The following is a 72,089-nucleotide window of genomic DNA, read 5'->3' as shown; positions in this document are numbered from 1 at the left end:
CTCTTCAATATGATTAATAAGAAAATGGGTAAAAGAGTTCCATGGTGTTGATACAAATTGGTAGGGATAGAATATACTAATGATAAACCTCAAGCTAATAGAATAGAAAGTGAAAATTTTCACCTTGATCTTGGCACTTGAAAATAGAATATCTTCATTATACAGTGTTATAATATCAACTTTTTAGCAAGCATTAATGGATAAGACAAGTATAATATATTATAATTAGAAGAAAGGAGGTACTTTGATTTTTGGGAGACAAAAATATTTACCTAATAATAGATTAAAAACATTTATTATTCAATTTTTAGTCTCTTTAAATATTAAAAACATTAAACAAGTAATAGATAAGTATTAGTGATATTGTGTATCATATCAACTTTAGGACTAAGAGGATTTTATGTGTGCAAGATGCTTCGGAGAATATGAAGGATAAGGCTTCTTACTTGATATTAGCTCTTGGGAGTCTTTTTCTCATCAAACCCTCAACTATGATTCTTAATAGCACCATCGGGTTTCAATATCCTCAATTGTGATTCTTATTAGCACTATCAGATTTCAATACCTAAATGGTGGCTTGATGTCATGGGATGATACTACTCATGCTATCATATCCTGGCAAATCTCTTAAGATCTCTTCCCTTGATTTGTAAAAAGAAATAGAAAGGACTTGACTTTATTTCTTTCTCTCAAAACTCTGATTCTAATACAGACTGATTTTATAATTGAAAGCATCACTATATTATTGATGCTTTATCTTTGTATATATTTTTTCAAATGTAATATATCTCAATTTCACACAAAAAAAAGCCATCAAAATAATCTTTGTGATTATAGATCTTCTTTACTCTATAACATTCATGATCTTATTTATTTTTTAAAAATAGTTTAAAGACTATTATATGATGTTATACAAATTTTTCTACATGAAATAACATGAACTTTTGACAAGTCAATGGAGTTAGATAGATAAATTATTAGTGGAGTTATTTATATAATAACATAAAGTATTGATAAATCAATGGAGTTGAATAAATAAGTCATTAGTAGTCAAATTCTTATATAAAACCCATGATAATAGATATAATTATTCAATATCTCTTCAATCTTTTTCTATAGCTCAAAAGGATAGAATATACTATCACTACAAGGAATTGGGCAATTAGCGACGCCGATTAGCGACGGCGGATATCGGCGTCGCTATGGGCGTCGCTATTGGCATCGCAACTGGCGTCGAGATTTGCGTCGCATTTGCAACGCAAATAGCGACGCCAATAGCGACGCCGCAGGGAAAAAAAGAGCGGTCGAAACCAGAGCGCCGTTTTCATTTTCTTTTCTTCGCCTTTTGAGAGCGAGAGCGAGGGAGAGAGCGAAGGCTTTGTGAGAGAAGAAGAGGAAGAGACTTGCTGCCGCCGCCGCCGCCGCCGCCACCACCGCCATTGTTCGCGAACGAGAGGAGGAGCCCGCGTTGCAAAGAGAAGCCGCCCACGCTCGCCATATCTCATTGGTGAGTCTCCCTCTCTCTTTCTTTTGCTTGTTGAAGGTTTAAATCGTTCTCTTTTGCTTGTTTAGGAGAGGAAATGAAAGAGAAGGAGAGGGAGAGGGAGAGGGAGAGAGAGGGAGAGAAAGAGAGGGAGAGGGAGAGGGAGAGGGAGAGAAAGAGAGGGAGAGTGCATTCTCTCTCTCTCTCTTCCTTTTGCTTGTTTAATGTTTAAATTACTTTCTTTTTTGCTTGTTGAAGAGAGGAAACGAGAGAGTAAGAGAGAAAGAGAGGGAGAGGGAGAGGGAGAGGGAGAGGGAAAGAAAGAGAAAGAGAAAGAGAAAGAGAAATAGAAATAGAGGGAGAGGGAGAGGGAGGGGGAGGAAATAAGAGAGGGAGAGAAAGAGAAAGAGAGGGAGAAGGAGGGAGAGTGCATTCTCTCTCTCCCTCTCCCTTTTGCTTGTTTAATGTTTGAATCACTTTATTTTTTGCTTGTTTAGGAGAGGAAATGAGAGAGAAAGAGAGTGAGAGGGAGAGGAAGGGGAAGGAAATGAGAGAGGGATAGAAAGAGAAAGAGAGGGAGAGTGCATTGTATCTCTCCCTCTCCCTTTTGCTTGGAGGATGTTTAAATCACTTTATTTTTTGCTTGTTTAGGAAATGAGAGAGAAAGAGAGATAGAGAGGGAGAGGGAGAAAAAGAGAAAGAGAGGGAGAGGGAGAGGGAGAGGGAGGGGAAGGAAATGAGAGAGGGAGAGAAAGAGAACGAGAGGGAGAGGGAGGGGAAGGAAAAGAGAGATAGAGAGAGAGAGGGAGAAAAAGAGAAAGAGAAAGAGAAAGAGAGGGAGAGGGAGGGGAAGGAAATGAGAGAGGGAGAGAAAGAGAACGAGAGGGAGAGGGAGAGGGTGAGAGAAAGAGAGAAAGAGAGGGAGAGGGAGAGAAAGAGAGGGAGAGGGAGGGGAAGGAAATTTAAGATAATAGACTTATTGATAATGGTATGCAATGTGCTTTGCCATGGGCCACGTACTTCATCAAAATGAACCCAAAATTATTGTTATAGAAGAAGAAACCCTTAAATTGAGTATAGGATAATTTCTCTCAGGTCTTATGACTATGAGTAGAATTGATTGAAATAAATTTTATTACTATAGTTATAAAATTTCATAGATGGTGCGCATTAATTTTAAAATGGATTACTTATACTCAAAGCCGAGATATAACAAATAATTATCTACCGGGACAAACAAATCGTTGAGCATGATACAAGGCCGAGATATAACATCGGAAAATCTCTCAACTACTATATACAATGCAAGGTTTATGGTCAACTTGCAACTTGACGTACATCTCCATAAAGCTATCCATTTAAGCCTCGTTTGCTATAATGTATTTGAAGTTAGCATTTTTCATGCATTGTACTCTCAAGCTAATTGAAAACCATACACAATAAGATTGGGTCTTGTTGGCAAATTTTGTATCCAGGGGGGTGATGTCTCGACCCAAGGGGGAGTGCACCCTTTGCGGCCAATTAGAAGAGTTCGTGGACGTGCGATGGATGGATTGCAGGAGCCAATCGACCACTCGCAAGGCCCATCTATACCGTCAATGCCAGAGGAGACAGACAACCTTCCCGACTTGCCTACAATCTTGGAGCCTGAGATGGAGGCAACGATCGATGCATTGATTCCCATGGATGTTGAGACATCTGACCGGCTTAGAGAGGAAGCATCCATACCATTATATGATGGGTGCCGAGTATCTCGGTTGAAGACATTGCTTGCACTCTTAAGTGTGCAAGCAAAATACGGTTGGAGCGATACGAGTGTGACTGAGTTATTCAGGTACCTTGCACACAGACTTCATTGTTTTTTTTTTTAAACAGTATTATTGCAAACATTTGTGTTTTTTCAAGGTGTTTTATGATTTTTTTCAGGTTATTGAAATATCATATATTGCCACCTGCAAACACCATGCCTGAGTCTCGTGATGATGCACGACATGTTTTACGGAAGCTTGGCATGGACTACAATAACATCCATGCATGTATCAACGACTGCATATTGTTTCGAGATGAATACGAGACTATGGAGACATGTCCAAAGTGTGGTGCTCACAGGTATCGACAGGACTTGCAAGGGCAGACCATCCCTCAAAAAATTTCTCAGACACTTTTCGCTCATCTCCCGCATAAACCACATGTTTCGCACGTCTTCCATGGCAAGCTTGACAACGTGGCATGTGCAGAATAGGTCCACGGATGGAGTTCAACGAATATCAGCAGATTCGCGCGCATGGAGCCACATTGACTCTACCTTCCCAGGCTTTGCGCGAGAGCTAAGGAATCTTCGGCTCGGTCTCGCCATGGATGGTGTGAACCCATTCGGTCTGTGCTCGACTTCTTACAGTGTGTGGCCTATAGTGCTTGTCAACTACAATATTCCTCCATGGCTTTCTACGAAGAAATGACATCTCATCCTTAGCTTGCTCGTCCCGGGCCGCTACAAAGTAAAAAATATGGACGTGTATCTTCGTCCATTAGTCGATGAGCTTAATATTTTGTGGGAGGAGGGGGTCACGGTGCAAGATATGAGCAAGCGCGATGGTCGGCGGTCAGCCAACATTCGAGCCATTCTCATGTGGACGATGCATGACTTTCCGGGATTGGGAGAGTGCTCAAGTGAGCAGACCTTTGTTCTCGCTGGTAATATCTATATTTTATTTCATTCAATCAAGTATTCACTAGGTCGTGGATTGCCTTGCAGGTCTCGTTACCTCAGGTTATCATGCATGTCCATTGTGTGGGCCACAGTTAGACTCCCGAAGGTCACGAACCATGAAGAAGATGGTATATCAAGGACACGCCACTTTCTTGCCGGAGGATCATGAACTCAGGGAAGGTTTTCTTGGACGACCTCCAGCACGTATGAACGTTGCAAGCTGGTACGAGCTGAAAATGGTAAACCCGGAATCACATCCAAATGGAATGCGACGGTTCTCAGTTTTCTACGAGTTGCCATATTGGACCCACTTACAGGTCAACTGTAGAAGTGTTTTATTGAGATAAGGAAGGCCCAGAGAGCTTTACAACATGTCATTCCAAAGACAACTTTTATCAAAGTTATCAAAGATATTTCTGATAGATTTTCAAGAGTGTGGACTTAAACTGGCCTGCAAAAGAAATGGTAGCTTGCAGTGATTCTTTCTCTTTAGGAGGCAGTTGAAGACTTTGCTATTGACTATATGAATTATGCTTATATTGTTACTGCTCATGCTCATAAGATCACCCTAATGAACAAAGATTTTAATATGGTTAGCAGAATAAGGTACATGTTTGACAAGGTATTGAGGCCCTTGTCCACTATTGATAAAATGGCCTTTGAGATCCTTAATGAACCCCAAAATTTTCTAGGAAAGCAAAAGGGCCAAAGCTCAAGGATGTGATACATCTATACCCAACAAGGACTACATCCCAACAAGAGTTTGTCCAAGAAGAAAATACACAAGGGATCATAGAAACCGAGGATGATGTTTGCAAGAGAAAAATTGATGTGCTTGGCCCTGTTAATTATAAGAGAATGGGTGAGGTGTATGGACAAATGGTTATCAATATTTCTTGCACTTCTGAGAAAGAGGACTATCTTAGCATATCTCTTGAGGACAAGTCCATGCTAGTTATACAAATGATATTTAATTGTTAGATTCTGTAGTTTATTATTGCATAAGGCAAGGCATTTTGATTCTCAAAAATTTTAGTATATAGAATGATTGTGCTATTGATTGCAAATAACACACCTTTATTTTTGCTATTAGCTTTAGGGCATTGATTGCATCTCTTAGCCAATAAATCTCTAAAATTATATGTATTGTGTTATTAATGGAATTGTTTTTGAGATTTGGTTCAAACATAGCAATGCCTTTCAAAGCTTTTGATTCCATCACAAACTTCCATTTTTTTTTCCATTACATCGGATGGGCATCGGATACACTCACCAAAGAAATTATCCTCATGAACTCTCTAAGTGGTATCCATGGCCAAGGAAGAATGTGGGTTGAATGGAATACTACTTGCTTTTTGGTTAATTGTTTATTTTATTTGATTGTCTATTTTAGTTACATGTTTCCATTTGCAGTGCTGGCAGGCTCGTGACTACCTTCTTGGACACCACATATGAGGATATTGTTGATTCTAAAAAACCATATAACTCTCTCTAACAAGAAGTACCATTGCAAAGTCATACATATACTTGTGGAAAGAGAGTGCTTTCAAATGTCTGCATGATAATAGATTCGAAGATACTCAAGATAGATGGGGTGAATGTCTCTTTCATATTGTTGGTTTTTTTAGGGACCCTTTTTAGTTTACCAACTTGTTACATTTTTTCTCATAGTGCTAAGATTACCCTAACTCATATATGTGGTGGATAAGGGAGCAATGTATTGAGGTGATTTTGGATAGGGTAATCACACTAGTTGATTTTGACTCCCCTCCACAAAGCCACGAAACATGCATAATATATTTAAAAAACCTTTCCTCAGTAAAAGAACCCACAATCCGAACAACATAGATAATGTCTACAAACACCTTATGAATCACATGGAAGGCTCTACTTAAGCTTTCCATATGTTGCTATTCAGTACTTGTTGACAGCAATATATCTACAACCAAGAATTCATTATTAGTACTTTCTTAAATGAAAAAAATTTACATACGTTATCAACTCAAGTCTTACAATTTTTACTGTGAAACACACTCGTTTGGAGGCAAGTGCATATCCTTCACCATGTAAACATGTTGATGTTTGATAAAGCACCCTTCATGCATAATTTTGAAAGAAATGATACGTCCCTTCCATTGATATTTAATATCCTCTCGTTTTTTTCTTTTCACCTTGTGAGAGTCCTTGCAAGAGGGCAGAATGGTAACCTAATCGTTTATGCTAAAGATCTTTGGCTCCCAATTTTTGTCAACTCTATGGCTATAGACAGTGCACGAGTTTACTAAACGAGAAGAGCGCCTTCTAGATGTCATACTTAAATTAAATTCGCATAGAAAGAAGCTCATCGAGAAATATGAATGAACTAAAAAGCAGAGAAAGAAGCTCACCGAGAAAGGTGAATGAACTAAAAAGGAATATTAAGAAGAATAATGAAAAAATATTGGGCGCCAAAAATTTCTCGGCTTTTAAAAAAATCATCATTAACTTCACAGCAACTTTATTATGTAATTTGTCAAATTTTATAAGTAAATAAGGACTTCGGGACTACCAAAACATGCCAGACTTTGGAAATTTTGGCTAAAAAGGAGGAGAGAACCACGAAATTGACTCTACTATCTCCACAAAAGAGGAGACAAGAATACCATATTCTTGCACATGTGGCAAACTCTCTTTGGCCCTTTTCTTAATCCCGTGATTAACAAAAGTACATTTTTTGAAGTGTTTTTGGTCTTAATGCTATTTATACTTTGCTTCTATAGTTAAAACCATAAGAAGTGACTTTAAGTAGGATATCTAGTACCCATAATAGAATGGTATGGAAGCCTCCTCTTTCAATGTGCCAAAAGGCTCAACATCCATGGGTAGTGATGTTCAATCATTACTTCCCTCTCAGACTCCAATACTTGAAAATGATTGAGTTTATCCACAATTTTTTCCTCCTTTGGAAGATGGACCAAAGGAACTGTCTTCCAAAAGTTTCAACTACTCGGGTAGTCCTTCATGGTACACCCATGAGCTCTTCTTATAGACCTAGGAGATTTGTTGATTGGAATGTATCATCACTCCTCTAACAAATTTATAAAGACAAACAATACATTGATAGTACATTAAATTTAGTGCACATATCTATGCCCCAATGATAAGCAAATCATGTACACTTTACTCATCACTAAACTTGTATTTTAAGATCGATTGACCAGTGATTTTTGGTTGGAACTCATCATAGTACTACAAATGTTCTATGAATATAAAGGACATTTCTAGTGGAGTGCCCACTTACATTGAGTGCAAGGACATGGGTTATGCTGATTGAGATATGTCTCTTGATTTCTAGCACATGACTCATCACCGCTGCTCATTTTGCTACAATGCAAGGTCAAAGCTTTCAATGCTCTACTAGTCTCTTATGTATTTAATAGATCATTCATGATGCCTTGCACTAGTTTTATACTTGGGATGTTCCCATGTGGTTTGCAATTTTGATGCTCATCTTTATGCATGTTTAGTGAAATATCAAATCTAAATAATACTAGTATTGTCCATTTTCTTATGCATCATGAATACTTTAACATTAAATCTGAATAGTATTAATATTGTCCATTTCCTACAAGTGCATAAGTGTGCATGTCCTACTTACTCTCTCTTTCTCTCCTATAGCTACTCTCTCTATCTCTATCTCTCTCTCTCCCCCTTTCCTTTACTCTCTCTCTATCCTTCTCCCCTAACTCTCTTTCTCTTGCCTCTCTCTCTCTCTCTCTCTCTCTCCCCTTCTTTCCCTCTCTCTACCTCCCTCCCTCCTCTCTCTCCCTCCCCATCTCTCTCTCTCTCTCTCTCTCTCTCTCTCTCTCTCTCTCTCTCTCTCTCTCTCTCTCTCTCTCCCCTTTTCTGAGGCCATGTTTGGGTGGGTAGCACAAAGTTCCTTAGAGATCCCTCACATGCATTTGTCACCAACATGTTATGAAAATTACAATGTGTAAAATAATCCATTTTTTAGTCCATCCAACATGGACTCTTTATATGGTATCCTTAAAAAACAAGTCTTCATGCTATGCATTTGCTTAGTCACAAGTTGTTGCACATTGTAGTCATGATCACATATTTTCTTTAAAGATACATATTCAATCACTTTTGAACAAGAATTTTTTTTTCTAACTATGATGTGAAACTTTAGTACCAGTATTCAAATATAATTAACTATAGGGAGTGTTCTTAAGTCTCATCGTGCTTGCAAAGAATTTTAAAGATCTAAATCTCAAGTATTTAAACACTTAGATCTCAAGTATTGTTTGAAGTCCCACCGTTATGGAAGTGTAGTTACTTACATGCTGCTTGATTATAGGTTTAATGCAATGTCAAAAATTTCAATGCTCTACTGCTCTCTTATGTATTTAATAGATCATTCATGATGCCTTCCACTAGTTTTATACTTGGGATGCTTCACATGGCTTATGTATGAATTTTTAAATATTAAATATAAATAGCACTAATATTATCCATTTCTTATGCACAACAAAGTACATAAGTGTGCATGTCCTACTTTCTCTCTCTCTCTCTCTCTCTCTCTCTCTCTCTCTCTCTCCCTTGACCCATTTTTCTTTCTTTATTTGTTGTACTTTCCACCTCTTTACTACTTTCTTTCCCTCTCTCTCTCTCTCTCTCTCTCTCCATTTCTCTCTCTCTCTCATTTTTACTCTCTACCTCTTTGTTTCTCTCTCTCTCTCTCTCTCTCTCTCTCTCTCTCTCTCTCTCTCTCTCTCTCTCTCTCTCTCTCTCTCTCTCTCTCTCTCTCTCTCTCTCTCTCTCTCATGAAGAGGAGTTTGACAAGCACATTGTAGTTTCAAAACAATATAAGTCAAGTCTAGTCTCCCATTGCATTTGGCTTCAACTATAATCAAAATGGAACAACAAGGGATTGAAATTCAAAACTATTCATGAAGGACTAGAGCGCCCCTTATCTTGTAGGTAGGCCTCTAGAAAATTGTTGATGAGATCAACCAATATAAGAGAAAACTATGGCACTAAGAGCATTAGAATTGAAGAGAATGAGGCCACATTTGGGTGGGTAAACAAAGTTCCTTAGAGATCCCTCACATGCATTTGCCACCAACATGTTATGAAAAGTAAACGTGTAAAATAGTCCATTCTTTAGTCGATCCAACATGGAATCTTTATATGCTATCTTTAAAAAACAAATCTTTATACTATCTATTTGCATAGTCACAAGTTGTTGCACATTGTAGTCATGATCACATATTTTCTTTAAAAGATATATGCTCAATCAATTCTAAACTAGAGAAGAATGTTTTCTAACTATGGTGTGACACTTTAGTACAAGTATTCAAATATAATTAGCTATAAGGAGTTTTCGTGATTTTCATCATGCTTGCAAAGACTTTTAAGCACATAAATCTCAAGTATTTTTTGAAATCCCACCTTTATGGAATTAGTGTAGTTACTTAGTCATTGATTGATTATAGGTTATCTCTAAATTTTGGTATGTCTAGAGTACACATGAGAAGTTATTCCATAGGATTTGCAAACAAATTTCAAAAAATCTAGTAACACAATTTTATCTCTTTATATCTCATCTAGGGTGGTTCATTCAATAATCATGCAATCAAACACTATTTAAAAAGAGATTTTACTTGGTTGTTACTTGAGCTTTTTAAAATTATGAAGACATGACTATTATTTCAAGTTTGGTGTTGCTTTGAGTTTTATATGAAATGAATATATTATTGAAGTCTCCACCTTTAAATAATGATGTAATGTTAATTTTAACATGTCTTCTCCAAAATAATACAACATGGAAATTGCATCGATTTGTAACTTATTTTGATATGCTTGAGCTATGATGAAGAAAACCTAACACATTTATCCATAATCTAGACATATTTGTGATTTGATTTAGATTTGGAAGCTTAGATTTTGAACTTAGGTATGTGATCTCCATTGTGGTATCCCAAACATATATTTCATTATACCAATGGTGATACAACTTAAGAAACTATTGTCGTCAAGGATTTTTAATCATGATATCATTGATTAGATTGCATAGTTGTTCTTTTCCTATCAAAGATATTCCTAGATCTTTGAAGAAGTTTGTATTTTACTTGTTGATTGGGTACTTTTGATATTTCTTTAGAAGAAACACATGTTGTTCTTTTCCTATCAAAGATATTCCTAGATCTTTGAAGAAGTTTGTATTTTACTTGATTGGGTAGTTTTGATATTTCTTTAGAAGAAACACAATAATAAAACTTTTTCATTATACTTTATCTTGCCTTAGCAAAAATCTAATGGTTATCATATTTATTCATAACTTTCTGATAGGGATTCCAATCATCCTTATATCAAAGTTCACTATCCTTAAATATCAAGTTGAATCACCTTGCCACACTTATGTGCTAGATTATTAATCTTTAGTTTCACATGAACATTATAGTCATATTTGTATCATATGAACAATGTGTCCTATCATGTATCAAAAAAATTATGTCCATATTTGAAAGTTTAAATCATTCATATGTATTTGGTATGTTATGTTGTATGGTGAGTTTATGGTACATTGGTACTCTTGAGCACCATATTGGAAAGATATTTGCAAAATTTCTCCTTCATAGTAAATTGGTACGACAAAAACAGAAGATCTTCTTTACCATAAGTACTTGTTCCTAGGCCAAATATAGGAGTGCACATATATTCAAAACATTTCCTTCCAAGCCATAGATTGGTAGGGAAATATCCTTGAGGCATCAATTTTATTAAAATCAATTGGTTTTTACATTGGAATAGTGCTAATTACAAAGAGAACATATTATTCCCTTGCTATCACTTTGCTAATTACTTAAGCTCTTGTGAATATCTACATATTCCACAAGCCATTTTTTGTTGACATCTATATATTCCAAAAACCATTTCTTAGTTTTTATGGAGAGCTACAAAATTTGTTGACAAGATTTTTGCTTTATATTTCAATGATGATATATCAATGATATCTTTGTCTACAATTACTTATCATCTCAATATATTTTGAACTTCTATTCATTATGATCAAGTGCTATCATGCTTATTTTACAAATATAATAGTGGTTAATAAATTAAATAGTTAGCTACATGAGAAAAAGATTTTGTAAAAGAGATAGCAATCCCACGCCCACCAAGGCTAGTTGTGAGAAAAAATGGGTCCTTTGATTATTTCCAACAAGATTACTGAGAATAGATGAATAGGAGAATACCATGGGTTACCAAATTTCACATTTGATTCTCTACTCGTTTGGTTAGTTTTCATCTACTTCTAGCAAAAGGGTGATAGAGAACCTTTAAAATCATCTTCAAGCAATGGCGGAGAATCATACATAGAATCGACAAGTAATAAACCGTTGAAGGGACGAAGAAGACTTATATGAAAAGTATTATGAATGTTCCACTGAGAGGGCAAGTTAAATTTAAAAGCATTAGGATTAATACATTGAAGAATTTTGAATGGTCCATAAAATCTAGGTGCAAGTTTAACATTAGGATTCTTCTTAACACTATGCAATCTACGTTTCTCAATTCGCAACCAAACATAATCACCTTCTTGAAAATGCATAGTTTGGCATTTTTTATTAGCTTTCTTAACATAAGATTGATGGGTCTTAGCAATCAAATGTTTAACTTGTTCAAAGATAGTGGAATGAGAATGAATTCAATCATCAACAAAAGGCACTTTTTGACTTAAATGAAATGTGGGCGTGTTGGCATTTTGTGACCATAGATAATTTCAAAAGGTGCTTTGTTGGTGGTAGAGTGACATGTATTATTATAAGAAAATTGTAAAAGATACAAATGTTGGTCCTATGTACAAGGTGAAGAAATAGTATAGGCATTAATTAAATCAAGAATAGTGCTATTAGTAGCTCCAATTTCACCATTATTTTCAAGATGAAAAGTTAAACTAGAATCAATTTTAGTACCAAGGTTAGAAAACAAAGTGACCCAAAAGTTATTGCAAAAATGTGAATCACGATCAAAGACAATAATGTGTGGCAAACCATGATGTACAAAGATATGCTTAAGAAAAAAATTAATAGCTTATGAAGCAATTAGAGTTTTCTTGCATTGAATAAAATATGCTTGCTTACTAAATCGATCGATAATAGTCCAAAGCATATTATTTTTTGAAGAAGTGAGTGGCAAACCAGTTATAAAGACCACGTGGCAATTTTGGTCTCATTCAGACTAATCTTGGCTACATGCAACTCTAGAGGGCCTCCTCCCTTCAAGATGAATATCTTCTTCTTGGAAGAAAAGAGGCTCATCGAATCATTGTGCACGACTTGGGAGGAAGCAAGAGACCCCTCATGCACACCTGAATTCAAGTGGCTCAAATGTCAGGTGGCAATCACCAGGGTAGCCAAAGCACACAAACAAAGAAAGGCGGCCTCTAGGAGAACCATTACAAGGTAGATAGAGAAGGCCACTGCCACAATACTAACAACACTCCAGGCATCCCCCAATGAATGTGTTATGTTAAAATCCCTGAGAACTATTGATGAATTCATCAAAAGAGAGCAAAACATTGCAATGCAAGCAACCAGAATACAACTGAAAGACCAGTGGATCTGATGGGCAATGCTCCCAATAAATTTTGTCTCACTAAGCTCAAGGCTGAGCAAAGGAAGAAAACAATCACTTCTGTGTAGGATAAAGGTGGGGACCTGATCTATGAAGAGTAGCAGATTATGCAAATATTCAAAGAGCACCTAGCCTCGATAGTGGGCACTAAACCCCCTCACATGCTAAACTATGAGGAAAGATTCAAAACTTTTTCAAGGAGGTGGTATCCCCCATTAGAAGCAAGCTCTCCTACTAGACACATCCTTCTCCTTGGAAGAAGAGAAGATGGTGGTTCGTAGCTTCAAACCCAATAAATCACTGGGTGCAGATGGACTCTCGCCATAGGTATTTCAAAAAAATGCAGCAAGTTTGTGGTAAAAATTTAGTAGAGATTCTTAACTACATAAGAGCATCAAGATGCTTACTAGAGGTAATGAATCTAGGGATAATCAAACTTGTCTCTAAGTCATAGAACTGCTTTAAACCAGCCACTTGGAGGCTCGTCACCATGCTCAATTTTACACACAAAATATTGTCCAAGACACTTGCTCACATGATGAATAACCTTTTTGCTAGAATCATTCATCCCAAGCAGTTTGGCTTTGTCAAAGGAAGACTTATCCATGATATAGTCTTGAATCTAATCATCTCCATGGATTGGGCACTCAGTAAACAATCTAACTTTGCACTCATAATAGAAATGGATTGGGACAAGGCCTACGACCACGTAATCTGGACCTTCATCATCTTGGTCCTCTCATACCTAAGGGTTTGTCCAATATCAATTTGGTAACTTCTCTTTTTAGGAATGCAGCATCAGCCATCAACATCAATGGGCAATTCTCCACACCACTTAGCCTACAGAGGTCAATTAGGCAAAGGTGCCCCTTAGTACCACTATTATTTGCTCTTATTACAGATCGACTCTTGAGGAAAGTGGGCCAAGCTATCTAGGCTAGTACTATTAAGGGACTGCCTCTTTGAGATGGGTCCCAAATGGCAACCCAATTATTTGCAGATGATAATGCCTTTATTATGGAGGCTGACAAGGAGTTTGTTGGCAATTTACTGGGAATCTACAATGAGTAGCTTGAACTCCCTACCTCCAAATTTTTTCTTTCATGGAAAGACCCTGATCAGTGTGGCTGGTCAAGCTAGGTTTTCAAGTGATGAAGCCTAGAGTGCTAGTCAGATATCTTACTGCACCTATGGGGGTCAACATCACCCTAAATCAATGCTTCAAATGGTACCCGTGTAAATACTAGGACAAGGTGAAGAAGTAGATGGATATTCCATCTTCTTTGGTAGGGAAGGTCATGATTGCCAAGGCCATGCTCACCTCAACAATGGTCTATGTGGGCTCCATATTGCCTTTTAGCCAAAGTGCATGGGGTGAATTGGAGAAGCCCATTAAGGGTCTACTCTGGTCATACCAATGAAAGAAGTCTCGTCCACAAGTAAGCTGGGAGCCACTCATTGAGAGCAAGAACCCGGGAGGTGCAGGTATTGACGATCTTGCCCTTAACTCAAGCAATGATTGCAGATCTCAGGAAGAGAATGAACGAAGAGCAACCCTAGATGGTAATCCTTTAACATTGGATTGTCAACGCTAAGGTTCATGGGACGGCTGGGAATGGGGCCCATTGGGTTCACCTTATTGTAGGAGCGCAAAGCCTAATCAGAATCCCGCATTCTGAAGTGGCCCAAGCAACAATGAGTATATGGCAAGAGAACCTTACCAACGCCACATGGAAACCTCGGGTTGGCCGAGGAGGACTTTGCTCTAGTCCACAATACGTGGCTCTCCCCCTTCCTGTATGAATTGGAAATGGCCCTGGCATCCAAGGATTCAGAAATCTCAAAAGCAATCTTGAACAAAGGGATCAAGATGTGGGCGGACGTATGGGATCTTGACCCAAGATAGCTAATCAATGCCCAGATGGCGGTTGACAGATATGCTCTGAGTAAGAAGGAAACTGCACGGCTAGAGACAGTATTCAGTCTAAGGAAATAGAATTGGCCTTCCTCGCCAGCTAGGATGATGAGTGGGCCCCTCAAAGACCTTGCTTCGTCAGCTTACAAGCAGTTGTGTCATTGTCAATAAGGCATCCTCATCAGCAATACCAACGAGTTTACAAACCTGTTGGAGAAAGGAATTTCCCTTGACAACCATAGCAACATGGAAGAGAAGGGCTAGAAAAATTTGCAGAGCCACCCCGTCCTACAGGATGAGCTTCCTACAATGTAGGCTTATGCACAAGAGGTTACCTTTAAGATCTAGACTGAGCAAGAGATCTGTAGTCTCCCCAATGTGCCCGCTCTGTACGAGAGCAGAAGAGACAGAAAAACATCTATTCTGGGAGTGCGAGAAAGTGGTACCTCTTTGGAGAGCAACTAAAAGATGACTAAGACAAGCCAACCTCAGGGATGACTTCAGTCTGTCTGCTGCCTTTTTTGGAGATCAAGCTCACTTGGATGACTCGTGGGAGCTAATTAGCCTTGTATCTGGGATTGCCCTCAAATTTCTATGGTCTCGAAGGAATATTGTTATCTTTAAAAATCCGAGTAAGATGCCAATGGATGTAGATGTAGCTGACCTTAGGCGCGAAGTCCTCGATATTGTGTCCACGATCAAGCCACAAGGCTGGATGCTCAAGCTTTTTCACGCTCCATCCAGTGGATGCTGTAACCTCTCTTTTTTAAACCTCCACTCAATATATCATGAGAACACATCACCAAAAAAAAAAAAACTAAACTAAATACTTGAAAGGCACAAAGAAATTCTAATCGGTAAAAATACACTAAGACGTCATTTACTGCGAGCACTGAAGTCTGGAACAAGGGTCGTCGTCATTCAAAGGGTATGCGCAATGCGCATGCCTTTTAGTAAAGTTCAAATGTGGACTCGTGCCTCAGCACGACTCCTGAGTCCTATATTTATCTCTTATAGGCCACGAGAGGTCAGGCTGGCTTAGTACGTAGACTCTAGAGCCTTCATCGTCTTAATCTGCTGTGGTTGATGTTTAAGTAGGAGGCTCACATTATCCTGAGGAGCGAGTCTAGAGCTGTAAGATGAGAGATTCAGCATCCGTATTCTTGACCTCATGCGCTATGTAGCATATCCTGAGGAGCGATTCTAGAGCTGTAAGATGAGAGATTCAGCATCCGTTATATTCCTGACCTCATGTGCTACGTAGCATATGATACCAGGATATGGAGGCCTTCATGATCGCCTTCGACTGCTGTGCTTGAGCGGAGAGAAGACTTGTGATGAAGTAGAAGGCTTACATGTCATCCATCCAGTTCTAATTATGTTGCATTAAGCAACGGAACAAAGAGGAGAGGTGATGGCATCAATCAGCTGCTCCGCGAGACAAAATGGCAGCAGCGCTAGCGATATATTGGCCGAGGAGGGGGATCAAGGAGGAGTTGATGAGGGCGCTAAATGGATCAGTGGGTCCATATCATGTAGCGAGAACAATAGGAATGGCGATACGAGCTCAGTATCAGAGAGAGAGAAGAAAAGACAGGTTAGTAAGATGATGCTGTTCGGGAAGCCCGTGTTATCGTTCTGGGTTCTGATGCTAGCGAGCGTGATGGCGACCCTAGGGGGAGCGGCGGCTGGGGCGATATTGGCCCGTTTCTATTTCGTCCACGGAGGGACCGACAGGTGGCTGTACACATTTGCGCAAACAGCGGGCTGGCCCGTTCTGGTCATACCCACTATTGTGGCGGCAGTCCGCTACCCTAGCAACGATAGGATCATTAGGCGCATCGGCGGAGCAGCTGGCGGCGCCACGTCATCCGGGGCCGGCGACGTGCTCCACAAGCGCCGCCAGCTGCTTCTGTGGTCGCTCCTGATCGGCCTACTGCTTGGCGTGGACAACCTGCTGTTCTCGTGGGGGTCCTCCTACCTCCCGGTTTCCACCACCACCCTCCTCTTTGCATCCCAGCTCGCGTTCAACATCGCCTCCGCCTTCGCCCTCCGCGCCCTCCGCCTCACCGGCTGGGCCGTCAACGCCGCCGTTGTCGTCACCACTAGCGCCGTCCTCCTGGGCCTGCAGTCCAGCGCCGATCGGCCCCCTCATACCACCACCCGCCAGTACGCCATCGGCTTCGTCACCACTTTGCTCGCCGCCGCATTCTACGGGCTGTTGCTCGCCCTCACCGAGCTTGCCTACACCAAGATCATCGCCATGCCCATGCCAACCATGCCAGGCAAGCTCCAAAAGCCTTATAGCATCTTCACATGTTTAAAACTCATGAGGTGCAAAGAATCTCAACAAAAGCTCCCATACTATAACATGTTTCAAATGCATAAATTATCCCGAATCGGTCATCACATGGTTCAAAGACTCCACATAAAAGATGAAGAGTCCAAGCACTCAAAAGCATTGGGCTTTACCCAACTTCTTGCAAATCCTAGCTAGAGTGCTTAGGGTACTTCAAGCTCTCTTTTGTCCAAGTTTCTTACAAATCCTAGATAGAGTTCTTAGCATAGAGGGAGCTCTCTTTTTGTTGAAAGCCTTACAAATCCTAGCTAGAGTTCTCATGGTACTTGGAGCCCCCTTTTCGTGAGGACCACCATTGTCTTGCCTCAAAGGGTGAGCTCATTTCTAATATGAGACTTAAAACTCTAATGAAGTGAAGTAACTTAAAGGCCTTATCATCCAAATTGGCCATAGTACCAAATAGTGTTGTTTTCATACTTAAATTGGCAATTTTTGGCCAACCCTTAACCATATTCCCACAGTAGGTGGAGCAGTGTTTCTTCCTCTTTTATGCAATGATCATAGAGTGGAAGAGATGCCAATGAAGTCCACTTTCCAAGGTGCCATCACTATTTGATAATATATTATCAATTCACATTTATAGAAAAAGGATCAAAGAGTGCCTTTACTAAACATAGGTGTGCTACATGGTCAACCTTCCATATGTTACCAAGGACACATTATAGAGCAAGATATGGGAATGTGAATCCTTGCCTTATTTCTATGCTCTTGTTTTTTAAATTGGTATCATGTATTTTATAAATTGTATACACACACGCATACACATGTATGTATGTATGTATGTATGTATGTATGTATGTATGTACGTATGTATGTAAAACTATTAATGTATACATTATAACTATACAAATTATAAGCATATAAAGTATGAATGTGTTATCTCAAACTTCACCATTATGAATGGATATAGATTTGTAACAATGTGCTATATATATTAAATCATAATTTAATTATATTTTTTTAGTAAGGTAAAAAATAAATAATGATTAGACAATCATTTAATTAAAAATAAATAAATAAATAATACACTCATAGATACACATTATGTAAAAAATATAAAACACAATTTTTCTCACTATAGGATAAATTTTCAACATTAAAAATTAGTTTAAAACTCTAAAATGATATTTAAAATAAATATACATTTCTTTCTATAGGAGTTGATACTTTGTAAAAACTAAATATGTATTTTTCATTTCGTTGAAAGCATTAAATGTATTAGAAATCAGAAAAAAGAGATAAAAATGTACATGGGGGGGAGGACACAGCCCATTGATTGAGGCTTGCGCTTATGCAGTTGCACTCACTAGGTAAGTTATAGTATGAGTTTACATGGACTTAGCATAGGTTCACAAGGTTAGAGTGGCGGTTGAGGATGTTCCTACTCTGGGTGTTCCCCCCCCCCCCCTGCAAGTTGCTTCCAAATGTCCTCATATTTCATCCACATGTCCCGCACATTTGGAGGGTCTGTGTACCTTGGGGGGATGTCAGCTGTCCTTGGTTCAAGAGAGCATGCATTTATTGGCTTGTAGGTGGTCCTATTAGGTGGCACCATATTTGATGAGACATGGATGGTGTGGTCCCAATTTGTAGCTAAAGCAATGATGGACTTGGATAGTTCAGCAATTTGTTTCTTGATTAAATCTTCTTTTTCTTCGTTGGAGACCCTTTCCTTTTTTTAAAAATGATATAGCACAGTTTTAGTGTGGCGAGTGTTTGGAATTTTCTTGCCACGTGCAAGAGACAATGAATTTTAAGACAGTGTAGAAGGTTCGCATGTTTTTTATTCAATACCTATTCAGTTCGAGTAACCAAATCATCTACAAATATAAGCCTCAAAGAAAAGTCCAAAGAGATGGGGGGAGGGCATTGGCCTCTCCCAAAAGGAGTTCCTTTCAGGTTATTTTATAGGGGTGACTTAGGAGGATGGAAGCTTTGAAGATGGTGGAGATATTCCCTATTACAAGGGTAGTTAATGAATAGATGTGTTAATGTTTCCTTATCTTTGCAACATCTGGGAGCAGAGCATGTTTCTAGTCCTATTTCCTTTGCTCATTCATGTGTCCAGACTATCTTTTGCAAGATTAACCATAGTAATATTTAGATTTATTTTTTTTGTGGAGGGGGGGGATGTCCTATTGAAATCGATATTTCCATTAACACTGGTTCTAGTGAAGCAGCCATTGTCAGTTTAGGTTAGCTATTAGATAGGTGTTGTCTTTCAGGAGAGAAGGCAATGGATGAGAAAGGGTTTGTTTTTTCACCCATAGTCTTTGTATTGGACCTACTGAGTTGAATCATAAGAGGATTAACATTAGACCATGCATTTTTCCTTTCTTGAATTAACCTTAAATCAACTTGGTTAAGCCTAAAGATAGCTTTCAATCCATCAAGATTCCTCCATTCTTTCCTAGCCCTATTCCACAAATCTGTCTGTACTTTGATTCCTTTCCGATTGAGTTTGGCTGTGGTTTCGGATTTGGTCTTATCAATGGGGGGAGGGAACTACTCAGCCAAATTGAGTCTTTGCTACTCCAACATAGGGCTCATTTCTTGTTTAAACTTGGTCTCTGAGAGAATTATGGTGTGGATGGGGATATTTTCAAAGCATGAATGACCTTGTGCTATGAATGCCCTGTTTTGTGTGAGGAATGAGGATGTCCCAATCTTGTTTTTCATTTAGCAAGCACCTAATGATCCATTTTATAGCGAGCTTGTCTGCCATAGCGCTCAAATCAATAATCCAAGCCTGTTGTCTCGGAGGGGTTATAGTCAAAAGGTTGTATCCACTAGGGATCAGAGATAGAAGAAAGTAGAGAATAGGAGATGGAAGAGAAGAAAAAGAATAGACAAGATGTACATAAGATAAACAAAAAGCACAATGAATCAAGGCACTATGTATTGATAGAACTTGAAATTCCTTGTTTGGCACTACTCACAAGCAATCTCCAAGCATTAGATCTCCTAGAGCTTCCTTGTAGACAAAAAATATGCATCAAACAACAGCTTCTTCTCTGCTGCTCAGACCTCATGGTTCTGTTGGCTTTGAATGGGGGGTAAAACCCCTGGACACGTAGTCAGAAATCTCCTAGATCACTCCTTCTTCTCCCAGTTCTCGAAGTGTTGTTTGATGCCTGTAAACTACAATATTTGCGACGCCCGTCATTTTACCTATCCTTCTTTTTTCATGAAATCTCCCCAAACTGGCTGAAAAAGTAACTTGCTTTTTATATGTCACCCTATTCTAGAAGTTTCCTTAGCTTTTTAGGACATTTACAAAAAAAATCCAAAATATCAAAAATAAACTAAAATTGTCCAAAAATCTAGTATGTTTGAACCATCCATGCCACGGACACTAGCACTAATGACTCAGATGATATTGACTCTCTCTATCAATAAGAAAGTTGGATGATGATGCACTCCAGAGTTTTTCACACAGTGTTTGTGTATCTACACATCCTTCGTTATGGACCAATATCCTAGTTGTCACCAGATTTTGGGTCCTCCTCATCCTCTACAACCATATCCTTTACTTCTTCATCTTCCATATCTTCTTGGCTAGCCCGTATATCATGGCCACTAATTTCTTTCGATTCTGGCAACTCATAGGTAGTAGATTTCCACCTCTTGAATAATTTGATTATTTTCTCTACTTACTGGAAGTTTTATGGCTATCCCATCCAGCTCATTTAATGTATAAGTAGCATTATCAAACACTTGTCTTACCACATAAGGTCCAAACCATATTTTGGATACTTTATGCATGGCCGCACTATGCTGGTTGTCTAAACTGCTATCATAAACCAATACCCAATCCCCATCTTGTATGGCTCTTGGCCTTACTCTGTGTCTTTTATCAAATCGTTTCTTGTTATGTATCCTTGCTGCCCTTAACTTTGCAATTGCTGACTCTATGTCTTCTCACTTTCTTCCCAACTGTCTAATACGTAAGGCCAACAACTCCTCTCGATTCAACTCCTCTTCCCAAGGTAGCACAATCCATGTGACTGTCATCTCTTTTATCAACATGATAGGTTTTGAACATACATCAATTCAGCATGCATATATCTTGTAACAGCTTTATGAGTTGTTCTGTCATCCCACAAAGCATAAGGGAGCAATCGTGGCCACTCTTTTACCTTCTCTCCACATGCTTTTGCCAATGCCTTCACAATGGATGACCTCTTTTGCCATTTCCTTCAGGGTTATAAGCTGAAGTTAAAGCAAGCTTTATATTCCAACTGTGCAAAGAAGTCATGGGCTTCATCTACATCCAGCTCACCCCTATCTGCAGTAATTTTTTCCACACAGCCATACTAACAAAAGATATCTTCAAAGAGAAAAGTACACACTACATTTGTTGTCTTTGTTCATGGAGCTCTCCCTTCCACTTGATTAATCAAGTCTTCATGGGAAAATACAAGATATCTCATTTGCCAAAGACCTGTAGGCATCGTGATTAAATCCACTGCCCACTTTAAATTAACAGACAAGGGACATGTGGGCTACAATCCATCCAGGTGTCTCATAGATGAATACATCTAACATGTCATACATATTTCCACAAAAGTGAGCAACATCCTTATACATGCCCTACCACCAATATCTTTATTTGATCTTTGTAAAAGTACCCCAAACACCTATATGTCTAGCCCATAACCTTTCATGAAATTCTAGCATAGCATTTACTTGTGAAGCTCTGTCAGCCAAAACTCGCAATGGCATACCCTGTTTATTTCTAGCATGTTTCCACAGGTATCCATCTTTTAAGAAAAACCCATAGGCTTTCCTCTTGATCTTCCTAAACTCCTCATCTGACCACTCATCTCTCTTTTTAATGTACTGAGGTATTGACCAATTCTCAGCCACTCTCTTGCATATTTGTCATCCAAAGACAATTCTACACAAGATACATAACATCTAAAGTATATTTTCTTTGCTATCCAAGCTTCTATTAGTGTTGTAGCAACTCCTTGCATTTCTAAATTCACTCTTACAACATCATTTTCAACTGCAAGAAATTCATTTTCTTCCTCCTCATCTATCATTCCATCTTCATTCTCATAGCGTGCCTGAGATAACATGTCCACGACTGGGTTATCTCTTCCTACAATATGTTGAAATTCAAGATTCAAAGATTTTATGTATGCAATCCACCAAAGCATAGCAATGTCTGGGGTAGCACAACTAGTAATCATACTTACCCAATACCGGCAAACAATTAGTCTCAATGACTAAACCAGTAACCATAAAATATTCCTTATCACAGTTAAGGGCTATCACAATTCCCCATAATTCTCCTTTTACCTGTGGATACCTTCTCTGTTGTTCAATCAATACTTTAGAACCAAAATGAATTACATATCTTTGCCCTTTCTCATCATCTTGCCCAATTGCCCATCCAATCCCAATTGGGCTTGTGTCAACAATAATAATGATAAACTTTCCATGTGAATAATCAACCTTTCTCAATGTAGGAGCAGATTTCAAGAGCTGCTTCAATTTCTTCATTGCTTTTTGATGCTTTCTTTCCCAGTGAAATCTTTGACCTTTCCTCAAGAGTTGATATAGAGCATCAGCTACATGTGTGAAGTGAGGGATCCAAATCAAATAGAACATACATACACCCGAGAATCTACACAATTTTAATACATTCGTGCATACCTCTTGCATTCTATTAATTCCATCTATTTTTGTTGGTGATGGTCTTCGCCCATAGGGCCCACACATATGCCAAAAAATTAAAACTTCTTCAACTCTAAAGACAGACTTTTATCCAGAAAGAGTTAAATACACCTTTTCTAGATGTGTCAGAATCCTTTCACAATCCACAATATGGTCTGCAACAAACTATTTGCACCCATGAGCATCCATCTCTTCATTCTTTTCATCCACTGCACACCCTTTGATTGGAACATCATCCAAGAAGGGCATTGTCAATTATGGTATAAAATCCTTGAGTACCCTATTCATAGCATTTGTCATGTGTGCCATTGAGTTTGTTGCACCCTATGGGAGAGTACACTTCCTACTAACCCCAAGGGAGTCTTCATGGTTGTGATAATATCCTTGCTCTCAATTGCAAGCTGAAACTAATCATACCCCGAGTAAAGATCACCCAAAGAATAGATCACACTACTTGCAAAAGCCTCTGCAAATTCATCAACCACATTACCTGCACCCACATTTCTTATGGTCACTTTATTGATCGGTTGCATGTCTTGAATAAATCTCAAAGCCCCATTCTTTTTGGGCACAGTAAACCAACGATTTGAGTACGGGGCTAAAGAGGCCTCCAAGATCTTCATGTGAATCTTTTCATTTAGCAAATCCATTAGCTTTGGCAAGTAAGCTTTAGGCACTAAAATAGGCCTTAAGTTCCATGGTACATGTAGCATAGTAAATATTATCATATGAGAGTCAATATTTGGATCTACACAACCTATTTGAGTTGGCTGAAATGCAAATTATTTTCCATGCCTAACTAACATTTGCATAAAACAGTTTCTTTCAGCAAGCAAAAGAAACCCTTCTACACCAACTTTCAATCCTTATAATATTTCAACTAAACTGATGACCTGTATCTTTAGGATCCCGTAAGCTTGGCTGCCTCGATACTTTTTCATACAAACCCTCACTTTCTAATGGAAGCGGCAAAGCAATTGGTTTCACCTTTTTGTCAATTGTCTTATACTTTGTCTCCACAAGTGCTTCGGCTTATTGTAATCCTTCTTGTTGAGTAAACAATGCTATACATCATACATGTCCAAAGAAAATACTAACAACACTCTATTTTCAACCTCATTTTCTACATGTATAGTTGTTGAAATTTTAGCCATAGTGTCATTAATATTCAGCCCATAAAAGATGCCTAAAATGCCTTCATTTTCAACTAACAACTTCAATGCTCTTAGCTCCTTAGTGGCCCATTTCATAAATATGCTTTCAGGCTTGCACATAGCTTCCATAGGCTTAAACCAACATGACTGTTTGTTTTAAACAGAGAATAACCAATAGTAAATACATGCTTCTTTCCATCAAGAGGTGCGTACATCCTCTGAATAGCACTGTTGTAGCCCCACATTACAACAATGCTTAATGAAAATCCAGGTCTTTGAATTCCCTTGCATTTGGAGGCAAAGGAGACTCTCGAAGCGTATCCCATTTCCTAGGATGATTAACATAAACAATAAGAAATTGGACTACTTTCCTCCCATCCTTACTTTTGACTCTTGCATATGCAGAACCATCATCAACAACTTTTGTTTTCATTCACACTTGTGTAATATAGGGCTGTCCCAAAATCACTACATATGAGAAACTATCTTGCACAAAGAAGTGTTGCTCTTCTTGTATATCCCCAACTATTGCTTTTACATTAGGACATGCAGCATAGAGCTCCCCGAAAGAAGTATTTACAGCTCTCATACACCAACCATGGTCAATGTCCACATGCCAGGCACCATTCTCATACAATCCACGCTCAATGACATTAATCTCAGACCCATTGTAGAGGCGATCAACCGCCAAGACCCATGGACGGCTTATTGCTTCAAGCGTTCGAAGCCGAGCACTAATGGCTACCTCTCCCATAGCCGATGTGCTATCCATCTCTATGGATGTAGTGAGCTTACCTCCATGCCTGATCGACCTCCTGTCTCAAGCACTTCAGTAGCTTCACGATCCAAGTGCAAGCTTCAAGCAAGCTCCATCCTCAAGCTACATGCTCCAAGCTCCATTGTCACGAGCAAGAGAAGAGAAGAGAAGAGAAGACAAGAGAAGAGAAGACAAGAGAAGATGGAGAGCTTCTCCTCCCCAGTCCCTCACCCTCACACACTCACTCCCTCACACTCTCACACTCCCTCTCTCGCGCACAAGCTCAAGCAAGTAAGAAGAAGAAGAGGAGACCCACTTTTGTCCACACACAAGGATGAGCTTCTCATTCACTTTTCAACTTTATATTAAAAAAACCCTAAACCCCTTTTGGGCGGTCATCCCCTTTTTTACATGGCCAGCTGTGGCCTAGGTCATTTTTCCCATTGTCCTCCTATCTTCCTAGCTTCCTTCCTACCGCCCATCTACCTTTACAAATTGAAGCATGAGAGCCAAGTGCTCTTAAAATAAATCATGATGTGCCTTATGCTCTTTTACAAGAGTATTAACTAGCACTTTTCTTGTGCACCATTTTCCTTAATTTAGGACTTTTCTGCATCTCTTATGTTTCCATATTTTTCTAGGTGCGCCTTCATGTTCGGTTCCACTTTTGCCTTGGCCTTTTCCTCTGCTTTAGATTTTCCAGATTTTCCAGCTTGTTCGTTTGAGGGTTAACATTACCCCCCTCCTAGACAAGTGCTAGTCCCATGACACTCACTATCGTAGGTAGCAGGCTTTGGCATGCCCCGAACACATGGGTGGAAGGAACTACTATGGGTGACCATGGAGAAGTTTTAGTAGTGGTGCGGATGAAGGTGGCTGGTGGAACTTTGTTGGCCTAAGTGGTTGGTGATAGGGTTGCTGAAGTAGTTGATAGGACTAGTTTTTGTTGGGAGTTGCACTCATGGGTTGGCATAGGTGTGGATGTGCTGGAAATTAGACGCGGGCGGCGATTCCTTGCTGGGCTTGTGGGATGATAAAGGATAAGAATTTAGAGTTGAGTGTTGATGACGAGCTAGTGGTACTTTCGTTGGAGTCTTCAATACCTGCACAATTGAAAACCTCTCATATGTGGTCTCTCCCTGGGGTAGTGCTAGTCTTCTTATCGTGCACAAGACGGAGTTTGATTAGTTTTGGAGACAAGTCGAACTCTAAGTAAAATGAGAGTATTGTCCTGCACTTGAGGACCCAAATTGTGTATATATTGTGGTGCAGATATTATGTGAGTGCTCGTGCATATTTAGATATTACATAGTTAGAAGACCACTGGTTTGGTTCCTCGTAGCAGTGTGTGGATGAAGCAAAGCTGTCAATGTTGAGGAGAAGTACCCATGAAGGTGTATGAGACATCCTTTGTGTTGTGACAACTCAATGTAGCATAATTGAACACATTGACCCCTAACCTTTGGTAATTGGTAGCTACTGGCCTTGCTTGATGAGTACGCTGTACTTTCCATGGACGTTCGTGCATTGCTTACCCCAGTCGATTCCAATGGTATGGAAGTGGAATGCAAAAAAGAAATCGTGCAAGTGGGTCAGGATGACAGATCTAACCATAGGCGAGACAAGCTCCCTAGGTATGTCCTGCCTTTCATGTGCCCTGAACAATTGTGGGGGATGTGGAAAGGGATTAGGGGATTAAGGACAGAGCTAGCTGACTGAGGTCACTGGATGCACCCAATTTGAGGACCCCTAGGTGTTGTGCTATGATTGTGAGTGCCTTTTCCTTTTTCTTTCGTTGTTTCTTTCTTTCTTTTCCTTGATTGTCCTTTCTTTTTGTTTTCTCTTTTTTTCTTTTCTTTTCTTTTCTTTATTTCTTTCTTTCTTTCTTTCTTGCTTCTTCTTCTTCTCTCTTATTATTATTTTGGAAATAAACCATTGCAATACATTGAGGCCACCATCCTTTCATTGGGGTTGGGAAATGTAGAGAGTCAAAGGCTATGAAGATGGATATTACAACGTCGATTGTGTTACTAGCTTCGTTACAAGAGGAACAATTGTGGAGATGGGGAGATATACGTGAGATTTCAAAAAACCTATTTGTAACATGCGACGTCCATATAATTGAGGTAACAACTACCGTGAGCCAAATGTAGAGTGTGACCCAAAAAGATGGAGTAGCCAATGACTATGCTTTGGGCCATGTGATGTGGGCGGTCTACAAGGGTGATTCTCGCTTCCGGCAGTGAGGCTTCCATCATGGCTCTTTGTTCCTGGTATTTTTGTTGCTTTTTTCTATGATGGCTCCATGTGGGGTTAGTGGTCTTGTGGCATCTTGGACATTGAACACTTTTGTATAGAGACTTGTGCATCATGTATCCACTTGACAACTTGTGAGGGTACATGCAAATCATTTGTTCAATTATAGTGAACAGGTGCAACACAAAGAGACATCACTCATTAGAATCCCATGGTGTTGACCTAGATGCATATTACATGTACTTGATTTTTGCTAAAGTCGTGAAATATATTGAAAATAGATATAGAAAGTTTCCAAAATTGGAGAGTCTGTCCCTTTTAACCATCTAATGAAAAAAATTTGTGGCCAGAGAGAATTTGGTAAGCATTTTGTACAAAACAAGGGCTATTCTAGTTGTATGAAGTGGGGCGAGTCCAAGTGATGAGGCGATGGAGGCGTTGTTGGTAAGGGGCTCCTATTAGGTTGGGCAGGGGAGATATCAGCTGCAACCCAAATGGTGTAGTCCCTACGTGCTATTGTTTCAAGAATGCTTTTAAATAATTCATCAAATTTCCTCTTGTTCTTAGCTTCCTTCTCTTCCTTTGAGCACCTAGTGCCCAAGCATCTAGTGAGGACCAGCATGGTCGGGGTTGCCACCCCTCGGGTGTTCCCTTGAGCCTTCGTTCTCCTGGCATGGGAATTTTTTGGCCTGCATCTTGGGCGGTGTCTCTTAGGGCCTCTTTCCAGTACATACCTCTTAAGGGTAGGCACATAGTGCTCCAGTGGAGAAGCTTGTGCTGCCGTATGCTCCATGACAGTTACCATGCGGGAACCTGCAAAAAGTGAACCAAGGGTTATACCCTCAGGCAGGATAGAATTATTAGAATGAAAGGGATTAAACAACAAATCATCAAGCGCATACGAGGAGGAGAGGTGAGGTAAGGTATGCAATAGTCGTTGTAGAGGGACGGCCCCCTCGATGATGTTAGTCCTGCCTCGACTTTGGGGCATATTCTAGCCAGTAGCAGATATTTGCTCACTCCCAGTTACATGGACTAGTTGAGATGGAATGGGGTAGGGCTTGTCTCTGGAAGGATGGATCAAAAACGGGAAAAGCCTGTAGAATGGGACGATGCCCCATGTACACCCTCAGAGGCATTGGTTAAGGCTTTCCATGGCAGCCATGAGGATTACATGCCCTCTACCTGGATACGGGAACAGTCACACAACTTCTAGACGTGTGGTGAGAAGAGGACCTTAGGAGCTCATCCTGTCAAACCCAACTTTTATCCCTTGCTTGACTATCATTGCTTGTGTGTGTTGAAATTATCTATACATAGTTACAAAATTCATTATTTATTTATGTACATATTTATGGACCCATGTCATTTCGTGAGGATAAAAACCAATTGTAGAACTCTGGATTTTACTGGAGTGTGGCACATGCATCCAGTAATTGTGGCACCCTACTTAATAACAACTAGTATTTTGCAACATGGAGAAGCATAGTACCTTTTCCAAGTCTACTAGCAACATGTAGCTCCTCCTTAGTGAGAACCTTATCAATCAGAGGGTTCTCTTGGCTAGTTTTGGCTAAGTCCATACCCCGAATGGCAGTCAGTTCAAAAGGAAGTTGGTGCCACATAGGTTGGGTCTTTTGGCCAATCACTCCTCTAAGACTGTCGTCATGATCTGGGCTCCTAGTTTGGCCATTGTAACAGGATTTTCAAACCAATGTTCTTCAAATTGACTTTGACCCTTTGATTGTTGCTTTAGTTGCTCTATCTCTAAGAGCTTTGGTTGGCAAAGTGCTTCCTTGAATGTCACAGTTAAGTGTAGTTCATCAGCCTCCTTGTCACAGATGAGTTGCATGTATTCATGGTCATAGTGCTCATTAAGATATTATTGCTCTTCCGAGGATAGAGGAAATGGCAAGTATTCTGTAAGTTGCTCCTTAGGGAATATACCCATGTCTACAAGAACGTAGACATATGCAAATAATTTTAGTTTAGCATCCAACTTAGTTAAGCATTCTGTGACACTTCTATGTTCTATGAAGGCTTGCTCAGTAGCCATCTTCTGCAAGGTTCTAGGAGTTTCTCTAGGCTTTAGCATAGCTGGGGGTTGAGTCTAGATGGGCAAGTTTGGTCAATGCTAGGATTTCTTATATCTTTGAGGTTTTTGTTTTTCTCCTGAGGCTTTGCTGCTATTGTGTCATGGTTTCCCTTGGATGTGACTGGTCTAGTTCTATCAACCTATTGTGATAGTGTTGTATTCACTCTTGATTAGTCAATGTAAGTTTTGTTGTCGGTGGATTGAGTGTTGCAAGTAATGGTTAATGGTAATGGTTGCTTGGACTTATCAGAATACACAGATGTGTCTAAGGTTTCACCGGTGTTAGGGGAGATGGCCATGGGTTCCTTAGTGGGTAGACTCGACACTTTATTCTTAAGCCCTTCCGTGCTCTTGGTCTCCATCTTGTTGGAGTCCCCAACTAGTTGTAATTGCCATTTTTTTGCTGTTTTTCCCTCTTTTTCTTGGTTAGTGAAGGTGTATCGCTTAATGACTCAGGACCCTAAACTAGGTCAGCCATTGATATGCTTGGTTGGCCCTCAGTTTTCTCTCTCTGGTGTGTCCTCATGGGATGTAGTTGCGACCTGTTGGACAGCCTTACTAGGTTGATTGCTCAGATGTGCCATCTCCTTGGCCACATCTTCGAGAGGTTTCTCCTCAAGCCTAGGCTTGAGGTTCTTCAACTGTGCGTGAGGTGTCAAGGATGTTGATTGCAACACCTCGTCCATGGGTGAATTGCTAAGGACACATTCCACCAAAGGCGGTGACTACTGTGATTCCTGATTGGAGGTAGTAGCGGTTAGTTCAGTGGACTGGCCACTATTGGTAAACTGCAATGTCAAGTCCTTAAGTAGGTCGGAATTGGCCATGTCTTTTGTTTCCCTTTGCACATTTTCTTGTGTAGATCGAGCTAGTCACGATTGATTGCACAAGTATATCCTTAGGTTGAGAGCTAAGCGTGGTGTCACGTCCCACCTCTTGGACATTTGGAAGCTTACATGGAGATAGGGATTGGGATTGAGTAGCTGCACTTGACGACTACTGTTGTGCTTGATGTGTCTATTTAGGAAAAGAGGGTGTAGGAGATTCGGGGCTCTTAGGTGAGCTTGATATTGGTTGAGAGCTTTGCTTGTAGCTATTAGATGATTTTTCCAATTGCTTTGCTGAGCAATCAACCTTATCACGAGAAATGTTGCACCTAAGCCGCTCGTTATCCTTTTGGGAAATCAAAGGCTCCTTGGGCACTAGTAGCCTTTGTGTACACTTGACGGGTACATATGATATGCACTTGTTAAGCATGCTAAGCTGAGGATCTACCCTTTGAATAGTCTCATTTGGTTTCTTGCTTTCAATCGTAAGGGGCTCAGTCACTCCAATGTTTTTGACTCCAGACTTGGTTTTTCATTTAGATTTCCTCGTGCGCTTTTTCGCTCTTGATGCACCTTGGCCTTTGGTTGACAGAGGTGGTTTAGCAGGGGGTTTTGGTACCCAAATGCATTGATTACCTGTGTAATACCCTTAACCACGTAGCAACACTTTGGATATCCATCTCAGCGTTGTGCTGGCTCTCCATCGAATCCTTCATCTATAAGGCTTGGGCTTCTTTTGGGGTCTTCTACAATATTTTTAAGTCCAAAGTCCATCCTTGGCATTGCCTCTTGACCTTGTTGTTTTGAGTATGACCTCGATCACCGATTTTCTTTGTTCAACTTGCACTTGTGCCAACTCTTTCAACAAGTCCTTGGTCTCGTTGATAGGCTTGCCTGGTATGTCAAAATGTTCCTTGTCTTTATCTCGAGGTTTGATGATGTCACCTTTACTAAAGGTTGTGATTATCCTCACACCCAGTAGTGTCAAGTGTATCCTGTGTGCTACGTAATCAGCCTCACACTTTATCCCTTTTTTGAAGCATCATCCTAGGAGGGTTTCCTTTCCACAACTAGCACTATTTGGAGAAACATGGAACAAGATAGGCAAGCTTTTATTTTCAATAGTTACAAGGATTTTTCACTTTCCAATGAGTACTTGTGGGTGTCCCTCGTATGGACTAAGAGTTGCATTAGTCGGTGTGAGCTTTGGTTGGCCTAGCAGATTCCATGCTTCATAGGTCAAGATATTAAAATCTGGCCCGTCATCAATGAGAGCATCAACACTATGCTCTCTTTTTGCGGTGAATTTGACCCTAAGATAAGCAAGTAGCACTATGTCTTCATCTTTTGGGTCTTGGCTTGTAAATTTAAGCCTTTTGATGCATGCCCTTGAGTTCCCCAACTACACAACTAGATTTGAGTTTTCTACTGATATCTTGGGTCGTCTATGCAGTGCCGTTCAAGGTGCATCCATCTTTAGGAGTGTCATGTCTAGTCATCCTCGCAGTTATAGCTTGAGATTGTTGCATTTCGCGTTGACTAGATGTAATCCGAATGCAACCTATATATGTTTTGTGGTGTGGTCTTTTTTCCCTTGTCGACTAGATTGGCCCATTGAGGTTCTAGGGTTTCTTGTTGCGTCGTCTTACTCATTTTAGGTTTGTTTCGAGGTCTATGACTCCACTGGCTGCTATTAAGATGCTGACTCTCTCAACCACCTACTGAAGCTGCTAAGCGATTGCATCTTGTGAATTTGCCTATTTCTTGTGCCAAAATCGAGTTTTGGGCTTCGGATGGCTCACAAAGGTTTGCACAATTGAGATCTAGTTGGGTCTGGTGCAAATTTCCAAAAACTTTACAAGACTCTGACTCAGCCCAACTTGTCCAAATTGCAAGGGCCGAGTGTTGGACTGGAACGAGCCGAGGGCCGAATGGGAATAGTGACCAAATTTGAGGCTCGGACAGCCAAATGGACGTGGCTGAGGGCCGAGTTAGGTTAGTGGGCCGAGTCGATCATTTAGATGGACCGAGTCAAAAAGAGCCAAATGGAGATGGCCGAGTTGCTTTGGGCCAAATTGAGTTGGCGGAGAGCTGAATATTAAGTTGGTCCGAATGGTTGTCTCGAACAAGCCATGAGTGTTTGAATCATGTGGGCCGAGTGGGGGGCGTCCAAGTCAGGTGGGCGGAGGGCTGATTCTGGGACTCAGCCCAAAATCGCCATCACTCGGACGGGCTGAGCATGACGCATTTTTCAACAGACTCCAAAAAATTCATCGTGTCAAGCACTTGAGGCCTTCCTACTAGTCGAGCACCTCCAGATCCTAGCTACGCATGCAGGGAAAGGTGTGGAATTACCTGTAGTGGGCAAAGAGCTCCTCGATGGCAAGATCGAAGCAGGTCCACGCAATGAAGCTCTCTCTCCCTCTCTCAGCTCTCCTGAAACCTTGCAAAGCAAAATGTGGACTTCCTTGTCACTCTTGGCCTCTTATTACCGTGCCCATGCTTGCATGCACCTTAGTCTTGCTCCCCTTACCAATATTTAACCCAAAACTTTATTTGTTTGCCCTTCTTTTCCCTGTTTCAACCTATTATGCAACAATAGCAAACCCTACTTCATGCCCCAATGTTTTGCTCCTATACTACATAATTGCAAGTAAAAACCATAAAGGAAATACCTACAACAACATGCTTTTTCAAATCCAAAAAACCAAAAACCTACTTGCTAAGGAGATCGAATACCTCTTTAAACTCCCTCACTTTCTACTTATCTAGCTCAAGCACAAGTTCAGGGAAAACTCTACTTCAATGCTCGATTCGAAGCGTGCAAGCACTCAAGATTTGAGTAAGTTGTGGTCCTGGCAATGGAACTAAAATGTATAGGAAATCAATCGCCAAGACCCACATACCACTTATTGCTTCAAGCGTTCCAAGCCATCGAGTACTAAAATGGCTACCTCTCACATAGCCAACGCACTATCCATCTCTACGAGTGTAGTGAGCTTAACTCCAGGCCCGATCGAGTTACCTCCTCTCCCGAGCACTCCGGTATCTCCACGATCCCAGTGCAAGCTTCAAGCGAGCTCCATCCTCAAGCTCCACGCTCCAAGTTCCATTGCCCCGAGCAAGAGAAGAGAAGAGAAGAGAAGAGAAGAGGAGAAGAGAGGAGAAGATGGAGAGCTTCTCCTCCCCGGTCCCTCACCCTCACAAACTCACTCCCTCACACTCTCACACTCCCTCTCTCTAGCACAAGCTCAAGCAAGCAAGAAGAAGAAGAAAAACAACAAAAGGAGAGACACTTTTGGCTACACACAAGAATGAGATTCTCATTCACTTTTCAACTTTATATACAAAACTCTAAATCTCTTTTGGGTGGTCATCCCCTTATCCCCTTTTGTACATGGCCAGTTGTGGCCTAGGCTCTTTTTCCCATTGTCCTCTTATCTTCCTAGGTTCCTTCCTACCGCCCATCTACCTTTACAAATTGCACAAGTGAGAGCCCGATGCTCTTAAAATAAATCATGATGCACCTTGCGCTCATTTACAAAAGTATTGACTTGTGCTTTTCTTGTGCACCTTTTTCCTTGATTTAGAACTTTTCTGCACCTCTTGTGTTTTCATATTTTTCTTGGCATGCCTTCATGTTCCGTTCCACTTTTGCCTTGGCCTTGTCGTCCGCTTTAGATTTTCCAAGTTTTCTAGCTTGTTCATTTGAGGGTTAACACCCATGGTCAATCAAAGAAATACAAGGAGGTTCACACTCCCTTATTTTCACTATCGTTTCAGTGGTAGCCATGGCCTAGTGATTTCTTGTGTAATGACTTTGAGGAATAAATCCTAGAGTCTCTTCCCCATATTGTTACATTTGCCTTAGTCCACCATGCATATTGCTACAAGACAACGTGTTTTTAGCAACTTTTTTCTCTTTTCCACATGCTATCCACTAATTAGTAGCATCCTGCATAAATAAAACAATACTTACATCATGCTCATATTCAGCCCGAATACCCAACAAACTACTTTTCTCTTGAAATTGTAGCAATGCACTAGTGGTATCACCAAGAAACCAATGCTTTCTCTTATTTATGTCAATGATTTCATCATGAGATTCCCGCTTGGCAATGCCAAGCACCTCTCCTAAGGTAAATTTCACCCAACTATTTAAGATCTCTTCTTCTCAAGAATCTTCTTAAGATCTATGGCTATCTCAATATCAGAGTGCAACTTATACCCTGGCTGCTTGCTCTTCTTTTTGCCCTCTTGTTTGCTATCTTGTTTTTCACTTTTTCTTATCACTCTTTTAGATGTGCCTATATTATCTTCATCTCTCTTTCGTTTCTCTTCCACAAGTACATCCGTGTTTTGCATCTTTGCTAAATATACATAGACTGAATATGCATTTGGTGATGATTCCCAACCAGTTATGTCATGAATGTGTTGCCGTGCATGAGACATTTCACTATCAATAACTTTTCTCTTTTCAGCTGCATGCAAAGCATCTATCCATATTGCAACCTTTGGACCATCACTTGGCCATGCATTTCAGACAGCCAATTCTTCCAACAACTTATGCATACCTCCCTTTCAAAAATTCAAAGGAAGAGGCAATCCTATTTCTTGTGCATGGATTTTGCCATCTTTCCAAAAGATGAGCTGCCATGCCAAGGCCTCATGATAAGCAGCACAATTCTTTCTCTCATGATGCAAACTATCACACCACATTTATCTTTTCCGTGGTTTAGGGGCTCTTACCCGTCCCCTTTCCTCTTGTCCTTTTTCATCCAATTTTGTGACCTTCAATTGAAGATCCTGCATGCCTTTCACCAATTCATCTAATACATCTTCCCTAACAATGCGAACAGCAGGTAGAGCCATAGGTTTAGCCACAGAAGTAGGTGGCTTATTGGATACATCAACTGTTTTGCATGTCACAATGGGGAAGCTAGAGACATGCAATCTTTCTCTTCTTTTATGCTTTTTCACTAGTGCAGTAATAACAACTTCATTGACATGCCTCCACTCTGTTTTAAGACCTATCTCTATTGTTTGATCCTCTAGCAAATCATCTAGCTTCTCTTGAAGCTCATGATTTGTCGCTTGTAGAAACAATTCAATTTTCTAACTTGCAAGAGCTTGCTCTTCTGCAAGATCTAACTGCTCAAATCAACTTTCAAATTCTCTTAATAATTCTATAGCCCCAAGACCCTTATTGGGTTGTAAAACCCACTCTTGAAAAGTCTTGCGCGTAATCAAATTGGTGTCTCCAATGTAAAATTCTTTCCTAAGTGTCTTCTTTTGAAAGCTACCCAATCAATATCCTGCATATACAATTTTGTAATTCAAGCTTTTAATTCATGTACACTAACTCGTACAAAATACCGACTCCATGCAAGTTCAGTCATCGCAAAGAATTCCATCTTTTGAGCATAGGTATGCACATATGGAGATACATTCTTGACATTGAGCAACTTCATCTCACACTCTATTGCTTGCAAAGTATTCATCACAACAGTTTGTGTTTGAGCAGAAGCTTGCATCACCTATTGTTGTTGTACCTACATAAGCATATTCATATTCTACACTAATTGTTGAAAAACATCACTAGAAATTGTGCTCGAAAGCTCACCCATCTTGTATTTCCTTCTGATGACCTTTTACATTGAGTTCACCAATGTTGGAGGGGTTTTAGTCGAAAGGTCGTATCCACTGGGGATCAAAAATAGAAGGAAGTAGAAAATAGGAGATGGAAGAGAAGAAAAAGAATAGACAAGAGGTACACAAGATAAACAGAAAGCACAATGATCAAAGCACTATGTATTGATAGAACCTAAAATTCCTTGTCTCGCACTACTTAGAAGCAATCTCCAAGCATTAGATCTCTTGGAGCTCCCTTGTAGACCAAAACATGTATCAAACAACAGCTTCTTTTGATCAGCTCCATAGATCACAAATGATGGTTCCGTTTGGCTCCGAAAGGGAGTAAAACTCTAGCACACCTGATAAAAAATCTCCCATATCACTCCTTCTCCTAGTTTGAAGTGTTGATTATTGCTTGTAAACAGTGAGTGATCGCGACGACCGTGATTTCGCCTATCCTTCTTTTTTCATGAAATCTCCCCAAACTGGATAAAAAAGTAACTTGCTTTTTGCATGTCACCCTATTCTAGAAGTTTCCTTATCTTTTTAGGATATTTATAATAAATAACATCCAAAATACCAAAAATAGGTTACAATTGTCTGAAAATCTAGTATTTTTGAACTATCCATGCCACGGACACTAGCACTAATGACTCAAATGACATTGACTCTCTAGATCAATAAGAAAGTTAGATGATGATGCACTCTAGAGTTTTTCACAATGTTCGCGTAGTGACATGACACCGCCTTTATCTTTTGGGAGTAGTAGCCCAAACAACTTGAATATAGGAACTTCCTATGGGGAGGGGACCCTAGAAATTTTAAAATATGTATTTTTTGACATATGACTTCAATTTCTATTTTGCATCCCAATCTAATAGGAAATGTTTTGAAGATATCATATTGTGGTTTACTACAAGTACTTATGTGGTGGACTTTTAATAATGATTGATTATAAAACATGGTACATGTACATTTTTCAAATTATATTGTTTGATATGTTTTAACTTTATATTGGAAGTTATATATTTACAATGTCTTTAAGTAATTCATTCGTTGAAAAGTAAGAGAACTTTTCTTGTGATCAAAATCTATTCTTGGAGAAATTTACTGGATAAATTAGTTAATAGATTACATATTAGCCCTTATGTATGTCAGTATGATGCCATCATCATACTAATCAAACATATTCATAGATTTATGAATGCAATATTATTTGGATAGTTAAAATTTGTTTTGTATTCTTGATAACCTATATGTTTGATTGAACTCCATTGCCATATATTTCAACTAAGCACACATTTAAAATCGGATTATTTATAGATTTAGCTCATATGTATAATTTATCTTGCATAATGATGTTTGAACTAATCATATATTTGAAATCATATTATTTATAGATTTAGCTAATATGTATAATCTATCTTGCATAGTTATGTTTATGTAATCTTTGTATTTATGTAAGCATAGCACCAGATTCATCACATGATGAACTTGTTACTTAAGTATCATTGTAGGAACTAATTGCCAAGTACATGAAACATACGTAATGGTCAGAAATTTGAGTAATCATCATGAAGCACAATAAGCTTATACATATCTACCACATGAACCCTAGTGTACCATGCAAGGAGCCAAGTATAACCTTATATAAGGAAAAATTTTGTGAATATGTTGCTATATTTGTTACATTTGTAAAGAGGGCAAAAAAAAAAGTTAAAAGCAAGCGAAAGAAAGTAGGAAAGGTGGAGACTCAGGTGTCATGTGGCATTATGTTTTTATATCTATGCCTATATGGCACAACATACATGCTTGTATTGCCTTTGGTTTTATTCACAAATACAATTAATGTGCTTGCTTATGTATTATCAAAATTATGAGAAGTAGATAGATACAACATCTTAGCAATGCACCTAGGCGCTAGGCCTTAGAACTTAGCTTTTTGTAGAGTAGTTTGTAGATTCTTGTAGATCCAATGATTTTTCTTGGTAGCACTACGGACAGTTTGATCTGAACGTCCGAGCCTAGGTTTGATTTTCGATAAAAAGGTAGCCACGGCAAATATTACCCAATATTAGGGATAAATCATAAAATTCCTCATTGCAGGTAAGCAATCCAGCTGCAGCCCCAGCTCGGCCAATATCCCGGTGATCCTCTACCTCCAACTAGGCTCCACTATCGTATCGACGGTATTCGCCATGGTCGGCATGTGCGTTGCCGGTAGCTTCTCGGCTATCCAAGTCGAGTACCGGAACTTCGATGCGGGCCGCGCCGCCTACTCGGCCACCCTCCTCTTCTCCGCCCTCACGGGCCAAGTCTTCTTCCTGGGTATCTTTGGCATCATCTCCCTCTCCTCCTCCCTCCTTTGCTGCCTCCTCACCACTGCCACCATTCCTCTCGTCTCCATCTTGGGTGCCGTCATCTTCCACGACTCCTTCAACGCTGTCAAGGGTGTCTCCACATTTCTGGCCATCTGGGGCTTCCTGTCATACGTCTATGGTGGCTTTCTGGATTTGCCGAGCAATCAACAACATACAACAGCGATAGAAGGAGCCATCGAGCTCATTTGAGCTTCTCGTACTAGTCGTGGCTAACGGACCATGCCTTGAATTAGAAGCTTGATTAATGAGAGACCTCCGCTTCAAGTTCCTGCGAAGATCCCATCCCATATATATATATATATATATATGGCTCGGACAAGTTGCGGCAGAGATATACCAAAGGGGCGTGCTTTTGATGTGGCATCTCCTAAATAGTTGAGACTTCCTTTCTCTTTCCGCCGGACCTACCCTCTTTGTACATTGCCATTTCCTCTCCGAAAGGAATGATTCTACATTTCAAACTTTTAAATATTTTACCAAAACAGTCTTGCTAGTTGGGCTTCCTCCACCAAGTCTGAACCGTCCATCATTGTAGCATGTGAATATCGGACTTCATCCACTGTAGTTCTACATGCACCACCATTGCAACATTAGCACATCACCTCAAATCTTTCTAGTCCATACCAGAAAGGTCAAATGCCATTGAAAAAATAAAGACAAGCCCTTCGTCTTCCTTCTCCCCTTAGCTCCCATATGATGAAACAAAAACACCTTCTAATTCAAATACAACCCTAATACACATGAGCCATCAACAAACTATCAATTATGAATGACTCAAATAAGATGGAGGAAGACAATTTACGCGGATATATCATAGGATATAGTTTGCTATCTGAATGTTACCTTTGATCTTATACTATTATCAAATCACAAGAACATAATAAACAATGTGTGTTTTGGATGACCTTTGCTTTCTCATTAATATGTAAAGACTAAGGAGGTATCTTAAACAAATAGTTTCTTACGACGATGCAAATTCAAACTTCAATTACAAGGATGTCTTAAGTATAGTAATTTTTTTCATAACCAACTTGTCATTTCCTTTTTAACTCGTGAACCTTCACAAACATACTCGTTGGACATATGGAACATCATTTGACAAAATTGAGAGACAATTAGGTTGTGTTGTACAAGTGCAATAAATATATGTACTATTGCCTACTACATAAATATCAACGTACTACATAAGGGGGCAAGTACACATCCATTACAAGGGATGAGGAGAATATTGATGAGATTTGAGCTGAAAAATACATGCAAATTTTTTCCAAATGTTAGGCCTCACCATTGGAATGGGTATCAATTAGGCAAAAGCATGAGAAATATTATTTTTGACGCATATATTCTCTCACTTACGTGCTTGTTTAGGAGAGAAAATTGAGGAAAATGGACCAAGGGGAGTTGCCAACTATGTAGTTTTAGGCTCAATGGAAGCTCAACCACATAGCTTGAAGAATCCCCTAATGTTATACATTAGACTACTACATCAAAAGGGCTTTGATCCCCAAGGAAACAATCACAAAGACTCACATACTTGAGGCCCCATATTCCCAACTAGTAGCCCACCCTTGGCCATTACCAAACCTATCCACCACATCGACCAAGCCAAACATTATAAACTCTAGAATAAGCTAAAGGAACCAACCTCAACTCAAGTTTAGACTCCCTCTATATTAATACCACCAAGCCATTGCCTCCTACTAAAACTTGCAACCTACTGCAACATGGTTGGTCAGTGTGTAATGAAGGGAACCTAACACAACCTAAGAGAGAGAAGAAAGAGTACAGAAGAGAGAGAAAGAGAATGACGAGGAGAGAGAAATACTAGAAGAAGAGATAGAAAGATAGAAAGAGAGAGAGGAAGAGAGAAAGAAGAGGAAGGAATCCATGGAAGCTATGAAGGTAAAGAGAGAGTTGCTTGATTAATGCATGATAACTCACCTAACCCTCTTACACTTTAAATACCATCAGGGTGACTAGTAAATTTTCCTTATTTTCATGTATATCCCACTCATTACAATCCATCCCTACTCAAAGAGTTTTTGTGTCTGAAAACAAAGGAAAAATGGGGGGGAGAGGGGCAACATATTACTACTTCATGCAATAGTACAAGGAAAATAAGTGGGGGGGGGGGGGGGGACCGAGTACCATGTGAAATAGGACATGGTTGAAAGAGGTCCTTATATTCATTCAAAAGATCTCTCAAGGGTGCATCCTTAGTTAATTTAGTGGACGAATCTAAAACATCCTTATTTAAATACAAGACAAAGATTTGTGAGCATCTTGTAAACTCTCCTTTAAGTTGCTTTGATGTAATCAGCTAAAAATCTACATTATCCTTGATTTCCTCTAAGTGTACAAGCTGTCCATGCATCACAAGTTCCATGTACACCTGAGAGAAATCCATGGCAATTTTTTCCAACTATTTCAGCCAGACGTAGCCCAAGACAACATCAATGGGTACCATATCAAGTGTAATCTCGAGGGGGGGGGGGGGTACTCATGAATATAAATATATATAACGTGAGTTCAAAATAAGGGGTTTTTAAAACACCATTTTTATATATTTTTTACATACAAAAGGGTGTCATATAAAGGGGTTACTTACAGATTGAATAGAAAAGGGTTATATTTTATTCAAGAAAAATTTACAGATTAGGATATTTATAAATAGGCCATGAACGCACGTTATATAGAGAATATATATATAGTGAACCCCCATCCATCTCATGAGAAAGATAATCATCGCGATCAAAGGGAAAGCCATTCAAGGAGTCAAAGAACTGCTCATGGTTAAGGTCCTCCTCATAATTGGTACTTTTAGCATGGGGCATAGGAGACATAGCATTTGGGTCCTCATCCTCATGTTCATAATCTTTCAAGATATACATGTTGTGAAACTTGAATGTGGCTATCCTATAAAGGCATTGAGAAGCATGATCAACTGTATATTTTTTCCCACATCTAAAACATAAACCCTTAGTTTTTCTTTCGTTGGCCACTTCCAATGGGATAATTTTTTGACCACTTGGGGCTGATGCATTGCTTGGTCTGTTTTCACTATGCTTAGTGTCTCCCTTTGGGGTGGTTGTTGTCCCAAAAGTGCCCTATTTTCTATCACAATTAAAAGTGGAAAAAGTGGGTATTTTTGGGCTACCCACTAGGCATGTTAGTGCTACAATGAATCGCACCATATTGGCTCTACCTTATGGGGGTTCTTTGCTGTCCAAAATGAGGATGTAAATTGTCACTCTTATGGTACTTCTTTCGGCCATATGTTTCAGCCAACTTGGTGCGCCGATCGAATGCTGTATGCTCGCGTAGTGAATGCCGGAAGGTCCCCAAGAACAATGGAACTCTACTTTTTGCACAAATTACAAGGTAAAAAGCATGAACGACAAGAGCAAGAGACCAATTGGGTGCAATCTCATTAGGAGAAATATGGACTCTCTTTTTTGCCCCTTAAGGAGTGAATAAACAAATATAGGCCTAACCAATGAGAGAGCTGGGATTCCAGATTCATGTAACATGAATCTTCTAGCCATATCTTGGACCAAATCTTCCCTCAGCAATAAAATTAGGGAAAAGGGGAGTACAAAGCTGTCACTTCTTGGAAGTTTGTGCCTCGAATTTTCATTTTCTTATTTTTTATGTTTGACTTTTCTTTTCTCCCCTTTTCAGTTTTCCCCTCTTTTTTAGGCGGAACTCAAATTTGTCATATCTCTTTCCCCGCTTCTTCTTTCCTGACGAAATTTTACAGCCTCACTGTTTCTTGCCCTGTCTGTAACCCTGTAAAATTTCATTTGCTTTGCACAAGCACAGAGAGAGTTTCATGTGTTTTATGAGAGCAGAGCTTGTTTTACCAAAGCCCTAAGATTCTCTTCACAAAACTCTACAGGTATATTTTTCTCTTCCATAGATGTTCTATGGTAAAGTTTTATCTCGTTTGGAGAAAACCTGTGCAAGTTATGTACATTCTCTGACATGTAATTTCTTTTGTTTTGATACTCTAGGAGTCTCTTACAGTCAATAATAGTGATATTTTGAATACTCAACTTCTTCTTCAACATCTTAGGGTTTCTCTGTAAACAAAGTTACAGGTATATTGTCTTGTTTTTTTGTTGCTCCACTGTTAAATTTTATCTCATTTAGACAAAATGTATACAAGTTACATGCATACTGAGCTTTCCTTTGTTTTTTTACTCCAAGAATCTCCGAGGGTGAAGAACAATGATTTATTAAGAACTCAACTTCTACAACATCTTTGGGATTTTGAACACTCAACTTCTTCTTCAACATCTTAGGGTTTCTCTGTAAACAAAGTTACAGGTATATTGTCTTGTTTTTTTGTTGCTCCACTGTTAAATTTTATCTCGTTTGGACAAAATGTATACAAGTTACATGCATACTGAGCTTTCCTTTGTTTTTTTACTCCAAGAATCTCCGAGGGTGAAGAACAATGATTTATTAAGAACTCAACTTCTACAACATCTTTGGGATTTTTTGCAGAGAAAGCCACAGGTATATTGCCATTTTTTACTACTGTTCCATGGTTAAATTTCAACGCATTTGGACAAAGCCTATATAAGTTATATGTATGCGTTGACCCAATATTTCTTTTGTTTTTGTACTACAGGAATCTGTCAGTGAAGGAACAATGGTCTTGCTATAAGTCAACTTCTTGTTCAACATATCTAGGGATCTTTGTGAAAGAAATTACAGGTACAATGTTTCTTTTTTAAATTGATCCATTTAAATTTAATTTCATTTGGAGAGAACATTTGCAAATTATACACATGTTGATAGGTAACTTTTGTATTTGGTTGTTACAGATGCCTTCACGGAGGAAAAATATCAGTAGCATACTTGCAGTGGAGGTCTTCAACAGGAAAGATAATGGCGGTAATTGGATTTGTGATAAGTATTATAAGTTGGATTGGATTTTGATGCACCCAAGTACTCGAGGGAGTTTCAAGGTCAAGCGCAAGGATGTTGCAAACCCTAGCAAACATTGGAAAGGTAGAATTCTAGAGTTCAGAAAAGTGTTTAATGGCACAAGTGCAGTAACAGAAGTGTTGATTCAACATGTTTATACGCATAAACAAATCTCTGTACATGACGAGAACAACATTGCAAATTATAAACAAAATAGTAAGTTGTTAAATTTTATCATTGATTATTCTTTTGTATCAGAGTTGTTTTTAAAAGTCTTTGCAGTATTCTAATTCAGTCTTGTTTGATTGACAGCTCTATATCCATCGACTTTGCATGAATGGCAGAATGTGGAATGTTTAAGCGGCAAGATACATGTTTGGCATGAAGAGATAGGTTCTTTGATCTATGATAATACCTCTACAAGTCAACTTGCCACTCAAAATATCTTTTTTTATAATTCATTGTATGTGGTAGAAAGCCAGAGATTGCAGCATGTCCCATTGCCGCCACTGTCTAGTGGTGAATGGTTCATTGGTAGCTTGGAGTTGTCAGGAGCTTGCAAGTCGAAAATAAAATCTGACATCAATAGTGCTATGAAACCCACCACAGGCTCCAAAGATGTGCATCTTAATTGGTTTATTCCATTCTCATTGTTTGCACATTTGTTTGGTTCATGTGATGTTTTGAAGAAAACAAAGATTACTTATCAATGCAAGTGTCCATCCGAGGAATGGATGAGTCAGCTATTGGGTGAGTCTTGGGAAGTCAAAAGAACACATTTTGATGAGACGATTGAGTGCAGGGTCAACCAATCTGATATTACATTCAGGTAAAACTTTTTTACTACTTTGCATACCTTGATTTAATTGACATAGGTCTCGCTTAGATGAATTGTTATGTTAGTCGCATTGATCACTTACCATTATTTTTGTTTTTATTACAGGTATTTCATTGCTAGACAAACTCTGTGCGTTCGCTTTCGATATAGAAGATGGCGACTTTTGCGAGGGGAGTGGATCAGCTTGGATCAAGATATCCGAGATGACACACATACAACGCTCGTAGATGTGGTAATCTTGTGGAGTGGTCATAATCCTTTCGTAGTCAGTGCAGAGAGTCATTGGCCCATTTATTTTCTGAGACAAGAAATCCAATTAATGTCCAGTGAGCCCCTCTACAACTTCTATTTCAAGTTAGATAATAGAAGAGTCAGGACTCGTAGTGAGCAATCCATGACATGTAAACAATGTGCTTCTCCACATATCCTTGAGATAGTGGAATCCTTGTAAAAAAACTTTATAAAGAGCGAATACATACCTTTTTTGAACTTCTGAGTACTTTAAATTTTAGTTTACTGTGATCCAAGCGTGCGATAATAAATACTGTAATTACTCAATCGTGCAGTTAAAAATCATAATTAAATTGCAGGTTAGAGGTCTATAATCTAGAGAATATTGTCTTTGCACAATGATATATTGTAGCGCATCTCTGTTGCTCGTTTCTTACATTTTAAAATTAAATTGGATCCAAAGGGAATTTCAAGGCCTTTTAGATTTATTTTCTTTAAAAAATTATATATTTTCTCTCGTTAGACTTGAATATACTCAGCGACCCAAACATATTCGAGGATATAATAATGTAGAACGAAGCGTTTGTCTGTATGAGTAATTTTAACAGTGACTTTAAAGTACTGAAATAAAGAAACTAAGGTAAGAGTTTTAATTTGAAACTTTAGAGTTAATAACTTTATAAAGAACCTTTATTTAAAACCCTAGACACATAAAAGCTATAACTCCAAACTCATTTTCACTTTCATTCTCCACTTCCCTACACTTGTGCTCTCATTCCTTCTCTCTTTGTGTGCCATGGCTACCACTCCCGCCTTCGCCGCATGGATCAGTTCCACATGCTACGCGCACATAGGGGACCAGATATACCCTAGGTTTTGCGTGACCTTGAGTCTAGAGAGCTCGCTTTCCGCTGTAGACCCTGACTCTAGTATACTAGCATCGTTTTGTGATGCAGTGAACCCTCTCACTTGCTCTATTCCCGACTCCACTCTCAGGTGGGTTCCGATGGATTTTTTGTATAGTTTGTGTGCCGGATCCAGCCATGCAAAGGTGATAAGTTGAGCCCTGGTGCATGTGGGGCAACATCTCCGCACTAGAGCAGTGCCCACCTCGTCACATGACCACATCACGATGGATCTCATTGAGAGGGATGCCACCTTTGCCATATATGTTATGTGCACTGAGGTGCAAGAGGACAGTGACGAGGACATCGACGCACCCTCTCGGCCACTATTAGAGTACTTTGAGAGGGAGCCTGAGGAGATCACTCTCAATCTGAGTGTTGAGGCAGCACAGAGCTTGGCCATTGTGCACCCACCTCCCTGCCCTGATGAGATGCCCATGAGCGAAGAGCCACCCTTCTCTTCTCTCCATGCTATCACCATCGAGGGGGTGGAATATCTACTCATGCAGGATGTGCTAGAGTTGTTGGAGCTTAGGGAAGAAGAACTATACTGTATCATGGTGCGTGATGCACCTAGTGATTTCATAGATTTTGATTTACAGGATGCCCCACCACATGTTGATGAGGTGGCTCGTTATGATGGCACGAGCATCGATGACATCTCTGCCATTGTGAGTATCCAGGAGAAGATTGAGGATGTGGCGCCACAATATCAGATCTCTGATGAGGAGTTGGAGCGGTTACAGGAAAGCCTTTTTGGTCCTCGACCCGACTATGCAATGCCTACCCAGGAGAGAGACGAGGGCAGCCCAGTGGCAGGAGCAGACCTGGATGCTCCATTACAGCGGCAGATAGATGATGCAGAGAAGGTAATGTTCTCGGTTTCATATGAAACTTAACCAGTAGGGCCTCTAGGGCATCGGGAGCACACACATGTGTTTTTGTCGGGATCGGGCCCCCAGATGTGCCCTGGCCGGAGGCTCGCGTCTGGGGGCCTGAATCTGTTTTTGTCGGGATCGGGCCCCCAGATGTGCCCTGGCCGGAGGCTCGCGTCTGGGGGCCTGAATCTGCTGAATCCCCCAGACGCGAGGGAAGATGGAGGTTGCATACAACCCATACAAGTGATCATGGGCCTTGATTCCCCCCTAGATGCTGACTCTATCGCCGCCTCTCATCCTTCAAATGGTGGCTTGGATGAAGATCTCCGATTTTAGTCTTTCTCTCTCCTCCCTCTCTCTCCCTTAAGGGGCTGTTCTTGTGTGGAAGAAGACAATGAAGAATGATGGAGGAAAGCTTGTCCGGATGAGATCGGATTGCTTCCGGATGGATGAAGACATGAAGAGTGCTGTTCTTAAAGATGCTGAGCATTAAATGCATGCTGGAAATCAGTCCCATAATCAAGACCAAGAAACCGAGACCTGAAAATAAGCGGTAATGCTATTTTTATGAAGAAAAATGATCTTTTTATGCTATTTGCTTTATGAAATCTTGTTCATATGGGATGAAAGTTCTTTATGACATTGTTTGCCATGATTTTGATCAGTTTATGCTTTGAAAATCGGAAAATATAAGGCTACATGGCCGGAATTAATGTCAAAATACATGAAAAACACGCGTTTTAAGGGTAAAATTGGGTTTTTTGCTATATAAATGAGAAATACGATATGTCACACCAACTAAATCTGAGTTTTTGCTGTCAATGAACCTAAGGGCCATAGCCCACAATCAATTTTCATTTTCAGTCATTATTTATTAAAGAAAAATAGAGAAAAATACCCAAAAATAGAAAAAATGGGTTTAAAATTAGGGAAAAATGGAAAATGGACTGAGGAAATCAGGGGAAATTATGTCCATATTTTTTCAATGTATAACGATGGAAAAGCATGAGATTGGCCTCGGTTTGTCCCCGTTTCTATGTTTTGTGCATATTTATCGTTCTTTTTAAAGGGAAAAATACACAGAAATCCTATCTAACTGATCAATGATGCAAAATGCTAAGAGTTGGATGAAAAGGGGCTGAAACATTGAAAGATAAAGAAAAGATTTGATTTATGTATTACACTTGGCAAATAGGAAACAGTTTAAATAAAGAGGATGGTAGCATGAGTATATGGCTCGGTGCCTCCTTTCAACGCAGCACACGTTAGTGAAATTCATGGAAAGAATGCTTTATGCACCATGCACGATGCTGATTTTTCTTTTGTCCAAGCACATAGCCATACACGATTTGCATTAATCATAATAATTAAAAGGTATCAGAAAAACCTCCTGGATGCATGGCACCTGTCTTCCTTAGGTTGTGACCAACGATAAGCGTGAGAGGATGTCCAAGTTGTAGGTTAGTCGTTGGGTCCTAAAGGGAAATTGTTGTGAGGAATGGTACATCCTGTAACATAAAATATTGGTACCTTGAGAGGAGTTGGTGCTCGTATGTGTTATATGTCTAGCAGCGCATCAAAGGGCCAATCCTTGAGATGTAGGAGAGCTGCAGTGGGGCTAGTGGGTGGAGTGCCTCCTATGTGTGTGTGATCGTGGCATTGCCAATGTATAAGGGTTCTCCCTTTGAGGAGTTTAAGGGAAACGTTGGACTATAAACTATAAACGCAAGAATTAAGCTTTAGGGCAGTTTGTCCTTCAGCATTAGATTGACGCTCCTGGTGTGGGAGCTTTCGCTCAACCGCCAAGACCCTCGGACCGCTTATTCTTTCAAGCGTTTCAAGCGAGCTCTAGTGGCTATCTCTCACCTAGCCGACGCGCCATCAATCCTATGAGTGTAGTGAGCTTACCTTGATGCTCAATCGAGTACCCTCCTTTCTCTTGCACTCCGGTAGCTCCACAATCCTAGATGCTAGCTCAAGCATCCTCAAGCCTCCTCCATCTCCAAGCTCCATCCTCCAAAGCCACGCACGCAAGAGAAGAGAAGGGAAGAGAAGAGAAGAAGAGGAGAGGAGGTGGTGAAGAGCTTCACCCTCTTGATCCCTCATCTCGCACACACTCACTCCCTCACACTCTCACACTCCCTCTCTCAAGAGTACACACAAGCAAGAAGGAGAGAAGAAGAAAGGAAGAAGAAGACTCCTTTTGCCACACACCAAAGAATGAGCTTCTCATTCACTTTTCAACTTTATATACATGCCCTAATTTCCATGGGCGGTCATCCCCCTTTTTTACATGGCCGGCCATTAGCCTAGGCCCCTTTTCTCATTGTCCTTTTATTTTCCTAGCTTCCTTTCTGCCGCTCGTCTACATTTACAAATTGCACGGGTGAGAGCCCGACGCTCTTTTACAGGATTTCAGGGTGCGCCTTTTCATTTTAAAATGCCCCTTTCTCCCCATTTGCATTTGCCTTGGACTTTTAAGGTCGCCCTTGGCTTTGTCTTCTTTCCTCTTCTTTCTTCAGTCGGGCTACCTTTTTTCTGCCTTTGCCCTACGTCTTTCCCACTTTCTTTTGCTTTCTTCGTGTTGGGGTTAACATTTTCTTTCTTCAGTCGGGCTACCTTTTTTCCGCCTTTGCCCTGCGTCTTTCCCACTTTCTTTTGCTTTCTTCGTGTTGGGGTTAACATTACCCCCCTCCTAGACGAGTGCCAGTCCCATGGCACTGTGGTGGGCCATAGTGGCTAGTTACGTCAGCCTTTAGGCAGAACAGGTAAGCCGGGGTTGGGAGGATTGAGGGGTGATGGAGGTTGGGGATGATGACCAGGAGAAATTCCATGGTGCTTTCGGCTCCATGAAGATACTCGGCATCTGTCACACGGTTGTGGCGCTGGTTACGTGGCCGGTCGTCTGTTGAGTATGAGAAATGCTTGAAGCAATAAGAAGTCCCTTAGGAGGATGGTATTGGAGGGATTTATTCTGAAGAAACCCCTCAAATGTTGTTTGGCTAGCAAACCCGTGGCGTCGATTGAAGATCCTTGTCTTTGAGTTGAAGGTCTTCAGTTTTGAGTTGAAGGTCTTTAGGCTTGTGGAACAATAAGCGATCTGTGGATCTTGAGGCGTTGGGCATGGATCATTGGACGAGGCGGTTCCAAGATCTATGCCAATGGCAACTCTGCCCTGGCGTGATTCACTCAGGGTGGCCATCAGCAGGCAGGTGGCCAGATGCCGGTACAGGAAAAGAAGTGTTGATCATTAAGGGAAGCCGTGGGTGATCCTCCGCCGCGGGTAGCCCTGTCTTGAAGTGCAAACAGGACCTGCAAGAAAAGTTGTGCACTCCCTAAGGGGTGTGTCTGTCCTGTTGTGTAGTGCGTGGTGCGTGTGGTAGTGGAACCGAGAGATGGGTCTGACCTTGGGTAAGCCCTTGGTAACGTCCCATACTTGAGGACCCAGTTCGTGCTTTGTTGGTGGTGCAGTGCAAGTCTTAGGGTGACAGGTCTGAACGTCCTGCCCTTGATGTGCCCTAAGTGTGAAGTGGGGGGGGGCTAGGGAGGGTCCTAGGTGCGGTGATTTGGTGCATCTTTCCGTCTTCTCTCTTTAAAAAAAAAAAAAAAGCATGAGGAGGCGTATACATGGAGGCAAGCAGTACAAGGGCATGACAGGAGTTTACTCCTCGTCATCTGAATGGTGGGTAGGGGTTGGTGGAGGGCGGGGGGCCTTGTTAAGGAATTTTAGACTCAACAAGTAGCCTTTGATGTGGAGGCGGGTTTTGAGGGTGGTGGTAGAAAGGAAGCATTGGGTGAACTTGTTGTCATTCATGTCTTCGAGTAGTGCACCACAGAAAGACGGCAAAAGAGAAGCACGCATCATGAGGCGAGTCATGGTGTTGCTGTCTATGGCGTTGGGGTCAAAATAGAGGGGTGGGAGGTGGCGTTCTTGGGGTGCGGGCTCTTGGTGGACTAGGATCGTAATTAACCTAAGATAATTACAAGTGGTGATGAATGCGGGGTTGGGGCAAGAGGTGAACTCGCTAAGAAATTTATCTATAGAGCTATACAAGTCGGGAAGGGTGAAGAGAAGGGCGTCCGTATGGGAGGTGCTATTGGTATTATAGATGATGGGGAAATCGAACATGCCGTGGATGGACGGATTGAAGTCTACCCCTACCCTTCGAGGATACGGCATAAAAGTGGGGTCGTTTCTCTCTGAAGGGAGGGTGTTGTAAAATGCCATCCACGCTTCCAGGTTGACGTAAAAAATGCGTCTCCTCCAGGTGGGTTGGCAATTATAGACTTCCACTGATCTAGGCACCTGGAGGACTTTATCTTGCCAAAACTCGCGGTCCTCGGCTCTCCAAGCAGTTGGGTGAGCCTCACGCTCTGCTAACCACTTGGCTTTGAGCCTTGTCCCCATGGCAATGATATCCTCCACCAGTTGAATGGGCAGTACCCTATTCAAGGCAGTGGGAAACTCAAAGCGCAAGTCGAAGGGGTCGCGGTTATACTCCTGCTATTCCTAGATAATCAATTCGGCACGGAATTCAGCAGGAGAATCTTGGGTGTGCAGTAGGAGAGGGGCAGGTTGTCTTGGGACGGGTCTAGCATTCAGCTTTCTTCTTGCCTTCTCCACCATCTCTTTCCTGTGGTTGGTTTGGGCCGCTCTTCTCTCGGCAGATGTATCAGGGGGCTGCACTTCAGCTTGTTGTGGTTGAGGGGGTGGTGGGACGTATTCCTCCTCCTGAGGTCCGAGATCGAGCTCCGGTTCACCCCCTTCTGCTTGCTCATCTTCTTGTGTTTTTTCCTCTATGAAACCGAGGTCATCTATCTCCTGCGCCGTCAGGCCTACTTGTGCAAGATATCTCCTCTGCTCTTCTAGGCTCTGCGGCGGGCCTCCTAGCTGCAGCGGCACGTGCAGGCCTGCTGTGAGAGCTCTGTGCGCAACGGTTAGTTTCCTTTGCACCTGATCATTGGCTTCATCTCCCTCTGGTCTGGTGGTGTGGAGCAGCGTATTGAGAAAGGTGTGCTGCTGGGCTATCATGGAGAGTTGGGCCGCCTCTGCTTGATTCTCAGCTAGCACCCTGTCTCCTTCGGCCTTGGCTAGCCGACATGCTAAGTCCCGTACTCTTTTCTCGTTGTGATCGGACCATTCTTTTGCCCTTCTTTCCATATCTTCCAGGCTCTCCCCATGATGGAGGGTCATTTCCATGAGCTGTTGCTGCTAGGCCTCGAGCTCACGGTGCAGGTGGGACTGCTCTTGGCAATCATCTGCGATTTGCACATTGAGCTGGTTCAGCTTTACCTGCATCCTTCGCACCTTTTCTGCCCTTAATTGGTCCAGCTCTGCAGCCTCCTGTCTGATTTTGTCAAGTTGGCTTTGCGCTTCCAAGTTGACTGCAGATAACTGATCATTTTTGCGCCGAAGGTGGGCATTCGTTTCCCTCTCCCCGTTGAGATGCTCCATCAAGATTTTTCTTCTTCCCTCCCAGGCAGCATCACATTCCTTCAGGGCTTTTAATTCTTTCGCCTCCTTAGTGCTGGCTTCCTCCCTGAGCACAGCGATTTCCCTTTGATATTCTGTTATCTGCTTCGTTCTTTCCAGCTGGAGGGCAACTTGTGATTCTCGTTCCGCTGCCAGCTCCTCCACGGCTATCCTCCTTTCCTGTCTGGCCCTTTGCAACTGCGAGAGCAGTTCCTTCACGTACTCGTTGTATTGGCCTGCTAGAGGTGGGGGGTGGGGCATGGTCATAATGGTGGCGATCTCTTATAATTTTTTCCTTTTCAGTTCCGGCCTTGGCTCCAGTTCAGCCGTGGCTGCCTTTTGGCTCCTGAAGCTGGGGTGCCCACGGCCGCTTCCCTTGCCAGCTCCCTTTCCACCAAAAACTGCAGCCAGGCGACCACATTGCTCTCGTCGACTTTTGGGGTGGGCCCCTGGGTGGCGGTGGCAAGGGGTGTCATCATGATAGGAGTGGTTTGCATGGGTGTTATGAGGAGAGGGGAAGCTGGCCTGATTAGGTCCTTTCCTTTTCCTTCTACAGGGGGCAGGGGTGCGATTTTCGACACACCGCTACTGGGACCGGGTGCCTCAGGTTGATGCGGACCCTCTGCTCTTTCCTTGTCTCTTCTGTGCTGTTCCTCGATGGAGCGACGGGTTGCCAGCTCCAATTCTTCCTCTTCCTTCCTTCTCAGCTCCTCCTCGGCCTTCTTTTTTCTTTCCTCTTCATCCCTTACCGACTCCCTTCGGGCCCATTCCAGATCTTCCTTTTCTTTCTTCTTTCGCTCCTCCTCTCTTTTTCCATGTAGGGCCTTAGTTCGTTGTTCCGCCTGCCCTTGTGGTGTAGCCTGGGGTTCTCCCTCCTCATCGGTGTCTGTTTCCGTCTCATCAGACGACCTCTGCTGCTCTTCCGCGTGAGGCGGGGACTGTGACAGTGATTTGCCACTTTCCTCGTCACCTCCCTCTTTGTCTTCTTGTGCTTGTCCCTGCCCTATCGCTTCTTGAATGATTGCCGTAAGGACACCTCCAAACCCTACGGTGGATGCCTTGGAGGATGATGCCTTGAAGGTTGATCGGGATGACGGGGACTCTCCTGCCACGGCTCTTTCTCCTGTCGCTAGGGTCTTTACCGAAGCCTCAATTGTCTTTCTCATGAACCCATTGAGGTTCACCTCATCCAACGATTGCGTCGCGATGCTGTCGAGCAGAGATACATTGATTCGGGTCATAATGCTATTGTACCTTTGGCTTGAGAACATGGCGTGCACCATCTTTGCCTGCAGCTAAATTTCTTGGTTGGGGATGTCCGCCAGGCTAATTCCGTCATTGGTGTGAACCTTCACTTTATCCATCCCCAACATGGCATAGATGTCTCTTTTTGGCTTCCTTTCCACCTTATTTGGCAGTCCTAGTGTCCTTTCCACCAGCTCGGGGGTTAGCTCGATCTGCACCTGTCTGGTAGCTTCCTTGTCAGGCACCATGACGGTGCCCCTGTTTTTGTTGAAGGTATGCAAGAAATCAGTGCATAGGGTGTAGTCTATCCTTCGGCCCACTGTGTCCAGGTACTTCTATAGGTGGCATTGCTCTATGATTTGACGTACCGCCGGTTCTTCGATGACTACGTCTTCTAGGTTGAAGACGTGGCGGAACTTTAACTGGTTGAAAGCTCTTGTTTCCACCGTGAGGCCATACTTTACTTGTTCCTCCTCCGAGAAGGAAAGCTTGCCTGCTTTGTCCAGGCTTGCCATGGTCGCCACCTGCACATTTAGCCATTTCCATTTTTAGTATTTTTTGGCAACTAATTTTCTAGACAAACAAAAGCATAGCAGATTTTATTGCCCATAGCCTTAACTTTGTCTTTCAGACTTCTATCACCACCTGTTATATTTGCATTTCAATTTTGAGCATTTCACACTTGGTTTATTTTTAGATTTTATTTCGTTTATCCCCTTACTGCCCCTTCCTCCCTTTGGAAAAGAAGAATCTGTCCCAGGATTGGAGGTTGTGGGGTTAAGGCGATCATGTTTATTTGTGTAGGAGCCAAGCGTAGAAGTTGGGGTTATATTCCAGTTGTGCAGTGCAGTCCAGGTTAAAGGGTCGAATGCCTACATGTGTGATGTACGTGAGGACATCTGTGAGGAAATCACCGGAATCGACCCGACTTGCGATGTGGAGCTCTTCCTCTGTTAAGAGGCGGTCGAGATAGGGGTGCCCTGAGATATGATCGTCCATGGGTCGACCCCGAAGAGTGGTTAACACTCTATACGAGGTAGGCGCGACGTAGGCGGGATCATACTCGACCGTTTTGATGGCTCGGGGTTGTTCAGCATTGGTCATTATGCGACATCCGTCGACTTCCCATTGCAACCTAAGAGCGTACCACTGCCTCAAGAAGGGTGATCCCGTATCAGCCAGGTGGGATAACCTTGCGATCTCTTGGTCGGTGATGGCACACGTTGTCCATGGGTCAAATGATGTGATGAGGCGTTGCTTAATGGCTTGCTCTTTGGAGACCTCGCTAGCAAGCAACTCAACGGCAGAGTGAGAAGCCTGTGCAAAGGTGAATTCAAAAGTCTCCCAAGAGCAAGGCATATTGCGCACGTTTGTTGCAAAGGGTTCTGCTAATAGACCCAAGTCCAGGCGGTCATAGCTGAGGGCCAGTGCAACAAAGGTGGCATCGAGCTATTAAGGCCAACGGGTAGTTGAGGTTTGCTGGAATTGGAGGTTCTGACTAGACAGAGTTGTGGCTAGGGGTCCGTTTGAGTCGGCAACCTGGCTGTTGGCAAGATGGATGGGTCGGATTTGATCTCAACAGTTATGCTGCTGCAGTCAGCTAGGCTGCGGAGCGACAGGTTGACTTGGTTGGATGATGCCACTTGTGGTGATGGCCATTGTTTGGGCCGATAGGAGTGTGCGACTCTCTTGGGTTGACGCGTAGAGGGGTCGGATGAGTGGGGTGAGCACTGCGGTTCATGGTCTTGAGGCATCGGGGGACAAGGGCTGATCAGACTTGAGGTCGACGTAGGACTAGAGCTTTTGGCAGTGGGGACCTTAGGGATCCACAGCGAGGCATTCCCCTCATAGTAGCCTTGTGCATGCAGGAGGATTTTAGGGACCCATATTTGTTTAATCACGCGGCACTTGCGGTGATGGCGTCTTGGTTTCCTAGATTTAGATTTGTAGGTCTTATGAAAACATGCACGTCTAGTTCTAGGCGGTTCTCGAGGCTGTTTAGGTACCCATTGCAAGTGAGGCTATTGGGGTTTTGCTTTGGTTGTTGCGGCCTGCGGTTTATGGGGATCTGGGAGCGGCAGATATGCATGACCCCCCTCTTTAGTCTTACCTATGGCTGTTTCTATCGGTGGCCCTATGAGCGGTGATAGTATTACGAGGCCCTTGCTGAAAGCTGTGACAATGCACATGTTGCCGATTGCTAAGTGGATGCACTGCGACTCATAATCAACATTGCAGTGAGTCTTCTTTTTAAAGGTTCGCCCGAGCAATGACTCTGTGCCTGCATCCATGGTACTTGGCAACATATAAAATAGCATGGGGATAGTTTCAGACTCGATAGAAACGATGACTGTGCATGTGCCGAGAAGGGTGTAGGATTGAGCCCCGTATGGGCTTAATTTTGCCGTTGTGGGATGAAGTAGTGGTTTGACGAGCTGGATCCAATGCTTGTGCGTTAAGACATTGAAATCTGCCCCCTCATTAATCAGGGCGTTGAAGGAGCACGTTTGCTTGGCAGTGACTGTGACACGGAGGTAGGCGAGTTCTACAGGCTCCTCCTCATTCTTGTAGATTTCTGTAACTGTGGCTACTCGTATTTTGATGGGTGGTTCTACCATTGGTGGCTCATGCAAAGGATGAGTGGGTGGGTAGTACTTCTTGACATGGCTGCCATTGAAGAAGCCTATTCCTTCACCATCCAGTGTCTCAAGCTCGACATTATCAGTTCGACTGATTACCCGAACCTTGAAGGGTCCGAGACCTTTGAATTTCATCTTTTGCTTATGTCCTTTAACTGAGTAGATGAGCACTAGGTCACCCTGCTCAAACTCCCATTGCTTGACATGTTTGTCAAACCAGATCTTGCGTCGGGCTTTCTCGCAGATAAGTGCGTGGGTGGCTAGAAGACGAATCTCTGATAGGCGTTCCAGCTCAACCAAGCGTTGCGTCCATGCTTCCTTCCCTTCCCATCGTTCTTGGAGCGCTATTCTCAGGCTAGGGACAAAGAATTCTAATGGGAGAATGGCTTCAGTCCCATAGGTCAGCCTAAAAGGTGTTTGACCGACGGCCGTTTTATAAGCTGTTCGGTAGGCCCACAAGGCTGCCATCAACTTGTTATCCTAGTCACTTCGTGAGGCTGAGACTACTTTAGTCAGGACATTGATGAGAATTTTATTGGTTGATTCCGCCTGGCCATTAGCCTGAGGGTAGTATGGTGAGGATTTGCGATGGATGATAAGAAAGGCGGATAGGAGATGGGCTATCACTTCGTTGATGAAGTGCGTTCCCTGGTCGCTAACCAGTTCGATGGGGCAACCAAAGCGCGAGATTACTTGCTCCCATAAGAACTTGGCAGTCGTCCTAGCATCGTTTTTTCGTGTGGCTCTCGCCTCTGCCCATTTGGTGAGGTAATCCGTGGCCACCACGATGTACTTGGCTTGTGAGTATTGCGCCGCGGGGATGATGGGTCCTATGAAGTCAATCCCCCATTTTCGAAGGGTTGGCGAGCAATAACAGGGGTTAACTCCATCTGATCCTTACGAATCGGGACTTTTGTCCGTTGGCACTCGTCACAATGCTTGACGAATTGTTTAGCATCGCGGAAAAGTGTGGGCCACCATAGCTGGGACTGCAGCACCTTTCGTGCTGTCATGTCTCCGCTAAAGTGTCCTCTTGCAATGCCGCTATGCGCCTCAGAGAGCACATCGTGCATCTCATGCTCACATATGCACCTACATAGCAATCCATCTTGCCCAGCCTATAGAGTTGGCCTGCAATCAGTTGGTAGGGATGGATTTTCAGGATCAAGTGCCTAAGCCGTGCCCGTTCCATTGGTCATTCGGGTAGCCTATGCTCGAGCACTTGGACTATGTTGTCTGCCCAGTATGGTGTCAGATCAGTCTCCTGAATAGGTCTCCTTCGCTGGACAGATGGAATAAGTGGCTGTCAGGTAATTCGTCCATGATGCCTTGTCCAGCGGCTTCTCCTGTGGGTATACGGGACAAATGATCAGCCATGTAATGTTGTTTTCCCTTCCGTACCACCACGGAGAAATCAAACTCTAGGAGCAGGAGAAGCCATCAAGCTATACGTCCTGTAGCACAAGGTTTGTTCACTAAATAGAGCAGGGCTTGATGGTCCACGAAGAAGGTGAAGGGGGTGGCCAACAGGTAATGCCGGAACTTCTTCACAACGAACACCATGGCTAATCCCTCCCTTTCCGTTGTCGAATAATTCATCTCCATCTCAGTGAGTTGCCTGCTAGCAAAAATTACTAGGTAATCTAGGTTATGTTCACCAGGTTGGCACAACACTGCCCCCACGGCAAACTTAGAGGCATCAATGTGTACGTGGAAAGTAATGGTCCAGTCTGGGGCTCGTAGAATAGGTGCCGTTGTTAGAGCCTTTTTCATTCTTCGTACGCCCGTTGGCATGCTTCGGTCCACTCGAAGACAATTAGCAGCTTGTACAATGGCCTAGCGATCAGCTCGTAGTTCAGTACAAACCGCCGATAGTATCCTGTGTGACCTAAGAAGCATTGAACTCCCTTGTAATTACTTGGGGATGGAAGGTCAATGATAACTTTGACCTTCGAGAAGTTCGTGGCAATGCCGTTCTTCAACACCACGTGTCCTAAGATGCATCCGTGCTTCACCCAAAACTGACATTTCAAGGGGTTCAGGGAGAGACGATATAAGCAGCACCGTTCAAAGACCGCGCAGAGTTTTTCTAGGTGTTCAATCCAGGTCGAATGGACACACAAGTCATCGACAAAGACTTCTAATTCCTTGCGGAGCATGTCCTTGAATATGGTGCACATGAGGCATTGAAAGGTGGCGGGAGCATTGGTCAACCCGAAGGGCATGACTACGTACGCAAAGACACCCCACTCAGTGGCAAAGGCAGTCTTGTGCCTATCTGCAAGATGCACTTGCACATGGTTGTACCCTGAGAAGCCATCCAGAAAACTATAGGCTTCCTTGCCTGCCACTCTCTCAAGCTTGTGCTCGGTGTACGGCAAGGGATAATTGTCTCTCTTTGTAGCAGCGTTCACCTTTTTGTAATTGATGCACACTCGGATCTTGCCGTTCTTCTTCATCACAATGACTATGGGTGATACCCAGTCTGTGTGCTCAATTTTGTAAATGAATCCAGCTCTCGTTAGCTTGTCAATTTCCTCCTTGACAGCATGGGCGTGTTTTGGATTCATGGGGTACAATTGCTGCTTGACCGGCGTTGCGTCCGATGTCATGGATATATTGTGAGTCACAACACTCGAATCTACCCCCCGTAGCTCTTCTAAGGACCGGGCAAATACGTCCATGTACTCCTGTAAGAGAGTGACAAGACTTAACTCTTCCTTACTGGTTAAGTCATCGGTGAGCCTTCAGAACAAGGCATGATGAGATTATCCTTCCATCCCCCATTTCCAATGCATGATGAGGCCTCAATATTCAATTCGCGGCAACATGGGATGTATGGGTAGCATGCCATGCATGGTAATCATGGGGAGCAAGGCCCTTATGCACAATTTGGCTAGCATGGCCCTCATGGATAGCATATACATAGGCAGCATGGACCACATGGAATGCATGGACATCAAGGCACTAATGAGTTGCATGACAAAATTATTTTTACCAAGTTTAATGGACAATCCCCATATGTGGTTAACTTGGAAGAGTGGACCTCTAAGCTAAAGGCTTATTTTCACATCTACCCACGCATCGATGAGGCAAAGATCCTTCTTGCCTCTCTTCATTTAGAGGGCTTTCCCATACATGGTGGCGTTACATACAAAGGGAAAATCAACAATTTCGTGATTGGGAAGACTTTAAGATGCATATGGTATAGGTATTTGTGTCCTTGGTAGAAGAGGAATGGTTGGCTAAGGATATGGTCCATAAGGGCCATAAATTTGTAAAGTCACCATGCAGGAGTATACAAATTAGTTCATGAACTTGACAATGTATGTAGAGGTTGTTAGTGATGATGCCAATTTGCATAAGTATATTTATGGGCTAGAACCAAGCCTTTCATTTGATATTATGGCTCAAAAGCCCTCTAGCTTATTTGAGGCCATAGAGTTATGATGCCAGGAGGCATATTTCACGGTGGATTCCGTGAGGTTTTACGGTGGATTCCGTAAACTTTGATGACCGAGGCTCATACATAAAGTGGATTCTTTGTGCGAGAAGTTGATGGGGATGCCTGTCCTTTTCGGGCGTTTCATTAATTTAGTGTGTACATGGGTGATTCCATAGTGGGTGATTCCGCAAAATGCATATTAAATTAATAAACGTTTATGAGTTTAGAGTGCGCACTCGTAATAAATTAAGGTTATGATTTATTTCTAACCAGTTGATTTATTTATGTAGCTGAAGACTGCTAGGTATTCACTTTTGTCGGTTTAATTGTATTATTTTACTAACGATTGTGAATGCTTCAGTTGATGTGTAGAGATAGTAGCAGTGGCGGAGGAAAGCATTGGAGGATAGCGAGTATTCGATTTATGGATTATATTTTGATAGGCGCCACGCCTATATTTTGTCATGCCTATTTATTGAGGCATCGATTATTTATTATTATTTTGTATGCGCATGGACGCACGGTTATGTTATTTCTATTTGGACATTGTATTGGGCATGCCAGACTCTTTGGGCACCGTCCATTAGCTTTATTCCTATTTTTGTGTAAAAGCAAACTCAAAAGCTAAAAGCTTGCTATTTTGTAATTTGGGCTATTATTTGAGCATGAAGATGAAATATACATAAAATACATGCTTTGTGGAGCGCTCACACAAGGCATGGGGGGAGATTGCACCCAATTGGTCTCTTGCTCTTGTCGTTCATGCTTTTTACCTTGTAATTTGTGCAAAAAGTAGAGTTCCATTGTTCTTGGGGACCTTCCGACATTCACTATGCGAGCATACATCGTCCGATCTGCGCACCAGTGGTATCAGAGCGAAGCTGAGATCAAGAGCTTCCAATCGCTACCCATCTCGTGCGAAGGTGGAGCTCCTGGAACGATCGGGCTCTACGGTCAATCTCGTCGCGAACCGTCGATACAGGCAGATTTTTGACGATCAAGATCCCCTATTTCCATCATTGGATCGCGAAGGACGGGGCTACAGAGGCAGAGGACCACTCCTACATCTCCTTCATCAAGTCGTGGATAAACAGTGAGAAATCCTCCATAGCTAATAAGCTTAAAAGCTTTATTCCTTTTAATAAGCTTAATACTAAAAGCTTATAAGCTTTAAGAAGCTTGAAAAAGCTTCGATTTGTCATCGCGAGGTCTTCAGAGACCTCCGATTTTTTCGCCGTGGGCAGAAAAACGCCCCCCCCCCACGAATTTATGTTTGATCACAGTAAGCTTTCTGAGCTTACTTCCCAAAGCAACTAAGCTACCTAAGCTTCAATAAGTCAGGACACACTAAGTGGATTCTGCAAGTCTCTCAAGTTGAAATACTGCAAGTCATCTAAAGCAGGTCAAGTTCTGCAAGTTCTGTAAATCGACTAAGTTCTGCAAGTCTGGAACTCTGCAAGTCACATAAGTTTGCAACTCTGCAAGTCAGACTAGTCAACTGGAGTCAGAACTGACTTGTGCTCAAAACTCCTAGAAGGACTGTTCCTGCACAGAAGCTCCGAACTGTAAAGTTGTTCATTGGAAGGTACTCTACCCATACGCAGGTTTGCTAAAGCATTTTCAGCATACGAAGAAGGATAAAATGCAGATTTTCCGAAGATTGAGAAAGCCATACCCAAAAATATATAAGCCTTGTATTCTCGAACTTGAGCTACGCTCATCCCGCTAACTTGATTTTGAGTGAGAAATGTCTTTTGAGTTTTGCAGGATGACGAAACCACATATGGATGATCTTATGGCTGAAGGCGACCTACCTGAGTCTACGATGGAGCAAAAGCTGGACTTAATTATGATGCAATTGGAAGAAGAACAAAGGGCTAGGCAAGCATTGCAAGTTCAACTGGCAAATCTACAAAGAGCGTCTACCGACAAAGAAGAACCTCAAGCTGAAGATCTTATTCGACGTACCATCGACGCAACTCTTGAAGCTCAAACCATCCGTAAGGAATCAAAGATAAGTAAAAGAAGTTTCAAATTCCGTACTTTCAATGGCATACCAGAAGAAAAAACTGTTCTAGCATTCATTAGTCAGTTTGACGACTACTTTCATGAGGAAACCTATGCAGAAAAAGATAAAATCAAGTGTGTCACTAATCATTTAGTAGACAGAGCATCCCTTTGGTGGACTGTAGTATGCAAGAGCATAGATTGTCCTACTACTTGGGAGGATTTCAAGAAGAAGTTCATGCAGAATTTCCTTCCACCACAATTTCATGAGAAAGCTATTAAGCAATGGGATCTTCTTCAGCAACAGGATCGTGAGCCTATTCCTCAGTATACAGAGCGTTTTTGGAATGCATTACTCCAGCTACACATGCTTGAAGACGTGCCTGAAGCGACACACAAGCGCAAGTATATGTCTGGATTCCTTGGGCATTACTACGCTGAAGTTAATATGTTCAAGCCTGCTACCCTTGAAAACGCCATTTCACTAGCTCACGACACTGAAGATAAGCTATGAGGTAGAGACAGACGTCCACAGCAATTCCAAGCCAATGGTAATTATGGATCTAAGTAATTCAATTCCAATTTTAGAAGATTTAATCCAGGTCGTTTCTCTTCATCATGTTTCCGCAAAAATTGGGCAAAACCACCTGCATTACCATCCAATGTCAATCAAAACCCTAAGTCTATTCCACAGCCAAATCCTAATGTACCTAGACTTCCCGCCATTGCAAACAATGTAACCAAAGCCAAGCCAATAGTATGCTATAAATGCCACCAGCCTGGACATTTAGCAGCAAATTGTCATTCAAAGAAGCCACCTTCCCATATCAACTACCTTGGAGCAATGGACGAAGACGAACATGAAGATATGCCTGATTTCATTGAAGATGAGGATGACAGTATTACACCTTCGGATACTTTACCAGGTATGTCTACTCCACATTCTTTATTGACTATGAAATGTTTGGTGCATGGAAAGGAAAAGATTATTTTGCATGATGACGGTAGCACTCATGATTTTATTTCAGCAAAATTAGTAAAAGAATTGAAATTACAGACTGTACCTACGCATTATCGTATCAAAGCTGCATTCTTAGACACTAGGTATAATGGTATACAGGAAGTGCATGACTTAGAGATTCAAATTGGTCAATATACTGAAAGAAGAAATTTCCTAGTTGTTCCATTACAGTCGAGTGACATTATTTTAGGTATGCCTTGGCGTCATCAGCATAACCCAGATATAGATTATTCCACACACTCAATGAATATTAATTTTCAAGAAAAATCTATTACATTATATGGTATGCATGCATCTAATGTTTTTCCACTGCTTTTGCATACTCAAGCTAAACGTGCATTACGCAAGAGTAGTAAATCCTATCTCATTTGGGTGAATGAATTGCAAGTAAAAGAAAGTCATATGCACCCTAGGCATAAAGAATTTCTTGCACATTTTAAGGACTGTTTTGTAGAAGACCTACCACCTGGTTTACCTCCTTCACGTCCAGAAGACCATAAGATAGATTTGATCCCTGGCATACAACCACCTTGCAAAGCACCATATAGGCATAGCCAGATAGAGCAAAAAGAAATTCAGAGTCAAGTTGAGGAATTACTAAATAGAGGATTGATTAGACCTAGTAGTTCTCCATTCGGTGCACCTGTTCTGTTAGTCAAGAAAAAGAATAATACCTATCGTATGTGCATTGACTATTGAGCTTTAAATAAGATCACTATAAAGAATAGGTATCCCATTCCTAGAGTTGATGACCTTATGGACAAACTACAAGGATCTGCTATATTTAGTAAAATAGACCTCAAGTCTGGTTATCATCAGGTGAGACTAGATAAGTCAGATATATTCAAGACTGCATTTAGGACACAATTTGGTCATTACGAATTTTTAGTGATGCCATTTGGATTGACTAATGCACCTGCTACGTTTAGTAGAATGATGAACCGTATATTTTTGAAATATCAGTATTGTGTAATTGTCTTCTTTGATGATATTTTGGTGTTTAGTCAAAATGAGAAAGAACATTATGAGCATTTGTCATTGGTTTTTCAGTTATTGAAAGAAAATCAACTGTATGCAAACCCTGAAAAGAGTGAATTCTTTAAAACAGAAATTGAGTATTTAGGTCATATTGTATCATCTAATGGAATTAAAGTTGATCCTAAGAAAATAGATGCAATATTGAATTGGCCTGTACCTAAAAACGTGCATGAGTTACGCTCATTCCTTGGTCTTGCTAGTTTCTATAGGAAGTTTGTACATAATTTTTCATTACTTGCTTTACCATTAACCAAACTTCTGAAGAAAGAAATTGTATATCATTGGTCCAAAAATCAACAGAAATCCTTTGACTTATTGAAACATGCATTAACCCATGCCCCTGTTCTACAGTTGCCTGATTTTAATAGACCATTCTTTCTAGTAGTGACCGATGCTAGTGGATCAGGAATAGGAGCTGCGCTTATGCAAGACAATCATCCTATAGCCTATTCTAATTGTAAGTTGAAACCTTCTGAATTGAAATATTCCACATATGAGAAAGAACTATTAGTAGTTGTACAAGCATTAAGACAGTGGAAACACTACTTAATGGGTTCAGAATTTATGATTAAGACCGATCATCAAAGTATTAGACATTTACTTAGCCAACCCCAAATCTCTAACCGTCATATCAAATGGGCATCCTTTATTCAAAGTTTCCATCCTATCATTCAATACCAACCTGGAAAAGAAAATGTAGTGGCTGATGCATTAAGTAGAAGACCTGCCATTCATAATATTTCTGTTATATCTTTTGATTCTTTGATTGCTATGAAAGATACTTATCATCAGGATATTACTTTTCATGCTGATTGGAATAAATTAGTCCAAAATAATTTGATTCCTATTGATTCATTGTCATATAATGATGGATTTATGTTTTATGAAAAGAGATTGTGTGTTACAATTCCATTCCGATCTTTTGTTTTGAATGAAATTCATTGTCCCCCATATCAAGGTCATAGAGGTATCATATCTACTTTACGTACGTTAACTGAAGATTTTTATTGGCCGCATATGGACACTGATGTATTTAACTTTGTTTCTAAATGTTTGATTTGTCAAAGAGTTAAGAGACATCATGGTAAACAGTATGGATTACTTATGCCTTTGTCTATTCCATCTAAACCTTGGGAACAAATTTCTATGGATTTCATTACTGGTTTACCTAATACTAAATCTAACTATGATATGATTTGGACAGTCGTAGATAGATTTAGTAAACAAGCATATTTCATTCCATGTAAGAAAACTTTAACAGCATCACAAGCAGCACAATTGTTTTTGAAAACTGTTTTCACTAACCATGGATTGCCAAAAGTTATTATTTCAGATCGTGATTCTAGATTTTGTAACAACTTTTGGATTACTCTGTTTGCTAACCTAGGCACCAAGATTGATTTTTCATCTGCATTTCATCCTGAAACTAATGGATAAACAGAAGCCACTAATAGCACAATTCTAGATCTTTTACGTGCATATACTATCTCTAAACCACAGACATAGGACACACATTTGCATTTATTATAGTTTGCATATAACAATACACCACATACATCTACAAAGAAAGCACCGTTTGAAGTGATTTATGGATATAGATTATCTATACCTGTTGCATCTTTGTCAAATAGAGTTCAAAGTGCTGATGATATTGCTAGTATGCATAATACTATTTTTGATGAGGTTAAAGACATGATTGCTAAAGCCCAGCAATCATATACCAAACAAGCCAACAAGAAAAGACAAGCAATGAATTTCAAAGTTGATGATTTATGTTTGGTTGACCATTTAGGATCATTCATAAAATTAATGACAATGCATTCAAGTTAGAATTACCACCTCATTGGAAAAGTCACAACACATTCCACATTAGTTTATTGAGACCATTTAGAGGCCAATTACCTGTACACCCTGTTTATGAAAACCCACCTTTGTTAGAGAAAGAGACTGAAATACTTGAACCAGAAGCTATCATAGACACTGACTTTATGACCACTAGAACTGGCGGGTATGATGCCAGGAGGCAGATTTCACGGTGGATTCCGTGCCATGGTGGATTCCGTGAGGTTTTACGGTGGATTCCGTAAACTTTGATGACTGGGGCTCATACACAAAGTGGATTCTTTGTGCGAGAAGTTGATGGGGACGCCTGTCCTTTTCGGGCGTTTCATTAATTTAGTGTGTACATGGGTGATTCCATTGCGGGTGATTCTGCAAAATGCATATTAAATTAATAAATGTTTATGAGTTTAGAGTACGCACTCGTAATAAATTAAGGTTAGGATTTATTTCTAACTAGTTGATTTATTTATATAACTGAAGACTGCTAGGTATTCACTTTTGTCGGTTTAATTGTATTATTTTACTAACGATTGTGAATGCTTCAGTTGATGTGTAGAGATAGCAGTAGTGGCGGAGGAAAGCATTGGAGGATAGCGAGTATTTGATTTATGGATTATATTTTGATAGGCGCCACGTCTATATTTTTTCATGCCTATTTATTGAGGCATCGATTATTTATTATTATTTTGTATGCGCATGGGTGCATGGTTATGTTATTTCTATTTGGACATTGTATTGGGCGTGCCAGACTCTTTGGGCACCGTCCATTAGCTTTATTCCTATTTTTGTGTAAAAGCAAACTCAAAAGCTAAAAGCTTGCTATTTTGTAATTTGGGCTATTATTTGAGCATGAAGATGAAATATACATAAAATATAGGCTTTGTGGAGTGCTCACACAAGGCATGGAGAGCATTAGGAAAAATATGGACTCTCTTTTTTGCCCCTTAAGGGGTTTCTCTCACCTCTCTCTCTCTAAAAAAAGATTCCAAAATAATATTATAAAAAGAGATCTTCTACAATCAAGCAAATCTCGTTTTTGTGTTTTCAATAGATTTCACCTATTATTTTATTCCCAAACTGCAGGATAAGGTCACTTTTTCTCAAAATCCTCATAACTAAAAAAATACAATTCTATTTTTTCTAAAAACGCAGCCAATCATTCTTTAATGCCCTCATGACTCTTTAATGCCCTCTTTAGTGCCCTCATGACTTTTCAATCATTCACATTCTCGCTTCTTAAAAGGGCGGAAGTTAAAAAACGATATAAAATGACGTACACATCATATTTTAAGATTATTTTTTACCCAAAGACACCTTTTTGACTCGAGAGTTTCCTTGTAAATTTTCATCTTTTTTGGACAAGTATATACCTATTTCTGGGCATTTTTTCATTCCCTCAGAAAGCTCTAGTTTTGTCCCAAATTTTGTGCATTCTTCTCTTTCTCTCCAGAATATGGTTTCTTGCATACGAGTTCTTCTGAAGCAGCATTGAGGAGTAGTTTTGATACCATTTGTTGAAATCAAAGAATCTCTATCTACAACACACTCTACCCTGCTACAAGCCATCTTCCTCTTCAGAAATATGCAGTAAGAAATCTCCGTCTTCAACAGTCTATACTACAAGCAATCCAGTGATAATGGAGGTATCTTTATTTTTTAAATCTTTGTGATGTTATTATTCTTCACAGTTGTTGTTTAGTCCTTAAGCATCAATTCATAGAGAGAGAGAGAGGGGGAGAGAGAGAGAGAGGAGGGGAGAAGGGGGGGACAGAGAGGACTGTGTGAGATGAACAAAGAAAATAAGTGATAGAGTGACAGATAGTAAATTAGGGTAGAAGATAAGATGATGTTATTGTTTTCCACTAGCCAAGCTTCAGTATGAATGTATTTAGGGTTTCCTTGATGAATTTTTGTTGAGAGAGAGAGAGAGAGAAAGAGAGAGAGAGAGAGAGAGAGAGAGAGAGAGAGAGAGAGAGAATATTTTGGATAGAACAGAAGATAAGATTTGATGCTAATTAGAGGTAGATTAAAAGCCAAGATTACAGGCTGATTAGGGGTTGATTAGGGTCTATCAAGACTGAAAGCAAGAGAAAGAGACAAGAACCAACTGGGTTTTAAAAAAAACACAGATATAGTGAATCAAAGGGGTGTAGTTCTGCGATTTGAATGTTAATCCAAGTTAACATTTGCATACTTTTTTTTTTTGCAGAATGCAGGTGCAGGATGTACCAAGAGAAAGAGAGATATTCACTTTCAATTGGAGGATGAATATGCACCAATGTTCAAAAGAACTGTGGAAAGAGATGATGCAATTAGATGCAGGATGCAACAAGAAAGAAATGCAGGGAAAAAAAATGTGGACCTTTGGGTTGATGGGTGCATTTATCCACCCGATCCACTCACTCGAAGGCCACCACAATTTGAAGGGCTTACATCATTTGTAAAGTTTGCTTGTGAAGGCAATGAAGGATTGTATGGATACACATGCAGACTTGTCACACAAGGATTAGCAGGGGCTCATCAAACCTTGACAAATATGCAGACAAGATTACAAGGGAATATGCAGTCTTTGATGGAAAAGGATAGATTATTGGCTGAGAAGGATAGAGAGAACCAGAACCTACAACAAGCAATGTCTGTCATTGAAGATGCTATGCATGCTACACACGTGCAGAATATGGAGTTGCAGTCTAAAGTCAATGACTTGGAGAAGGAGAATCGAAACATAGAGAGGAAGCTCACAAAAACTTTGGAGATTGGGCCCACTTTAAAAACCAAAGAGGCACGTCGGCGCATCCGATCCGTTAAACCAATTGGCCAATTAGCCAAAGGAAGTGGAAAATATCATAGACGGATATATGCTCAATCTACTACAATGAGAAATATGTTTCCTCATGCAGAGAATGATACTATTGCCAAAGTCCTTAGGAAGAATATGGTCAAAAACGCATTGGAAAATCGTAAATTCAGGGACATTGTGGATGGTGTTGCTAGTGAACGTCTTAGGGATGTGAGCAACTTGTTTACTGCTACAGATGCTCAGGGATTATGTGACAAGGTGGGAATGAGTTCTGAGTCATATAGTATGCTCTATCAACAATTGGATACAGGTTTTAAGCAAGTCTTCAATACTAAGCGAGTAATGCCTCTGCCAAAACCATTTCACGTGAAGAAGGCTCGAAAACAACTAAATGAGAAAGTTTTAGAACTAATTGGTGAGCCTACGCATCTGGAACAACACACATATTGAAGTATGTTTCCAAAGAAGTTGCCTTTGTATTGATTGCATCCAACAACTTTGTATTGGATATATGTAGGGTTCAGATTGCTATGGTCAAGTTTTACAATATATCTATGGAAGAATGTAGAGGCAAGCTTAAGTTTGTTCTCAAACTTGATGAGAGTGAGATTATCAAGGGGCAAAAACTTGAGCGTGTGAGTATAACACTTATGAATCGAGCATTGGATCCCAACATCGATGAAAAACATCCTTTATACTTCAGTGTACAATCGGAGAATGAAATATGGTGGCTTGCAGCATTTGAAGTACCAAAGGAGGACCATGAAGTACTTAAAGTTTTTTTTAACCTCACTAATATACCCAGTGTTATTCAACAGCAAAATAATGGAGCAGTTTTACACGTTGAGGGGTTTGGGGACTATCAAGTTGAATGGCATCTTGCAAGTGATTTAAAAACATTGAAGTGTATGTTTGGTTTATCAAATGCAGCAAATGCAAAATTTCCGTGCATATACTGCATGCAAACTAGGAAGAAAGGGAAAGATGGAAAGAAAGAATGGCTTGCCAAGGCAGGACAACAGGGTGCTCCGACACGTGATCAAAAAGTCATGAGAAATGGAATGCTAATTCCAGTGGATCCAAACTGGCGCCTTATTTTGGAAATACCACTAACAAGGGTTCACTTTTGCACATTGCATTGTTTGGTTAGAATAATTGAGAAGCTAGTATATGAATATATATGCTTTGCATACAAGATGCAGCCCGTGTCAGAATCTGATGCTACATGCAAGAAGGTAGAACAAGTCCTCTCTGAAGTTGGATTGCACGGAGGCCAAGTAGAAATAAAAAAGGACGAGAAAAAATCGGGGAAGAGTGGAAATGTTCCTTGTAAACCATGCTTTGGCGGACCCAAGGCTAGGAAGTTTTTATCTCCACCTCGAGATGAGGAAGGCAATATACTAGTAAAACAACCAGAGAAGTACGAAGCATGGAAAAAGTTGCACCTTGCTGTTTCAGATTGGAGCAATGGGGGACGAACGAGGATTGCGAAGGCAGAAGTGTGGATACACCTAGATAGATTAGCAGCTCTCTTACAGAAGTTGGGGTTTATGGATGGTGATGCCAATGCATTTAAAGAGACAGCTGCTAAATTTCATAAGTCCATGGTGGAGGCATGGACTACAAATAGCATAACACACTACATGGTCAGTATTATCACCATTGCAAAAAAAAATCATCATTTCGAATTACTTTGTGTTTCTAATCTCTTTTCTTGTGCAGCATATACTTGAAGCACATGGTCCATACTTTGCAGATCAAGGAAGTTTGGCAATATGGTCAACTCAAGGCATGGAAAGATCTCACTGGCAAGCTCGCTGTGCTTTTCAAAAGGCAACTGATCATGGAGGTGGCATCAATGATTCCAATTCTATGAGGCAATTATTCCAATGGTGGTATAGGAGACTAGAGATAAGATACGAGGAAAAAGAAAAGAAGTCCAAAACATCTCAAGCAAAATCTATAAGTAGGGCAATATATGAAGTGAGAAAAGCAAGATATGAAAACAGCACAGCTAGACAACGGCACACAGAATGGTTGGCAACCCAAGAGAGAGATGGCAAAAAATGGAGACCTAGATAAAGATAATAATTTTGATGCATTTAGAGTCCACAAGAGATCACAAGTCCCAAGGATATGACACATCAATACTCATATCTCTAACATGAGATGTCTTATAAATTTTCTTTAAAATTTCAAAGGTTTGTCATTATATTTTTCAAAGTTGATTTCGAACTTTGTTTTTTAATTAAGAAAAGTCGATTTTGAAATCCTAAGACAAAGATATGAAAATTCTAAACATTGGAACATTCATTGGCCTAGAGAGAGAGGGGGGCATGAGGGGGGTGTCAGGAGATAGAGAGAGGTAGGGATGGGGTGGAGAAATGAAATGAAATGATAAATTTAAAATTCATTTACACCACAGTAAGTTTGAAAGTTTCGTATTTAAGTCGTCTCTCCTTTCATTTTTTCCCATTGCTCTCCACTCTACCCTCCACCTTTCTATTCTTCATCATCACAGCCATGGCACGTTCCAAGCTTCCTATCAAAAAGGCGCCTGCGAGAGCAAGAGCTCAACACTCTTCCGAATCTAGTGAGCGTACTCTGAGTGACAAAGATCCCCTGGTGACCGATAACGGTGGCCCCACTGCAGCCAATAATGGTGGCACTACTGTGGCCAACAATGGTGGCCCTAGTATGGTCGATAATGATGGTTCGCCATTGTCCAGAAATGGTGGTCCACATGCTCCAGTTGCTCCACCTCCCACTACTACTCCAGCTTGTAATACATGCCCTCCAACACATAAAAAGCGAAGATGGAGACTAGGCACAGCTGCGCTACGCGAGATAAGGGAATTCCAGAAGAGTGCCGACTTGATTATTCCTAAGGCACCATTCTCCAGGTTGGTGCGAGAAATACTGCAAGATCTACAGTCAGGGCATCATCACAAGTTCTTTTCAAGGAACCAGGCAAGGAATATGGGGCGATGGTCAAGCCAAGCCTTGCTTGCTCTCCAAGAAGCAGTTGAAAGCTACTTGATTGATCTAATGAGTGATGGTCAACTTTTAGCCATTCATGCCCGACGTATCACTATTAAGCCCATAGATCTAGTTCTTGTTCGCAGGATCCGCAATAACAAGGATGCATTTAATCTTAATGTCAACAATATGCTTTGAGAAGCTACCTTGTAATTGGATCTATGTTTTTAGCTCAGGTTTGGTTGTAGATTGTAAGGAGCTTAGTTTTGGGTTATCTTTCCAGTAGACCTTCAAGTATTTGATAGTAGTGGCCTGCAAAATGGAGCTAAATTTTCCCTAGCTCTAGTTGTACTTGGTGCGGTGCACTATCTACCGTGTATTTTATAGTTTCGCAATGCTAAATCCAATATGTGATATTCTATTTTGACCATGTTTCGCATTGTGTGAATTTTCAAGTTTCCAAATTTGTAAGTAGTTTTGTTGAGGATAAATTCAATGTGCAACCACGTACACGTCGGTGATCAGTTGTACATGGGCCGATGCACTATATCCTTACTATATTTAGTGGTTTGGCAACAGTATATCCCATGCGATATTCCATTTTACCCATGATTTATTTTTTGTCAATTTTTAAGTTTCCAATGTTTTGCATTGCGAGGTTGACAATACATTTAATCTGCAGTTGCGCACACTCATTATGAATACATTTAATCTACAATTGCGAGGTTGACAATACATTATCAGTGCAGTATAATGTAGTTAACGCATTTTCAAAAAAAGATTGAACCGTCAAATTTATAAATCGGAATCTGGTGAAACTTCACCCTCATGCTGGGCATTAGAAAAACTCATTTATATTAAAAATTTGGCCCCATTAGAAGCCTTTGGGTCACCTGTCCGGAGGCTCGCGTCTGGGGCCCTGAATCTGGGGATTCAGGGCCCCAGACGCGAGCCTCCGGACAGGTGATCCAGAGGCTTCTGTTGGGGCCAAATTTTTTTTGGGTGGTTGATGTGTCCTTGAGGAGCCTACAGGTAAAATTTCATGTGAATCGGAGCACTGGTGATATTTTTCCTAAGCGTGGATTCATTAATTGAAATTTTAGGGTTTTTGAAAAGTTTGGCTATAAGTTTAAAGTTTCACCTCATTTTACACATTTCACTTTTGAGTTCTGAGTTCTCTCTCCTAGAAGACATGGTACGCACCAAGCAAGCGGCCCGGAGATACCCCCCTGGAAATTCCATACGGCAGCCACGTCCTCCAGCTCCACCACCACCACCACCACGCCAGCATCGCAAGCGTCGATGGAAGCCAGGCACAGTGGCTCTTCGCGAGATCCGCCACTACCAGAAGACCACTCACCTCCTGATACCGAAGGCTCCATTCCAGAAGTTGGTGCGGGAGATCATGGAGGGCATACTGATTAGGAACAACAGGAACCAGTTTCCAGATACATCACGCACGAAACAACCGGATCACTGGACTGCCCAGGCCCTCCTCACACTACAAGAAGCTGCTGAAGCCTACCTCATCGACTTATTTGGAGACTCAGTCTATGTAGCGGTGCATGCAAGGAGGATCACTATCACCGACAGGGATCTGCGGATAGTCAGGTTCTTTCGGCGATGGAAAGATAGTCCTCGCGGAGATCAGCAAGGATAGAGGTGTACAAACTCAAAAGCACATGGAATGTAGCTTCTGAAGACATTTTGTAAAGCCTTGGTTGTAATGGACCCCATGTAAAATTTTAATTAATACAAATACAAAGTTTTTGGCGCATCTTATTTTTGTTTAGTCGCTTGATATTTATTTTATTTACGTCGTTGAGTTATCGTTACACGCGTTCGAACAAATATATGTTGCGCATGAATTCGATAAAGCACTGTGTATTAAATTTAGGGTACGAATCCTGTTACGTATAAATTCGACAAATAAACGTA

General features: G+C 41.1%; 1 protein-coding gene across 2 annotated transcripts; it reads left to right on the top strand.

The window, feature by feature from the left end:
- The first annotated feature begins 15,746 nt into the window (after positions 1 to 15,746).
- On the top strand, positions 15,747 to 42,330 carry LOC148036350 (purine permease 3-like). Of its 2 annotated transcripts, XR_015690931.1 has the most exons (4): positions 15,748 to 17,012; positions 41,889 to 41,975; positions 42,085 to 42,204; positions 42,314 to 42,330. XR_015690931.1 is itself a non-coding variant. In XM_087678339.1 (2 exons), exons 1-2 carry the CDS (start codon positions 16,142 to 16,144, stop codon positions 38,062 to 38,064), a joined length of 1,335 nt encoding a protein of 444 aa, XP_087534465.1. In that variant the 5' UTR covers positions 15,747 to 16,141; the 3' UTR covers positions 38,065 to 38,765. The 2 variants fall into 2 exon arrangements, 1 of the variants encoding a protein (XP_087534465.1); XM_087678339.1 differs by lacking the exons at positions 41,889 to 41,975; positions 42,085 to 42,204; positions 42,314 to 42,330 and adding an exon at positions 37,601 to 38,765 and having other exon boundaries at positions 15,747 to 17,012.
- The last annotated feature ends 29,759 nt before the right edge of the window (positions 42,331 to 72,089 follow it).

Source organism: Lygodium microphyllum, chromosome 5 (assembly GCF_053477565.2).
Source record: "Lygodium microphyllum isolate KBCC chromosome 5, Lygodium_microphyllum_v1.1.10, whole genome shotgun sequence".
NCBI classification, from domain to species: domain Eukaryota; kingdom Viridiplantae; phylum Streptophyta; class Polypodiopsida; order Schizaeales; family Lygodiaceae; genus Lygodium; species Lygodium microphyllum.
This window is presented reverse-complemented; position numbering and strand designations above follow the sequence as displayed.

What these genes read in the sequence shown, in the direction of transcription:
- LOC148036350 (XM_087678339.1), top strand. Translation starts at nt 16,142, where the DNA reads ATGGCATCAATCAGCTGCTCCGCGAGACAAAATGGCAGCAGCGCTAGC. An exon ending in GCCCATGCCAACCATGCCAG is followed by an intron (nt 17,013 to 37,600) that starts GCAAGCTCCAAA and finishes TCCTCATTGCAG; the next exon opens with GTAAGCAATCCAGCTGCAGC.